Here is a 72,089-nt window from a genome sequence, read left to right as displayed (position 1 = left end):
ACCCACAAATGAAAATTCTGTCATTATTTCCTCACAGGGAATGATTTCACCAAATACAATATGTTCCTGGAACAACATCTTTGTTGATCTTAGAACAATATTCCAATCAACCAATCAGATTTGAGGACAAGTTTAGTTTATGTGAAGTTTAGGCTTATAACCAGGGTTAGGTGCCCCTACATTGGTGTAATTCACCTATCATTTCCCTCTGGTTTTAGGGATTAGTTATGGTAGGGTTAGGTTTATGAGTAGGGACAGAAATTTTGGACAGAAATCAAAAAAATATTTTGCTAAAGGTTTTGTACCTTAAGAATTGCTTACTGCAGCCCTCTTTGGAACTATTATATAAATAGGAACCTTTATAAGTATATTTATATCATTTAAACCGCATGAGAACCGTATGACACATAAATAATGATCATGCTTTCGTAACCTGTGGATCTAAGATCACAGGGTCCCCAGTCAAATAGTTTCTCATAAATTTTTAATCACGGGATAGGTTGTAAGTAGAAGCAAAGCAGTGAAATTACCATATTCAGAGCAGGCAGTATGCTAATTACAACTCACACCGAGGTCAGCGGAGAGATGAGCCGATGCATATGCATATCTACATCTGAGATGAGACTCCAGTCTTCACTAAAATATGACTGAGGAGGGAACAAGAGCTCTGCTAATACATTTATGGCAGTAAAAACCCCATGCATTAACACTTGGATGATTCAAGATGTATTTACCAAACCAATGCTGCTAATGATTGCTCAGCTGCCAGGAAAAGACACCCAATAATATGGGGGAAAAAATGCTTCATCATTTTTATTTATTTATTTATTTTTGCAAGAAACGAGGGGATTGGTGTAAATGGGGCTTATTGGGAATTAGCAGGGATTTTGTTAGGGAAAGATTCCTTTTGCATCCTTTCATTCCCCCAGGCCATCTAAATACACTCCATCTTCTCAGCTGTCCTTGTCTACATGGTCACCATCTGCTCCATTTGCATGATGGGCATCACTGACCAAGTAACCATGACAACTGCATAGAGGACTGTCTCTGTGGCCTTAGCAATGAGTGTGGAAGTAGTTGACAATGAGACTGAATGTGGAGTGTTAACATCATTTGTGCTCACAAGAGCAGTTAAACAAACATAGTGCTTTTGCAAGAATTACCACACACAAACCTCGTGTTTATAACATGCTTGTCTTAGTTTTTTGTTTTGTCTTTACAGTGCTGTCACTTGATCGATGGCTGTTTGTTTTGGCTTGCTATTTTTACTTCTCAGTCTCTTTGAGCTTTTTTTTTTTTACTTCTCACTTCTCTTATCGTTATTAGTAGTGACAAACTCAGCATTGTCAAAACTATTGTTGCCATTTTTGAATATTTGGCCTACATTCCCATTTAAAAGTTTGGATACACTCTCTTTAAAAATATATAATATAAATCATATTAGGTGTCTATATATTATGTGCTTACATTAAATTTAAAATATTTGATACAATTAGTGTGCACATAAGATTTTAAAAAGTTTTGGTTAGTGAACGAAGAGATGTCATATCAATCACAATATGGAGTACCGCATGGCTCAGTACTAGGACCGGTGCTGTTCACTCTGTACATGCTACCCTTGAGAGATATCATTAGGAAGCATGGTGTTAGTTTTCACTGTTATACCGATGATACTCAGCTCTATATTTCTTTGCGCCCTGATGAAACTTACCAATTCACAAAATTAACGGAATGCATAGCTGATATCAAAAATAATAATAATAATAATAATAAAAATGGATGACTAGCAATTTCCTACTACTTAATTCTGAAAAAACAACAACAACAAAAAAAAAGAGATTCTAATTATTGGACCAAAAACCTCTGCATGTAATAACCTTGAATACTGTCTAACACTTGATGGATGTTCTGTCAAGTCTTCGTCGTCAGTTAGGAACCTGGGTGTGCTCTTTGATACCAATCTTTCATTTGAAGGCCATGTTTCTAGCATCTGTAAAACCGCATTCTTCCATCTTAAAAATCTATCTAAACTACGACATATGCTCTCAATGACAAATGCGGAACAGTTAGTTCATGCATTCATGACCTCAAGGCTAGATTATTGTATTGCTCTACTCAGTGGTTGCCCTGTACGCCTAATAAACAAAGTCCAAAACGTCCAAACAAAGTCCAAAACGCAGCAGCTAGAGTTCTTACTAAAACCAGGAAGTATGACCATATTAGCCCAGTTCTGTCAACACTGCATTGGCTCCCTATTAAACATCGTATAAATTTTAAAATCTTGTTAATTACTTACAAAGCACTAAATGGTTTAGCTCCCCAGTACTTGAGCGAGCTCTTAACACATTATAGTCCTTCATGCCTATTGCCATCTCAAAATTATGACCAGTTGATAATACCTAGAATATCAATATTGACTGCTGGCGGTAGATCCTTTTCCTATTTAGCACCTAAACTTTGGAACAATCTTCCTAGCATTGTTCGGGAAGCAAACACACTCTGTCAGTTTAAATCTAGACTAAAAACACATCTCTTTAACCTGACATACACATAATACATTATCTACTTCTATAATTCAAATCATGTAAACTGTTTGGCTGCATAGATTAGGTCAGCCAGAACCGGAACACTTCCCATAACACCTGACGTACTCGCTACATCATAAGAAGAATGGCATCTATGCTAATATTAGTCTCTCTCTTTTTATCCCGAGGTTTACCGTATAGTCTGCCAGATCCAGGCCATATCCAGATGAGATGAAGGACCTATGCCTAGACATGACAACAACACAGCCTTGAAGGGTCAACTAAACTATCCCCTGCAAAGGCCTACTTCCCTTTCCTTTCCCTATGTATAGATAAAACGTTATAAAAATGAGTTTGCATGGATTTGTTGAAACGACTAATAATTCAGTATATGCGGGCCAGACAAGTATTTTGGCGATGTCACTTTGTAAAGAAAGACTAAGCGTCTGCGCACATACACATTCAAACACGCATACCTATAGACTAAACGCGTAAATGGATGGCAAGAATGCATTAAAAGTCTTCTGTTTTAAGTTAAAAAGGTGTCATTTAAGCAGCCCCTAAGTTAATAATTAACAATTTTTACAATGGAAGTAATTCAATCAAAAACTTACTTTAGCTCGATTATAACTTTGTCCTAGAGTTGCTGTAAAGTCAAAACAATCTCTGTCCATCAACTATCATATTATCACTGTGAAGCTGCTTTGAAACAATCTGTATTGGAAATAGTTCTATATTGAAGATGACTTGACTTGTGGATAGAGACTCCAAATAACACAATACTGTATATGATTATTCAATGTGAATCTCACAATATTTTACACACAACAAGGTTTATTATATAACCACTCATCACCTCACTCTTCTTCTCACTGTATCTATTATGATTTTTTTATTTTTTTAATGCAAATATTAGGTTCTGCTTAGCATAAGTTATTATTTACACTGGGTGCAAATTAAGATGCATATTTCCAATAGTAAACAGAACAGAAGCAACCTTTTGAACAGTAGTATAATGTACAAACGTTTTGTGTTGGTAAAATTTAAGGTTTTTGAAAGAATTCACTTATGCTTACCAAGGCTGCATTTATCAGATTTAAAAAAAATACACTAAAAATAGTAATATTATGAAATATTAGAGAAGGTGCTCACTGCAGAGCAAATGGGTGAAGCTTATGTTAGCTCCCCCTCACTAGACATCCAGCGAGGAGAAGCGAATGTACAACCACACCCTAATCCTACCCTAACCCTACACACAATTTTATCTCTCCATCCCATTCAACGTCCAGACGTCCCACTGGACGTCCAGAGGAAACCTTGAGGATTCTTTATTTAAAAGAGCAGTTATTTGAATCTGAAAACATTAACATAAACGAATAACAAATGTCTTTACTGTCACTTTTGGTAAAAAAAAAAAAAAAAAAAAAAAAAAAAAAAAAAAAAGCCCATTTACATAGGCTACTTTAGTGCATATCGCCACCTATTTGGTGTTTAATAAACTTTAAACAGTGTGAATAAGAACTATATTGTTTGTTTGATGCTAATTATATAATAAAAAGAAAGACTGATTAAAATAACAGCCTTGCAAAGATAACATGGCTGTAAAAGGTTTTTTTTTTTATGTTTAGTCATTTTGCTTCGACATTGCTTGAAAGGTAAGATATATTATGTTTTTTTTATTATTATTATTATAGAAATGCATTGCATAGAAATAGCATAGAAAATTTCCTGTTGCAAAAAATAAAATAAAAAAAAACATCTGAATGCAGATCAACGATGTGCATTCAGATGTATATATATATATATCAATAGGGCACTGCACTTAACACCTCTGAAGTAAACTAACCCTGGTTGCTATGACTACTTACATACCCTGAAAGTTACGTTTTTGGAAGCGAAAGTTATCAGCTTATTTTGCCACATAATCAGCTTTCTGGAAAACCACCCTGATTTATATCAATGTTTGAAAAACATTGTGCTGCTTAACCCTTTACTATAGTGTAAACTATGGTGTATGGTCATTTAAAAACTACTCAATGTATTTACAAAAGTAACATTCAACTAAAAATGCATTTTAGTATGTCATATGACATCCCCTTCAGCTAATAAAATTAAAATCTATGTGCCATGTGCTAGACATTTTTGTAAACAAGGAAGTGAAGAAGACATGAGCACATGTTAGGTCACATGCTGTCAAGGCTCTATTGTTATTTTAGACGAAATTCAATACAATTTAAAAAAAAAAAAATCATAAATTCAATTTTATTATTTTATTTATTTTTTTTTTCATTTTTTTTTTTTGATAGTATGGAAGAGGATTAGGGCCAAGCAATAATAAAAAAATAAAACCATCTCGAGATTAAAGTTGTTAAATTTTGAGAAAAAACTCGTTAAATTTCGAGAAAAAAGTCGAGATAAAATGTTGAGAATAAACTCGTTAAATTATGAGAAAAAATGCGTTAAATTTCGAGAAAAAAGTTGAGATAAAATGTTAAGAATAAACTCAACATAAAATGTTGAGAATAAAGTCATTAAATTATGAGAAAAAAGTCGTTAAATTACGAGAACAAATTCGTTAAATTATGAGAAAAATGTCGTTAAATTTTGAGAAAAAAGTCGAGATAAAATGTTGAGAATAAAGTCATTAAATTATGAGAAAAAAGTCGTTAAATTATGAGAACAAATTCGTTAAATTACGAATTTGTTCTCATAATTTAACGACTTTGTTCTCGTAATTTAATCACTTTATTCTCATAATTTAATGACTTTATTCTCAACATTTTATCTTGACTTTTTTCTTGAAATTTAATGAGTTTATTCTCAACATTTTATTTTGACTTTTTTTTGTTTTCTCGAAATTTAACAACTTTAATCTCAAGATGGTTTTATTTTTTTATTATTGCTTGGCCCTAATCCTCTTCCGTATGATAGTACTGCAGTGCACCAAAGAAAAAAAAAGGTCATAGAAATAAAGGAAGAAGTTGAAGATCAAGGAGGATAGAAGCAGTGAGGGTCATTGGTCTACAACCAGAGGTCAGGGTAGATGCCACTGCCTGTTGGCCTGTGTGCCTGTGTGAAGTTTCAGCATCCTCATAATTTACCCTAATATGAGAAATTCTGTTATAAATGATGGCACCATAAAAAGGTCAAAGGTTAGATTTAGAATACAAATTTTGGAAAATGTTTTTAGCCTTAAATATATGTAAAATATAAAGTTCCAAAGAGGGATATTCTTTCATGAATAGAAAATTCAAAATAACCACATTATTTTATTTTATTTTATTTTATTTTATTTTATTTATTTATTTTGTAAATAATACTGACCCCAAACTTTGGTATATGGTAAAAATTTTAACAAAATAATGATCATGTGTTTGTAATATAATTATATATTATAGTGTAATTGCATTAGAAAGTAGTGGTAATACTAATGAACAACATGCATTTCGGTCAATTTATACTGATAATTTACTTGATTAACACCCAGTACTTGTCATGAAAATATGTTAATATTACATTTGGGTTTAATAAAATATTACCTTTTTAAATCAACGAATATTTTCAGTAGCATATTAGGTTGTTTTGATAATACTGAATTTAACTGATATGGTCATAACCAGGGCTGGACTGGGACAAAAAAATGGCCCTGGCATTTTTGCTCAGACCGGCCCACCACAATCGGTTGGACACCACCCACGAGTACACCTTCCTTGCGGTCCCTGTAAATATGCATACCTACTGTTTCATTCCCGAAAGCCCCTACAAAGCTGAGTAGTAAGTGCAAGTGGACCAGTGTACTCACTCTCTCTTGACTGACTCTCTGGTGATCAAAGGTGGCAGTGGAGTAGGGCCTACACACCAATGGACAGCAAAGATCAGGAAAAAATTCTTATTTTAAGTGTTTAACTTTGCATTATATCTTAATTCAAGAAATCTTGGCAAGTGAAATTGCTGAAATTGTGAAATCTTGCTGCATTGACAGATAATTTCACTTATTTTGAGTATCTTTTCCCTTAGTGTTTTTAATCTTGTTTTTAGACACCCCTTTTTTGCAGTGCATATTTTATACTTACTTGCATGGCCCTCTGAACACCCTCAAAAACTATGAACAATGAACCACAATAATGAGGGCATCCTGAGAGAGAGAAAGGGAGAGGGAAGAGAATGATAACTGAATGAGTTAAATGATCACCATACCAGTATCTTTAATCTATAACAATGTGTAGATAGATGCACATATTTTATAATGTGCTACATGTTATAAGATCTACTTAACCCTTAGAACATGGATGTAAAATACTGATAATTCTATAAAGAGATATTTTTTTTCAATGAAACAGCAGAAAAACTATAATTTACACTTACAAATATACTTTGTTTTAAAGAGCACAAACCCCTCTTTAAGTGTCAAACATTTACCTCTCATTCTTTAGATACTCCCCATTAAAAACAATGAAAAAGAAAACTATACTACCAAATTACTCACAAAAAAACGTCCTAATAAAGTTATATTCATGTTATTCACTTGTCAAATCAAGTCAAGTGTTCATACCAGAGTACAAGAGCTACAAAACATAACTTTTTATAGCTGAAAAGTGAGATCTAGTAGACCATCATCACGACTAACAGCTATAAATAGACACCTATAGTCTCGTTGAGAAATAAACACATCATCAGTAATATTACATTATAATAATAACCTGAATATTTTTTATTTTTTTTTTTAAATCAGATTGCATCATTTCAGGTTTTTCTAGTTAATGAGAAGGGCCGTTACTGCATAAGTGAACTCTGATAGCTACAAGGGCACACTGCTAGCTACAAAAAACAGTGCAAAATAGCTTTTGATGTGCTATTTGACTTTAGCTGACTGAGTGAACAGTGCAGTAGGTGACAGTCTGACTTCATAATAACGACGACGATTATGTTGTCTTATAATATTCATTAATTTAGGTAAAGCATCATCATTGTTGTCGTCGCATCGTTAGTCCCTCGCTCCCTCCCTCCCTGTTAATCATGTAACTACCCTGCTTACCGCTTCTATTATACTCTCCTGCTTACTCTGTCCCTCACTGACTTCACTGTCAGACACCTGCTGCTCCTCTGCCTGACAGGTGTCTCCATGTTCTTCTATGTTCACCTGTTTTTGCACGTCGTCAGGTACTGTAGGTTTGGAAACTGAAGCTACAGTAACCGCACTAAACATGTCAGTAATTTTTGCACGTTTGAGGCATCGACCTCTACATTTTTAAAAAAAAAAATTTGCCCGCAACTTCTCCGCACCCCCTTGCACTTGCGCTTTTGTTTCTCCATACTCCTAATCCACAGATGTTTTGGCTCTGAGCCACTGCATCTGATCTGACCTGACACACGAAACAGAGGGGACGGGGTGGAGTCTGTTAAGAGATGTGATTGGGCCAGCCCAGTGTCAATATGGAAAATGAACCAATGGGCCGCTGTCCCTGCTTTATGGGCCGATCGTTGGCCAATTTTATGTTTATAAAAAAAAAAAAAAAATCATATCATATCGCGGCCCCGCCCCCAAGCGCGTCGGCCCACCGGGCATTTGCCCGGTATGCCAGATTACCAGTCCAGGCCTGGCCAAGGACTGCCCAAGAGGATGTTTGACTGACATGTAACGCAACCAATCACAGTTTGTTTTGTTCTGCGTCATGTTTACGGGCGTTAAAATGCAAAGTTGATGTCTCTACAATAACAGACCGGTGTGCATCTATAAATTATTAATTCAAGAACGTTGTGCAAGTTTACAGCAACAATGGAGCTGAAAACTTCACATACTTTTGAAAATCCAGCATTTAGTTGATCCCCGTAAGCGCTTGTAAACACGATCGCGTTCTTCTTCCACGAGGAGTTTTAGCGTCACGGCATTTGTTTCCAGGCTGACCGTTAAAGAACGCGACACACACAAGTCTCCTGAGGGCTGTTTCATAAAAGATGCTAAGAAAAGCGAGGATTAAACTCCAAAACCTGACTTGAGTTAACCTAACAAATGAGTTTGGGCTAAAACGGTTTCATAAAAGGTAATTGAAGTTCACGCAGTCCCGCTAATTCGATCCAGGTTTACCTAGTCAAGATAATTTCGCGTGCGCGCTTTTCTTAAGCAGCCCTAGAGGTCGATCATGGATCAAATCGATCCACCATAGGAAACAGCATACATTTTGTGCTATTTTATGCGTTTGAGACATGGTGTTTTCCTTAGTGCATAACTTACTTTTCACAAGTTTATTCTCCATCTGTAAATGTTAGAAAGTAATGCAAATATTTCCATTTTGAGGCTAAACTTCACATTGAACGAGCGCTGCTGCGCGCATGCGCGCTAAACAGATTGGACGCAATAGAAGCGCAATAATTCTAAAATATACATTTCGCTAAAATATTTGATGTTGGACATTAAATGTGCCTTATGTACACTTTCAAACCTACAAGTAAGTGTATTTTTATGATAGTAACTGTAAATGGACTATTGTAATGGGGTAAATCAATATACTTTGGGACAATTACTGAGTTTAGATTCATCTTACCAATTAAAATTTAGTCTGTGCATATTAATTTTAACTTTTAATTTTGTGATTTTAATTTCTGCTCTTCTAATAACCATAAAGAGTACTACTGCCAAACAAAACCAGAGAGAAATGTATTCATATATTTTAAAACAATCTAATTAAATATTGGGCACAAAACATTTAGCCAGTAAGAAAGGAAAACACACACATATATATATATATATATATATATATATATATATATATATATATATATATATATATATATATATAATATAAATATATAAATATATAAAATTCAGGTTGATTAGGACACTTTTTCCCAGTCATTTCAATAGCAAAAAGTGTCCTAATCAACCTGAATTCCATATATATATATATATATATATATATATATGAGACCAGAGTATAGATTAAATATGGGCCTTGGAAAAGGCTAGCTGACTCTTGTGCTCTTGTGCTTTGACTACAGTGGGTAGTTTCAGTGTGGACAACAATCATGCATGCCACTTCAGCAGGCTGCATCTTACTCTGTCACTCTTCTCATAGCTTTTGCTGGCTCTGAAACACTCACTTGGTATTTCTCCTGCTCTTTGTCTAGCAAAAAAATCACTCATCACTTAATGAAAGCTTACAAATGAAGGCCTGATTGTTTCAGGGGCCTTGTCACAGGTTTATTGATTTTGAATTTCTGTGTTACTTTTGCTATATTTTCACACTTAAAACAATGATTTGGTAATCCTCTTGTATTCTTCTGTGCTAAGAAATAAGTCTCCTGACAGTTCTCTCCCAAGTGCTTCCATTGTTGTCAGTATTAAGTCTGAGAATGATTCAGTGGGCTATATAACACTTAATTTTTAAGAAATTACTTCTCTTTAAATGTTTTGTTTCTCATCATACTTACCTTTTAATAAAATATTAAAATAATAAAAATGTCTTAAACTTACACCAATATATATTTTTATTTAGCACAATTTAGTAAATGTGTGTATATATATATATATATATATATATATATATATATATATACACACACACATAATAATATACACATAATACACACACACACACACTATATATATATATATATATATATATATATATATATATATATATATATATATATATATATATATGTTAATAAAGTCAAATAATTGTATGTGAGAGAGTCAGTTGTAATATCATTGCGTTCCTATTGGTCAGTGTTAGAGGAGCTCAGCTTAGCCTGGTTGTTAGCCTGCTCCGGAGCAGGCTAGCTGCAAAGTGTAAATCTCCATAGTAATTTAATGTAGATTAATTTAGCCTCCCTTCATGCAACCGAGTCAGGGCTAAATTCAGCCAGGATAACTGGAAAATCCCAGCTTAATCTCTTATCTTGCTTTTGTGCAATACCCCCCTGGATATCCTGTAGAATTCAACCAACCAGATGATGACTTGGAAACTGCTTAAGTGTTTCCAGATAAATGTGTCATATGCATCAGACGTTCAGCCAACAGTCCGTGGGCATGACGTCTGAGGCTGAGACTAGGTGTGTCCAAACATTTCACTGGAATTGTGTATGTTAACAGCAAACTCATCCCTGGGTCTTATTAAACTTGACGAAGACATTCTGTATTACTGGAAGTGTAACAATGTTATCAGGAGGCCATAATGTTTATTTCCAGTTTTTCTATCACCTCATGTTCCGTTTACAACAGCAGGATAAGGGCAAAGACATGGCGACAGGCCAGGGCACTTGCCGGACCCAAAGTGAGTGCCAACAGTTCTTAAAGCCCAGCTATTCAGCACCCACTCCACATCCGGCCTCCTGCTCCGACCCCTCAGGGGCCTCCCCACCAGCAGCTGCTATTTGTGGAAAACAGAAGCCGCTCTCTCGCGATTTCCTCGCGCTCAGTCGCTCACACACGGTTGCAATAGCAACACCAGAGAGGCTGCAGCCCACTTCAAGGATTCAGTCACTGGATACTCCTGGGAGACAGACTGATTGTCCGGGATTTGTGGTCTGCTACAGTTGACAGTTTGCCACCATTTAAATGTCTCTACTGTAACTGACGTGTTAGGAACAGAGCTGCTGCCATTCATATATCTGCCGTTTGGCTCTTAAAATAGCTTTTGCTCTAGTACAAATGCCATATATATAAATATATATATATATATATATATATATATATATATATATATATATATACACACACACATATGAAGACTTCAGATGCAAAAGCCTTTAAGTGCCGTCTGAAATTTTCTTCTAAAATGAGCATTTTTATCAAGCTTGTATGTTTAGGTTCAGTAGTTTCACTTTAATGGCAATTAATAGGTCATTTTCATTGTCATTAAAGTGAAATAACTGAACATAAACATAAGCTTAAAAATGCTCATTTTATAAGAAAATTTCAGATGGCACTTTCGTTTCGTCTGCTCACCAAGGCTACATTTATTTAATTAAAAATACAGTAAAAACAGTAATATTGTGAAATATTATTACAATTTAAAATAACTGTTTTCTATTTGAATATATTTCACAAAGTAATTTATTCCTGTGATGGCAAAGCTGAATTTTCAGCATCATTACTCCAGTCTTCAGTGTCACATGATCCTTCAGAAATCATTCTAATATGCTGATCTGCTTGAACTTTCTATTCATCAAGGAATCCTGAAAAAAAAAGTACACAACTGTTTTCAACATTGAAAATAATTATAAATGTTTATTGAGCAGCAAATCAGCATATTAGAATGATTTCTGAAGGATCATGTGACACTGAAGACTGGAGTAACGATGCTGAAAATTCAGCTTTGCATCACAGGAATAAATTACTTTATCAAATATATTTAAATAATACACAGTTATTTTAAATTGTAATAATATTTCACAATATTACTGTTTTTTACTGTATTTTTAATTAAATAAATGTAGCCTTGGTGAGCAGACGAAACTTCTTTTAAAAACATTAAAAATCTTAGTGGTTCCAAACTTTTGGACTGTACTGTATATATATATATATATATATATATATATATATATATATATATAAACTGTTCAAAAGATTAGGGTGTTTAGGGGTAAGAGGTTTTTTATGTTTTTTAAAATAAGTGTCTTATGCTCAGCAAGGCTGCATTTATTTCATAAAAAATACAAATATATTGTGAAATATTATTACAATTTAAAATAATTTATTCCAGTGATGGCAAAGCTGAATTTTAAGCATCATTACTCCAGTCATCAGTGTCACATGATCCTTCAGAAATCATTCTATTATATTTATTATTAGTAGTAGTAGTATATAAATTATTATAAATAATAATACTTCTTAAAAAAAAAATCAAAGAAATGCTAAGGTACTATTTACTACTTTTTCAGCAAAAGTTTGTTGTATTGAAGCAAATTTGAACTTGCACAGTGAATAAAAACTTCCAGATGTTTGCATTCCCACTCTCCTGCATTTGAATGGAAGTGAAAGGAACATTAAGCGTAGTGTGGCAACACTACCAGTAGAGGATAAACAAAATCCATAGTGAAGCTGTCCAGATTTTCAGCAGAGTTTAACTTAAATGAAAGAAATGCAGATAGTATGATAAAATCTATTTGCATACTTTCATACAAGGGAGGCTGCATTTTTTTAAGATGTTTTCATGTCTCCCTACCAAACCACAGCAGATAAGACAGTAGTAGAAATGTTAAGCATCACATAATCACAAGTTCATTTCCTCTTTGTTTAAAATAGTCAAATGCCAGGAAGAGAGCTAAATTCAAACCTGCCCGATGTGTCTTAAGAATGCAGTACTACTGGCCACATTTCAGTCAGGGCCCAGCAAAGAGTATTATTCTATCAACCTTGTATTGATGATAAAAAAAATTGCATTTAAAAAAGGGAAATTCAGACATCTTGTATGGTGTTAAAAGTAGAACTGAAAGAAAATTTAGGTGGGAGCGAGTTCCTCTCAAACCCTCTTACTGTAATGTGAACCACATTAATATACAGTGATTGGGTCATTCCTGTTATGCAGTACCCTTGAAGCACTTGTAAGAATTTCTATTAAAGCGTGTAGAAGATTGTTAGAAATATTTTCAGGTCAAGCTCAAGCACCTAAAATGTAATTGTAATTTGCATAACAGGATGGAAATGAAGAGCTGAAGTTATCCATTGCTCAGAGAGACTGACTGTGAGTTAGCTTACATAAGGGCATCAACTTCAGCCATCTTTAAAAGTATTGATATTATAATTTCTGTAATTTTATCACTCAAGATGGAATATTGAGTGAAATAAACTGAATTATAACACAATACCAACATCACAGAATTCATCTGCTGTTGTTTTCCTGCTGAAAATTGTCATTTCATATAGGATTAAGGAACTGATAGTCATTAAGGAACTGGCTTTTGTTAAAGTGATATTACAAAATAAAACAGGATGGAAAGTGATAGTCAGACAGACAGACAGACAGACAGACATACAGATAGATAGATAGATAGATAGATAGATAGATAGATAGATAACCTTATTCTACATTCTTAATCCTACCCATTAATACCTAAACTTAACAACTAACTTACTATTAATAAGCAGTAAATTATGAGTTTATTGAGGGAAAAGTCGTAGTTAATAGTGAATACATGTTTCCTATACTAAAGTGTTACCATAGATAGATAGGTAGATAGAGAACATGTTTTTTAAAAACATTTCAGTTACAGAAAGGAAAAAAAAAAGAAACATATGGAATAGTGAACTTCTGGAAAGTTCTGCCATCGTGACATGACTTTCTTCTGTGGAAACCTGTATGACTTTCTTTCAGACTTTTTCTTTTTGAAAAGTGTTTCAACTGTTTTTGACTATAGTGAATGTATTAGGGATCAAAAATTAATTAAAAATTATCATTATTATCATATTTTGCCCCATAAATTAAGACATGATGGGGACATGAACATGTACTGCATAACAAGAATGATATGTTTTAGTGTGTTAACCCAAAGTCTAAAGGAACTATACAGCACATCTCAGATGATTCAATCAGAGCTCCACGCATCTGAATTAGACACACAGGACAGTGAGACTATTGCTATTTAGATAATCTCTTTAGTTTGTGCAGTGCTGAAAGCAGTGAATGCAAAATCTAAATCATTAAATAAATATCTTGGCGTACCTTTAATGATCAATGACACGTCATTCACAAAGTATTTTTTTTTCTTTCTTATTTGATCAAACAGGTGGTGATGCACAGACAAACAGTAAGTGGCTGTGCACAGTATGATGCAAACAGATACATTCCACCGAGCCATTAAGCATTGAACATAAATAACAGTTTGTACAGAACGATGAGTATCAGGCTGTTATTAGCACAAATGCAAAACATCAAACGTCTTTGGCAGTGATTCATATTTTGGGCACTGTCAATAGCGGTCTGCTCAAATCCTTAGCCTCGCCGGCCGTGCGGACGCGCAGGTATCCCAGCAGAGACATCGCGTGCTGACAATACTCCTCCACCTGTCTGATCTGCTGGTAGTTCAGCACAGTTCTCCAGGCGCTGGCCGCTTGTGTCGCGTTCCTGGAGGATACGATGAATGGTTTGGTGGAGGCGTTTGGTCCTGTTGTCATATTCATAGCAAAGATCTCAATTTCGTGATTGGCTGAAAGATTAACAAAGCGATAAACATTCCGAACAGTTTTTATGGGGTTCTCCACCAAGTCCTCGTAGCGTACCGTCATGTATTTGCCTTTGAACCAGTTGGGAGGGTGAAGAGCAGTTTTCAGAGTTCTAGACATCTGTTCACAGATCACCTCCATGGCTCCGATGGAGTGGTAGTCTGAACCGTCTTTTTTGTTCATTTTGTGGTTGGGGTCCACAAATGGCACACGACGAAGCTTGGGGTCTCTGCTGCGTACGACTTGCAAATTCTCCCGAATGAGTCCATGTCTAGATTTAATCCTGGAGTTGGCCACCGCCCTGGGGTCTCGAACCAGGTGGATCACTTTCAGATTCAGAGAGGGGTCCTCCATTAGAGGAGCCAGAATGTTAACGTCCAAAATGCGAACTCCCTTTATCACTATCGTGTTGTATTTTAAACACTCTTCCTCCAGCATCTGAAGGCTCTGTGGAGGGCACTTTCTACAGACCTTTTCATCCACCATTCCCACCACATCTTTCCTGTAAGACGAACAGAAGGGGTAGGAGCAGATGACCTTATTTATGGCAGCCCCAAACAGTCCAAGAGAGGTTATGTTCTTCCCCCCGGGACTGTTGTACAACTGAAAAACTGAGAAATCACACCTGTAAAGAGAGCTCAGCATGTCCCTGGCTGCTCCTTGGAGGGACACCGCGTCCCCCGGGTACAGCTTCTGCCAAATATGCCACATAGGCTCATACAAGAAAAAAACATCTGGGTTTTGGTTGAAGAGCTCCCCGAAAAAAGACGAGCCGGACCTCCAAGTGGTCAACACGTACACCAGCTGCCTTTTCTTGACCTGCGGGGCTTTGTAAAGGTAACGGATGTCTGATCTGCTTTGGAAGTTCACTCCCTGCACTGGCTGGTTGCATTGCTGAGGCTCTTTGGTCCATTTGTAATTAGCCAGGTTCAGCATGGTCAGAGCCACCAGCAGAAAATAGGCCAGAAACATGATTATCTTCTTCCGCCGTAGCACTTTCATCACAATTCCAGGGTTGGCTATTATTTTGGTATGACTTCTTGTGCAAGACTTGTGTTTCCTTCCAAAGCCAGCATTCTTCTCCCATGGTGGTGTGAATTTTAGAGGGTAGGGTTTGTTTTTCATTTATGACACAGAAGAACCAGTAATGTCCCAAATAGAGCTGCAGTGTATCACATGCAGCAATGATGGCATAGAAGAAAGCGTGACATCTGCCCCAAGTCCATGTAATCGATTATCGATTAGGTAATGCGTGGGAGAGGAGGGGATGCCCGACGCTCCAAAACACCAGACGAAACGAAAACAAACCGCACCGCAATGCGCAGCGTTTCATTTGGATACCATACAACGGTTCGTATTATTTAACGGCTCACAAAGCGAACTCAAGCACATTTCGTTTTGCTTACCGATGAAAAGCTACGGGGACTCATCTCGATAACATTTTTCGTCCGGGCCACCGGCTGGGGTAAAATGGCGATATAGATGCGTGCGAGATCATTTGAGCTCAAAGAAAAGAGAACACTGTAAGCATAAAGTTCCTTTAAAACACACGGAATCCAAAGAAAGGCATCTCCCAATGTGGTACCCAGCCTCTGCTCTGTTGTCCGGGAGTACGCTATAAACGATTGGTGCTGCACGAATTAAATGGCAAAAAAACGGAATAAAAGTTCCACCTCCTTTAAGCGCTGAATGGTGGAATCAGGAGCGTCTTGGCGTTTACTAATGACGCTATTGGTTCGTGTCTACGTCTGTCAAATCTCACTGGTCACAAGCCTACAAAGCAACATGATGCTCTAAATATCACGAAGTATAACATTTGGAGAGTTCGCAACGGCCAATAATATCTTAAATTATGTATAAATATTAAGTGTAACCTATCTCTTATACACATTTTAAGACGCTAACGTTACCTTAAACTGTACACTCTCAGAACAAAAATGTTTAAAAATTGTACTTTTGGGGGTACAACGGCTGGGGCAGTAACCTTAAAAGGAAATCTTACCTTTTTAACCCTAAAAGCTGCATTTTAGTACGTAAGAGTAGCAATATTTTAAGATAGGCTACTACTATGAACCATTTAGGGGTTGATAAGGGTCCTGCCTCAGTGACAGCATGTGGCATATACCCTTAAAAGTAAAACTTTTTTTCTGAGAGTGTATGGATGCTGTGTTCTGTAAGGAGATCTGCCTTGAAAATAAAAGCATGCAGGAATTTTTCCTCAAATATTTTTGTGCAGGGTATTAGATTTAGGCTACATTTTTAATTATTTACGCATTTGATGTAGCCTACATATTATATTATACATTCTATAATTGATGTATACTAATATAGAATGCTACCTTATGGTTCTAATTACAGTTTTAATAAAGCATTATCAAAGCCTTTATTTATTATTCGGCTGGGCTGGAAGAGGGTCTTGGTGGGGGTTTCCTTGGTTTGTAAAGGTTGGAAACCGAGTATTAAAACAAGGATTCTTTGGGATTAAAATCAGGAAAGCAGATTTTTTTCTGTTATATAACTCAAGAACAATGACATAGGGATAGTTAATTCACGACAAACACACTAAACAGTGCCTGTTCTGGTAGCTATTCTTTGTAGTTGGCGCCACCTGCTGTTTGTTTCTCTCTTTCGTTCACTGTGCTCTCCACTTTTAGCCTATAGGCTATTCACAGGTTTACACAAAACATAATGAATAATTGGCGATGAATAAAATAAGGTTAATGATGTTATTCACTCTCTCGCTCTCTCAAATGTTTTTGAAAGGAGATTAGGATAATACAGTACACAGGCCATTGCAGCAGCGCATTAGGCTGGAGTCTTGCCATATTGTGAAGCAAGTTATTGCTTAAACCCAAAAAAAGTTGCATTGTGTGGGAATGTTGGTGCACAGAAGGGTTAAACACTGGTCTAGGTGCTGCAGGCTTGTTTCCCTCTCTTTCTTTCTCGCTTATTCTTTAAGACATCTCTCATGACACTGAGCGCATCAGTAGGTGTCCATTCGCCATGATCAGTGTGTGATCTTCATGTGATTTCCAGATCTGTGGATTGTTGTCTGATATTTTAGTTGTGTAGAACTGCATTAGAAGAAAGCCATGGCGCTTATCACAAGAGGACTCCGCAGGCTCTTTTTTTGGACCAAGAGAGGAAATAGCACAATTATAGGTGAGGTTGTGGCTGTTTTGCTTTGTAATTAATTTTTATTAACAGTATGATGGAACCATATGATAGATCATTTATTATTATTATTATTATTATCTGATATATTATGTAATGATATTTTCCCCTCATTGCTATATCTACTGAACTCTGTTAAAGTCCCTTTTCAAATCCTTTTAATTTGTGTATCACAGGGTATTAGAGTTATACTGTAATTTGATATGATGCTGTTACTGGCAAGGGAAATTGCCTGTCAGACAGGTCTGCTTGTTGATAGATTGTTGAGTGCATCCATAGCTCAGGGCAATACAGACCTGTTTTACTTTTTGGAACTTACATTGCATGTAATTAATAATAATAATAACAATACTACTACTACTACTACTATTAATAATAATAATAATAATAATAATAATAACTATTGTTGTTGTTAATGCTGTTATTACTATATTTACAGTGTAACATCATCATGCAGTTAATGTAATTTTAGAAGAAAACATACATTGGTTATTATTATTATCATCATCATCATCATCATCATCATCATGTTTTGTCCTAATTACCTACGCTTTTCTTGCCAGTGGCAGCATAAACTATAGTTTAAACTATCTTCAATTTTATGTTTGTGCTATGGGCACTTGTGGCCTAATGGTTAGAGAGTCGGACTTGTAACCCGGAGGTCACGGGTTAGATTTTCAGTACCAGCAGGAAATTTAGGTGGGGGGAGTGAATGAACAGCACTCTCTTCCACTCTCATTATCCACAACTGAGCCCCTAATCGCTCCCCAGGCGCCACAGGAAAAATGGCTGCCCACTGCTCCGGGTGTGTGTTCACAGTGTGTGTGTTCAATACTCACTGCTGTGTGTGTGCACTTGGATGGGTGAGCACAAATTCCGAGTATGGGACACAATAAACAGTAAGTTGCTAGGTTTCATTGATATGGGAAAAATAGACTGTTTTGCAAATGATGGGATGCTTTAACTGTAAGGTAAAAAAACATGCCATTATTATTAGTAGTAGTAGTGGTAGTAGTAGAAGGTCTGGTAGTAGTAATATAAAACATTGACCTCCGTTTTCACAGACAAGGCTTAAACCTAGTCTCAGACTAAAACGCACGCTTGCTGTTTTTAACTAATTGCTCTGACATTTCTTAAAATATGTCATTTTTGCGTTGTGTTCAGTTTAGTGTTTTCCCGCCACTCGTTCACGGTTACCATCATGATTAGTTCATAAATGTCAGCTGTGTTCTATTAATTATCCTCAGTTGTGTTTGCTATTTAAGTTCCTCCTGTACACTATGTCTCTGTGCGATCTCCGTCAATGTTAAGTGTGTGTTGCGCCTGCCTGTTTGCCTTTGCTGTAATATCAAGGATAATTGTTATTAAAACTCATTGTTGGATCTTTAATCATTGTCTTCATCTGTTTGCCTGCAACCACCCGTGAAAGAAGAACGGGCCTCCCATAATAGATGAATGGGGAAAGTTCATCACTGTGGTTCAGGAAAGCCACGATTTCTTGGATTACTCAAGGGAGTTTTTCTGGCTTGCCATCGCCAGCTCCCTCGACGATGAGACCCTGAGGACCTTGTTCCAGATAGGGGCAACATTCAGCCACCCCATCGACCTTCCAGACACCACAGGACTCGACTGGAGGGAAACCTTAATTCGGGTGTCTGGAGAGCGTCGCATCCCAGTCCAGAATTAAGCCAGACCCAAAGCAAGTTCCACCACTGACGACCACTAGGGAGTCACTTGAGCCCCACCCCCCCACCCCCAACGCCCGCAGAGACGGAGGAGTTATTTGCGGCAATGAGTGAGCCAGTGCCTAAGAAAGGGAGGACAGCATCCACCAACCCGCCGGAGGAGAAACTCCCCGGAGAATCTGACCAGGAGTGTGAGCCAGTGACATCAGCAGCCGAGGGAACAAAGACGGAGGACTGGCTGATGCACTTCAACGGGGACTTGTTGATTCCCTCCCTATCCCACCTGGTATCTGAATTTTTTATTATGAGAACCGTTGGGACTTGAATCAGTCTGTCTGTTTAGATTTACCGCTGCTTAATGACAGCACTAAGGATACTATGAACTTTGATTTTTCTGTCTGTTCAGATTTACTGCTGTTTAAAGACAGCATGGAGGATTTTATCGACTGGGAATTACTTTTTTTTTTTACTGACCTGTATTGACTGTGTGTTCCTGACTGTGGCCTTCTCAAGTCTCTACGCCACCTCAGTACTCAGCCAGTCCTCCAGCCCCATCGCTACCGGTGGTTTGCAGCCCTGCAACATCTCCGTGGAAGCCCCGTTTTGACATTGAGCGCAGGTCACGCAAACACCAGCAGCGCCTGCGAATCTGGATTCTACGGCTTCGCCTCCGGCCTCTGATCCCTTCACTACACCTCAGCCTGTCAACCTGTCGGCTCTGTCTTGGCTCCTCCCATCTTCGGCTCCATCAGAGACCCGCGGACTTGTGGCTCAGCCGGGTTCCCTCATCCTGTCAGCTCCCACTTGGTCAGTCGTCCCACCTCATCCGCCACAGACTTGAGGGCAGTCCGTTGCACTCCGTCCCTCCACCCCTACAGCTGCAGTGGTTTTCTTCTTCCCTTCTGTCCTCTGTCACACCATCTTCGCCCCAGCCCTCGGGATCTCCAGCTCCACCTATGTCACTTGTCGCCACGACTGCGCCTTGGTCTCCAGTGCCAGCAGCTCCACTCAGTACAATCGGTCTTCCGTCTGCGCCTTTGAGTCCACCAGCTCCATCTCCCACGGTCGTCCCCCAGCTGTTGTCAGCCACTACGCCACCTTGGCTCCTCCCTGCCTCGACTCCACCGTAGGCAATTGGCTGTGGGGAACTCTGGGTCTGTGCCCTCCATCATCTCCTCCGGGGTCATCCTTGTCCGTTTCCAAAACCTCCCCCACTGCTCCCTCCTACTTCCAGTTATGGCGCACCTTTTCAGTGGGGGTGTACTGTCACAGTTGTGTTCAGTTTAGTGTTTTTATGGACTTTCAGTTTGTTTTCATTTGTCACATGTTCCTTTGTTCAGTTTCCCGCCACTCGTATGTCTCCCCGTTTACCATGATTAGTTCATAAATGTCAGCTGTGTTCTATTAATTATCCTCAGTTGTGTTTGCTATTTAAGTTCCTCCTGTTCACTATGTCTCTGTGCGATCTTTGGCAATGTTAAGTGTGTGTTGCACACTTCTTTTTTTTTAAAGCATGTTTATAAAAGCTACTTAAATGTCCTAATTGAACTATTGAAAACCTATAATCCTGGCTTAATCTAAGCCCTGTCTGTGAATCCAGACCTAATAATAACAATATTATTTTATAATTATATTATAATTATATTATCTACTATATATTGTTGTTGTTGTTATGTTTTAATCTAATAACTATAGCATAATTTGCAAACTACCCAGTTTGTTCCATCTTAATACAAATATAAGGTATATAAGGTGTCTTTGTTACAGTGTAATTATACATTTAAGTACAGTACTTGTACTTACTGTAGGGTTAGGATTAGGGCTTGGTTTGGGGTTAGTTGCATGTAATTATACATAATTTACAGTTAACTACATGTAACAAGGACACAAATAAACTGTTACCAAAAACTAGTTTAAACAGTGGTTGTAAAACTCTTGTTTGAGGTGACTCATGACTCATTCTTTTATGTTTGTTGGCATCAGCAGACACCTTGTTGGCTCAGTAAGGGAGCATACAGGTAACCTCCATAACATGCACTGTCCACTAAAGTAAGATTAAATTATACTAGAGGAATTATGGATGGTAACCTATGTCCTGCTGCAAGGGCCTTAGAGATGTGGTAACTGATCCTCTTTTCAGAGCAATCAATAATGCAGGTGGCAACCCAGAGGCCGATGAGTCTCTTAAAGGAGTGATCTCAGTATTAGGTATCAGTGAAACATTCTTGGGCCTCCATACGGCTGCTTTTCTACCTATTTGTTCATCCAAAATATATATATATATATTTTTAACTTTTTTTAACTAAGGAAAGTATCTGCATTGCTTCTTTATTATGGATTGCTCAAAGATCTTTTAGTGCATGGCAACTGTTACCTGGATCCCTTAAAAACAGGAAGTGAGTAACTTTGTAAGTGGTAAGCTGATAATGTGTTGTTTTCTAAGAGTTTCAGCCTTAATAAGAATACAGGTATTAACATGATGACTTTTTATTTCCTGGAATGATTCTTGTGGTTGTTTTTCTAAATTTGCATTAGTTTTTATTCCTCCTATTGTCCATGCTAACGTGTATGATCCATCAAAAATATTGTTATTTACAGTGTAGCCTACTTATGATGTTCAGGTTGTATTGCAAAACACTTTTGTGGCTAGGGACTAGGTTAGGGACAGGTTTGGTGGTATAGGGTGGGTTAAGGGAAGGCTCAATAGTGTAATTATAGATGTAATTACAGCTGTAATTACATACAGATATATTTTTTATATATATGTACAATGTAAAATACGTATTTACACAATAAGAGCATTTGTAGAGTATGTTTGTAGTGGTTCTATCGTGAAATTAAGTTTTACAATGGATTTTTTACATTGTCTTACCATGAGCAAATGCTCATGCTTAAAACATGAAGGTCTGCTGTCAAACATCTGTCAGCTGAGGTTTCCTGTTCCGCCTCCAGTGAGTTCAGCAGCACAGAAGAGACACTCCTGTGGAAGAATATTACTTTTCAGCACATTCTTCTGTTTTATGGGTGGTGATTCCCTCTTTCCCATCATCAGGTCAGCTGATAAGATCTAATTACAAGGCTATCATGAGGTGCTCAGAGTGTGTCTCCTGTATCATAGCTGTACATTCATTCTGCTCTTGTATAGTTGCTCTAGTTATAAGACCAATTAAATGGCTTAATTTATCATTTATATCTTTTATCAATAAGGTCTTCTAGATTATGTGTTTATGGTTTTGTTTGTGTGAGGGCATCAAGCTTGTTATGTGAGCTTTGATAACAAAACCAATGAAATGTGAAGCTGTTTTGTTAGGTCACAAAGTTATTTGGGTATAAAGTATAAAGTATACTCACATGTCACAGTTAGAATTAGTGCAAGAAATAAATGTCATGACAGCCTCAGCTGACACAGCAATGGGTTGGGCGTTAAACGTTAACTTCGGATCTGTGTTAGTACGAAGCCCTCGCCTTTAGACATCACAGGCCAAAGGCATTACAGACCAAAGGTCTCTTACCATACCACTATCTCTATGAGCTCAACATATGCTGTATGAGAGGACAGACGTCACTGCAGTGGATTCGATCGGAATAGCTGCGTCTTTTCGTGAGTCGGGGAACTTTTTAGAAGAAAGGTAGCGTTTTCACAATGGCAGCATTCAAGCTTTGATTTTACTCTTATCTCATCAAAACATGCTGACTTTTTTTGTGTTCGGTAGCTTTCATTTTCTGATTATTCAACTAATATTTCTGTTATTGATGATAGAATACTGTTGATTCAGTGAGTTTGTGCTTGTAACTTGGGTGACATGAAACACTGCTGGGATGTTGACATGGCCTGCGGTGTGACATGCTACACTAGCATTGTGCTAATTCATTTATAGCTGTTTTTTCCTGCAACATTTTATGGTCTCATATTATTTGAAAGGCTACATGGAATATTTGTACTTTTAAAATTCATTTATGTTAATTATTTTTTAAAACTTTTCATTTAAACAAAGAATCATGGTTTCCACAAAAATATTAAGCAGCACAACAGTTTTCAACTTTAATAATAATAAGACATGTTTCTTGAGCAGCGAATCATCATATTAGAATGATTTCTGAAAGGATCATGTGACATGGAAGACTAGAGTAATGATTGTGAAAATTCAGCTTGACAGTCACATGAATAAATTAGATTTATTACTTATTACTTACATATCAAAATAGAAAAGTGTAATTTTAAATTAACATTGTAATAAAATTGTAATAACAGTTTTTACTGCACACTGTAAGAAAAGTCATTTTACAGAAAAAAAATGGCAATTGTGGTTGAGCAGATAATTCTGTAAAAATACATTTAAAATGTAAACATATTTGCTGAATAACCTGTAAATTTTACCATTTAAAACAACTGAAATTTGCAAGGTTTTTACCTTTATAATATACTGACCAGCATAATAAAACTGGTTATAAAGAGAAAGCCACATGATGAATCAAAGTTCATCACAATAGCTTTTCCACAAGGTGAGGTAAATAAGAATGCATTGAAGGTGTTTTACTGTATTTTACTGTACAGTTACATGAAATGTAAGGTTAGATCTATTACAGTTTTTCCCTGCACAGTAAGGGAACTTACTGTTAACCTATCAACATCATTCTTTACAGTGGATCAAATAAATGCATCTTTGTTGAGCATAATGTATTTTGTTCCAAAACAAAAAATAATAAACTAAATAAAGTAAATTCTCACCATCCTCAAACTCTTGAAAGGTACTGTACATCAACTATACCCATTTATAACTGCATTTTGTGAAGTATTTTTACCAGTTGAGTTAATTGATTTGCTTATCATAGAGATACAGCGTTGGGCAAACATGGTATATAGAGCACAAACTCTCTGTGTGTACCTATTTTTCCAGGTCTTTTGCATGGTGAGAACTGCTGTGAGGAGAGCAGCATGGAGAACAACGTCACACAGATCTCCCGAGAAGATTTGGAGGAACTGAGAGAGGCTTTCAACAAAATCGGTCAGTAAAACTGCATGAATATCACTGTAGGTTTAGTAAATTATGCATTGGATCATGTTAAATGTGCTTGAATCATCTGACTTGGTGCTTGTGAGGTGTCAAACATTATCGATGAGTACATAAACGTATCACATGGTTCTATATACATAATTTATAATTTTTTTATAGAATCCTGAAGTATGGCGTCAAAGATTTTCTGCAATGAAGAATTAAACTAGTATAAAATCTATTACTAAAACTGTTTTTCATTCTAGATATTGATAACAGTGGCTATGTAAGCGATTTTGAACTTCAAGAGCTATTTCGAGAAGCCAGCTTTCACCTTCCGGGATACAAGGTACGGGAGATTGTGGAGAAGTTCATTGCTGGTGATACCAACAAAGATGAGAAGATCAGTTTTGAAGAGTTTGTTGTGGTAAGCCTGACTATGAGTTTTTGTCTTATCTTGAAGTGTTAATGGGTTGTTAATGGTCAAAGTATGCGTCAGCTGCTCACGCCTCTGTCGCACTTTGAAAGTTCAGATCTCACTAAATTCTTCAGATATACCAAGAGCTAAGAAGTAAGGAAGTGAGAGAAACTTTCCGCAAGTCCATCTCCAGGCGGGATGGGATTCGTTCATTTGGAGGAACATCAAAAATCTCAAGTGAAGGAACGCAGCATTCTTACTCAGGTGGTGACATATACATCCCCTACACTCTTAAAAATAAAGGTTCCAAAACAAAGGATGTTTTTGCAGCGATGCCATAGAATAACCATTTTAAGTTCACCAAAGAAGTTCTTAAAAGAACCATTTTTTTTTTTCTTAGTGTGGAGAACATTTTAATAATCTAAAGAACCTAGAATCTTTTTTCACTAGAAAGGTTCAGTGGATGTTAAAGGCTCTTCATGGAACCATCAACGACAATAAAGAACCCTTATTTTTAAAAAATGTAGATAAAATTGAAATGTTTCTTAGTTTCATTCTTAACTCTTTCCCCGCCTGCATCGAAACATCAATAGTCCATCAATACCAAAGCTTGCACAGTTGTATACCTCTCTGTGGGTTCGACATTTCATTTGATAACATTAGGCAGATTGATTTCTATGCTGTTGAATGTTTAATGATTACATTAGCTTACTTGTGCGTAAGCAATGCTTCTATCAGCTCCTTCTGGGCTGCGTTTAACTCCACTTTTAGACATACACTTGCAAACTTCTCTAATCACTTCCCTAATCCCCTCCAACATTTTGAAGTGCATTCAACTTCGTCAAGTGGGCGAGGGAAGTTTGTCTGGACAGTCCCTCAACCTCTCGATTTTGGTGTGAGGGAGCGAGTCTACTCAATATGTACACTTCAGGCAGATCCATAGACAACAATGCAACATGACTGTGACGTCACAGCAGATCGCGCTTAATTTACCCCCACCCCACACAACTGTATGAAGTTGAAGTTATTTTAAGTTCCTTTAAACGCATAATACTTGTAGCTACCTTAAGCTGACTGTTTTTTACATAGTTATAGTTGACTGTATTGTTATCATTTTAGTTTGTGCAATTTTTGTAATTTTCTCTAATAGCCCAAGCATACACACAGGCCTATAGAATGCTGCATAATAAAACTGTAAATAATAAATATGTTCTATTGCTGATTCAAGATAAAGGGCTTAAGGCCCCGGTATACTTCAAACGAAGTTCTTTCGTTCTTTGTTTAGGGGTAAAACGAAGTTCGAAATTTGTGACCAGTGATATACTGTAAAGGAACATCTGACGCCGCCCACACTGCTAAGAGCGACGGTTAGATGATGTAAATATGTGCCGTACACTTTCTTCTCAGTAACAAAATAAACACAACAAGAATGAGAAAACGGCAAGCATTTATTATAGAAAGCATAAGAAAAGCGTCTGATCATAACAGCATGGGAATGTTAGCATGAGCTCTGCAAATTAGCACTCCAGTCACGTCACGTCTTCATATAGCACTTTATTTAATAGATTGCTTAAAATCAAGCAGCTTTACAGTATCAAACATGAAAAACAGTGTTAGTGTCTCATTTTTTACAAGCACAACTTCATTTTGTACTATAAAGCGGCTATCCAGTGTGTTCATGTTTTCACCCGCGGAGATCTTACCTCAACGAACTCAACAGATGAAATGAGTCAGAGTCACTCGCGTCCCAGGCGAGTGACGGCGGAGCCTCAGCGCACACCTCCTGTCACGTTATCGTCACTGACCAATTGTAGTACAAAGGTGTTTTGCAGCTGGAGCGAACTTTTCCTGAAATTTCGCTTTGGCAAGCCGTTTCGAACTTCCAAAAAGAACACAAAACGAACTTCGTTTTGGCCTGATTTTGTCCGAAATTACGTCACATCAGTTCGTTCTTCGGTGTCGTTTGAAGGGGCTTTTAAGGTCAGAACACACCAAGCCGATGCCGACGAAATAGTGGCGACGAAAGCAGACTGCTGGGTTGGCTCACGTCGGCAGCGTCTGTGTCCAAAGTTGGCCTGACACACCAAACCAACGCTAAACAGCTGACGGCCAAGTAGCACGTCCGTTCTGCGCCTGCGCAAGATGAAATGCCTTTCCGTACCAGCAGGTGGCAGTAGCTGAACAGCCAATCAGAATGATCAGATGGCCCGACGGACCGACAAGCTCCGACGGTGATTCAACGGCTGCATCCGAAAACCTAGGTAGCTGTCTTGCTGCCTCGCTGTCTTATAAGAGAATGACTTGTACGGCAGCGTTTATGCATGAAGGCACCTCGCGAAACTGATTTCGGACAGACTTCTGAGGCAGTGTAACAGTTTAATGATCTACAGCAATATAGCGCGAGCTTTGGTGAGAACTAAACAAATATTTAATTATTACAGTAGTAATTTCTCGATAGAAATGATATCAAAATTGAAATATGTTGGTCAAAATTGTTCATTTATACACAAACTGAGCAGCAAACGCAACTTTCGGACGCCATCTTTATTTTTCTAGCTCAACTGTTACAGAATGGAAAGCACAGGATTGTGGGATATCAAAGGCAGCTAAGGATACATCTATGCTTCCTTCAAAAATCGATCAGAAGAAGGTATCTCATGAGACAGGAAGTGAAGCTAACATTGGATTCGGATGTGCCTTGATGCCTTACTACCTTGAAATGTGTCCTCCGAAGGCAGCATTTTCCAGTTTTCGGACGCAGCCAACATTTCGAATCGGCCGGAAAAAAAAAAAAACAACTTAAGCCGACGGTGCAGAACACACTGAGAAAACTTAGTCGGTTGACGAACAAAAACTGCCCGACGGCCGACCGTCGGCTTGGTGTGTTCCTGCCTTTAGGGTGTTCCATTTAAACATATTGCAAGGGGTCCGCCAGTAGTGGGCACTAAAGCAACGTAAGCAATGACGTACATCCAACTGAACAAGACGGAGGGAAGTTAGCGAGGGAAAGGCATAAAACATTGGACTTAAATGCAGCCATTCGTTTATGCAGATCTTATTCTTAGTTTGTTTTTAGATCTGGAGATGGTTTACTATTTCAGAAGATGCATAAATACACCCCCTGCCTTATAACAGTGAATACAGGGATTTTAGGAAAAACTCAGTGGCGAGAAACTGTTTTCAAAAATGACGGAAAATCTTGTCAATGGCGGGGAAACAGTTAACGCACATTTGTTTTGTTTTTTTCCAAAACAACAACAAAAAAGGCTTATCTGCATTCTTCAAGATGTAATAACTTGATTTGCCTTATTTTGGGTTGATATCATAAATCTCCTGCCCACCTCCATTCTGCCATGTAATGCCCCCTTTTCACCATCCAATGAATTCCTGTTAAATGAATCAAGTCAGGCTTCATCAATATTTTCTTATTGAATATCCTGTTTCACTTGGAAACACATAAAAATCAAGCCTCTGAGCAGTTCCTGCTGTGCTTGAGCCCTGCTTTAGGAGAGTCAAACTATATTTGAACAGTTTGGAGTGACATTTGTAAATTAACGATCCCTGACACAAGTGGACCAAATGTAATTTTGCTAATGTTTTGTTTTTATAAACGGTTCTCAGATGAAGAAAAAGTGGCCTTTGTCAACTGGATCAATAAGTCCTTGGCAAAAGATCCTGACTGCAAACATCTGATCCCAATGGATCCGGGAACTGACAGTTTATTCAAATCCGTAAAAGATGGAATTTTGCTGTGGTAATATAAGAATAACTGGTTTACTGTGTAATGTTTTTGTTTTGTTTGTTTGCTGTTCATTACACTGCTATTAATAATTCATCACATTTACTGATAAATAAGAGTTCATGTTTAACAACCTCTTGGTCGTTTCTTTGCAGCAAAATGATTAACCTCTCACAGCCAGACACCATTGATGAGCGGGTGATCAACACAAAGAAATCCACTCCATTTACAATGACTGTAAGTGCGCTCACTTTTGAAACCCAACAAAGAGGTGACATCAGAATAAAGATCTTTGAAAACCTCACCTAATGAGTGATTCTCAACCCCTCCTAAAAAAAAAACAAAAAAAAAAAAAAACCTTTTTTACAAAAAAAATTGACAATTAAAGGTGCTCTAAGTGATGTCACGCGTTTTTAGGCCAAAACATTTTTTGTCACATACAGCAAACATCTCCTCACTATCCGCTAAAAAAATGCGGTCTCTGTAGTCCCTACCATCTCCGAAAAAGGCAATAAAAACAAACTGGTGCAGCCTGGCCCACGAATCATAATAAACATGCTCCAGCCAATAACCAACAAGAATGATTTTAAATGCGCGTTCATGACTGTTTCAGGAAGCACGGAGAGGAGGAGAAGGAGGAGGAGGAGGAGGGAGGGTCTAGCTAGCCTCTGTTTTGTTTGACAACACTTCGAACGTCAACAGGAAGTTACTCCACCCAGGATCACTTAGAGCACCTTTAATGGCACAATGTGATTAATTCTTATCCCTTAGGAGTCGTTTACACAGCATCGTTTTCAACTAAAAACATGTTTAGGCTGTTCATTTACATGACAACTTCATTTTAGGGACCTGAAAATGCAAACTTTTGAAAACAGGTCTCAAAATGCACATTTTTTAAAACGATACTATTATCGTCTCTATGTAAACTATAAAAAAGTGAATTTGTGAAAACGGTGACGTCATGCGCATGCATTACGAGTTCGGTCTATAGGTGCATAGTGTTTTTTTCACAAAGTGTCATCGCCAACTACTGGCCTGGCATTAATAATACAGGCTTTTGGTCATTTTCATGGATCCGTGTGAACAGGGATCATTTTGACAATGGTGTCGTCTGTACCCAAAAGAAAAAAAAAATTAGTACATTGTTGTTGTGTAAACGTGCCCTTAGTCATTGCCATTATTTTCAATGCATTAACTAATTAACTAATGCTAACAAACATTAACTAATGCTGCATTAACTAAGATTAGCTAATGTTAACTAATGCTAACAAATGGAACATTATTGTATAAAGTGCTACCATCTTTTATTTATTCAGAATATACAGATTTAACTATTATTATAGTCTTATTACTTTTTATTTTGGGTCACATATAACATGGACATGTTCTTGGCAAGTTTTGTGAGATTCACTCCAATGCACTTTATCTTTATTATCTTTAAGACCCATTGACACAAAGAATGATAGCTATATAGATAATGATAATGACTATATTAGCAAACCACCTCACCACATGATAACACTCTGTTTATTATAAGCATGTGCTGAAGTTATGTTGTCTGCTTGAGCTCATTAAATCAAGCGGATTATGATTGGCTATCCATGTTTTTAGTGATTTCAATAATTTTGTTCCTTTGTGTCATTATTTTTATAGTTGTACCTCCCTATTCTCATAGAAGTACAATGATTATAATAATTTTATAGTTATAGTTGTCAGCATTGGTGTGAAAGGCCTTTAGAATATTTATTATGTGTATAGATGTGTGGATTAAAGACGGATATTTTGACAACAAATAAAGTTCAATTCATTTCTTTACTGCCCTCTTTACTATTACAGGAGAATTTGATGTTGGCACTTAACTCTGCTTCGGCTATTGGCTGCACAGTAGTCAACATCGATGCACAGGATATGAAAGCAGGGACCCCGCACCTAGTGCTTGGCCTCCTTTGGCAAATCATAAAAATCGGCCTCTTCGCTGACATTGAGATCTCACGCAATGAAGGTCATTACTCTGCTGTAGTAGTCTAAATTGATTTTTGGTAATCTTGATGCCATCCAATGTGGTTACTAATTGCTGCCATAAAGAAATAAAAGCATGCATGTACGTGAGTGACTGATTTATGTCTCTTAAGAGGTTTCAATAACACGTGTCTGTGTATTTATGTGTGTGTAGCTCTAATTGCATTGCTCGATGAATCAGAAGAGTTGGACCAACTGATGTCAATGTCCCCTGAGGACCTTTTGCTGCGATGGGTCAACTATCACCTCAAAGCTGCTGGCTGGCAACAAATCAGAAACTTCAGTGATGATATCAAGGTAGTTTATGCTTCATCAAAGAAGACATCATCATCCATTCATCGTTCAGTCATTAATGATCATTCACATCACTCCATTAGAACTAGGCTTTGGAAGTTTACCATACAGCTTTTTTTTTCCCCCTGACCAAAATATATTTCAAATACACTACCATTCAAAAGTTTTGGGTCATTGAGATTTTCATTTATTTATTTTATTAATTTAATTAATTTAATTATTTTTTAAAGAAATTAATACTTTTATTCAGCAAGGGTGCATTAAATTGATCAAACATTACAGTAAAGTACGGAGCCCCTAAAGGGACAAGGGGTGGGGTGAGATGGGAGGAATGATTATGCATTTTGCATTCCCCCAAGAAATTCTGCATTCGCTCCCAAAACTTTTGTGACACAAAGGCTCTCAGGGGAACACAAAACATTTTGCAAGCGTAGCAAAATTTCTCGGGAAAACGCAAACATTTTGTGAGCAAATGCAAAGTTTCTTGGGGAAACGCAAAACATTTTGCAAGAGAATGCAAAGTTTCTCAGGGAAATCCAAAACATTTTGCAAGAGAATGCAAAGTTTCTCAGGGAAATCCAAAACATTTTGCGAGAGAACGCAAAGTTTTTTAGGAAAACGCAAAACATTTTGCGAGAGAATGCAAAGTTTCTCAGGGAAATCCAAAATATTTTGCGAGAGAACGCAAAGTTTTTTTAGGGAAACGCAAAACATTTTGCGAGCAAATGCAAAGTTTCTCTGGGGGAACGGCAAATGTTTTGTGAGTGAGTGCAAAGTTTCTCGGGAAAACAAACATTTTGCACAAAAACGCAAAAGCATTGACAAAGCATTTTTTTTTTTTTCATGAGCAGCAAATCAACATAGAATGATTTCTGAAGTATCATGTGAAGCTGAATACTGGAGTAATGATGCTGAAAATTCAGCTTTGATCACACAAATAAATTACATTTTAAAATGCATTCAAATAGAAAACAGCTGTAATAACAATATTAATGTTTTTACTGTATTTTTGATCAAATAAATGCAGCTTAGTAAGCATAAGAGACCAAACTTTTAAACAGTATATGATAAATATACGTTAAAGGAGTGTAGATTAAGGAAGTATATTTATTGAAATTTAAAGTATATTTAGTTTAAAACTTCAAGTGCCAAAAAAAGTGCACTTAAAGGGATAGTTTACCCAACAATGAAAATTCTGTCATCATTTGCTCAGCCTCAAGTTGTCCCAAACCTGTATGAATTTCTTTCTCCTGCAGAACACAAAATAAGATTATATTAAAGATTGTTGGTAACCAAACAGTTGATGGGCCCCTTTGACTTTTTTGAAAAAAAAAAAAAAAAAAATGACTATGGAAGTTAATGGGGTCCATCAACTGTTTAGTTATCGACATTCTTCAAATTATATTCTTTTGTGTCGGCAGAAAAAAGAAATGCATACAGGCTTGGAATAACTTGACTGTGAATAAATGCTTTTCATTTCAGGGATTTTCATTTTTTAACTATTCCTTTTCAGGGGCAAGAAAATGCATTTCCAATCTTAAAATTATAAATATATACAAATAATTATATATATATATATAGATATAGATATACATATGCAAAATTTCTCAGGAAAACGCAAACATTTTGTGAGCAAATGCAAAGCTTCTCAGGGGAATGCAAACATTTTGCAAGAGATATAGTTAGATATAATATAGATAGATAGATAGATATATTTATATATAGATATATTTTTATTTTTTTATTTTTTTTGTCAGTTGTTGTATATTATGAAATACTGCATAGGTTATGCTGAGTAAATTAATGACAGACTTTGATAAAAACCTATAAAAGGTTTTTGGCCAGGCCTTTGGTCTGGTTTGACATAAAATCCTTTGAGCTGTTATTTGCATGTTAGTTGATATTGACTTATATAATGCTCTCAGGACTCCAGGGCATATTTCCACCTGCTTGGTCAGATCTCACCTAAAGGAGACGGGGATGATGAGATGAGGATTGACATTGACATGTCTGGTCTGAATGTAAGTCAATCTGAATGTTTCATCAACAGCCTTTGCCTTTTCACTGAGGAAGTCAACATGCTGATTTATTTCCTGTGTCAGAGTGTTCCACCACTTTATGACACAATTTAGTGCAGATAAGAAAGAGGGTGACATTTTGATACCCAACACTGACTGCTGTCACAACAAAGTTAGGGGAAATATGTGAACAAAAGACAACCAAGAAGGGACATCAGACATACAGCAAAAATACTACATTTGGAATGGAAACCAAAAATATAAAAATAAAACTGGATAAATAAAAAAATATTTCAATGATGAACACTGAATGGAAGTGCAAAACTTTTACACTGAATGGAAAGCCAGTACAATAATATATTTTATATTATTGTACTGGCTTTCCATGTGAACACTGTCTATTTTTCAAGCTAAATAAAGTATCTTAGAATACTGAATGAGGTTGTAAAATGTAATGTTTGTACAGTTACGTCCTCATATTGTCCTATCATCGTGGCACAGCACAGAACAGCCATTAATCTTATTTTGGCAGATGTCTTCTAGATAATCTTCTGCTTTAGAGCATAGTTTCAGATCTTTCAGATTTAAGCATAGTTATTCAGATTGAATAACTCTCCCCTTTAGGAGCGTGATGATGAAATGCGAGCTGAGCTGATGCTGAGGCAGGCAGATCGCCTAGATTGCAGACAGTTTGTCACTCCCCGGGATGTGTTGGCAGGAAACCATAAGCTCAACATGGCCTTTGTGGCCAATCTTTTCAACATGTACCCGGCCTTGAACAGACCCACCAACAATGGCATTGATTATGCAATTGAGGGTGAGTTGCATTATTTTATGTGAATGTGCTAAACACGTACTGAAAGAAAGGTGTTATGTATGCAGTTTGGAACCCTTTAGAATATCAGAGAGGATTTTGACTGCCTGTGATAAATGATGCTGCATTACCTTTGCTTCACATATGAGCTCACATCCTGTCTGAAATACCAACCAGAAAAACAAGAAAGATACTCAAACCGCAAGATCCATGAAAGTATTCATAATACATTGTTAATGGCTTATAACCGTTGATTGTTTGAAAGAAATCTATCATATTTTAATCTTTATTTTGTGATTTATCTGACTGTCATAATGGTAGGGTTATCGTCACCACCAACTTGAAGTATTTTCTGAAAACAAGATTTAAAATCTTGTTTTCATCATAGTTGATGTTCATTTCAACATTTACTAATACATTTTTAAAAACAAAAGTTGCATCAGAAAAATAATTTAATTGACCTGAGCATTGTTAGTTATTGTGAGTTAATACTTTAACTAACATTAACTAATGAGACCTTATTGTAAGGTGTTGCCAATATGTTTTAAGTGCAGTTTTCCATAAAATACAAAATGGGTTGTTTCTTAGGATATTTCTGAGCTCTATTTATTTGTGTGTAGGAAATGGTTGTTTTATAGAGCCTGATAACAAATAGGAAACATCATCTATGTAAAGAAGTCACTTTAGATAATAGGTAAAGTTTCAAGATACTCTGTCCGTTAAAGGGTTGCATTTCTTCCAATGCATACATGAAAGACATGCAGTACATATTGTTCTTCTCAAGACCATTGACAATTTGGTGCTTTTTGAGTTACTTCAACTATCTGCAGTGTTATCAGTGAGCAGCAGGGGGCGCCTGTGGCTTACTTCACACATACAGTAATGCATGTGTACAGTATGTGTGTTAGAGGATCACATGTGACATCAGTAATTGGGGGTTTATCTCACTGTCTGTTTATCTCTCTTCTGTCCTCTTTATCTGATTGTTCTATTTTCTTTTCCATTCCATCTCTTTAAATACAGTATGTCATCAGCCATACAGATACACATACATTTGCCAGAACCCGCTTAACTGCCTTTTTCCCATTTACATTGCAAAGGGAGATAAATGATTATTTTACCATCATGCTCTTGGCTGCATTCATAACAATATTAATTCAGTCTGCAGCCTGATGTTATTGTTAATTAGGGTAAAGGTCTATTGTGCAAACTAAGAGAATATGTAGCTCAGGATTATGCAAACATTATGTAACAGACTATCATCATGTAATCATTCTGGTGCACTTTAATCATTTGTATTTAAAGGGCTTTATTAAAAATGTATTTACCAGGAGCATATCATGGAAAACAGGATTTCCGCTGTACAATATAGGCATACAAAATATTCACAATACAAAGCTTCCTCCCTAGTCCACTTATGTAATGTATGAAAACTTAACTGCAAAAAAGCTCAGGAAATAGTTTTACATATGACCACCCACATTTATATATCAATGTCAATCTGTTAACCTATTCAGTATACAGCAAATTGATCCATGATATACAGCAGTGTAAGTTACAGGTACACAGACATATAGAAGTCCTAAAGGGACAGCAGCAAAAATAGCCAGTTTAATTCTCAGAGGGTGGACAGTTTTTTTGGGTGGATTTATAATGTGAGGTCAATATCAACATGGACATCCAACTAAAATAGTATTCAAAAAATATTCAAAAATAAACTGCATCTACAGTCCATAATGATCCTCAAAATAAATGGCAGACATAACACATTGGTGTGACTTTGGCTAATAAATGATGCCTCTCTCTTTTGACAGGGGAAACAAGAGAGGACAGGACATTCAGAAACTGGATGAATTCTCTGGGGGTTTCTCCGCATGTCAATCACTTGTACAGGTAACACAGCCATTTGTTTAGCTTACAGTAATGCTATAGTTTTCTACGGTGACAGTGGAACTATCAGGACTGATTCTGAAATCAAAAGCTAAAAACAATATGAAACATAATGAATCATTACACAGCAAAATCCCCAGAGTTAAATCAACTCTACTTAGAGTAGATTTGGTCCCTCTCTAAATAGTGTTAAAATAACACTGAAGCAGAGTTAAAGTTACTGAGATAATTAAGCAATTAATTAAGTGATGATTGAGCAATAATGATAAACACCTGTTGTTAACAAGCAGAATCAGTGAAGAAAAGAGAAACGAACTACAACGGACTTCAGTCATAGCCTTAGATGAAATCAACTGAAGATACAAATTGTTAAATCTCTGTAGATCTGATTAAACAACTCCAGAAACAGCATTACCAGCTTCACATTTTACTAACCAGATTGATTTTATTTTCAAAAATCTACAGAATTAAGAATTAACAGAGGTTTATTGATAAAGAAAAGAAAAGAAAAGAAAAGAAAAGAAAAGAAAAGAAAAGAAAAGAAAAGAAAAGAAAGGAAAGGAAAATGACGGCACCATGAAGAAGATTAGCGTTTGCTTAAGTTGGGCTCTTGACCCTTGACTTTCTATGTTAGATTTTTCTCTGCAACAATGCGTATGCTGTTGTTGTAAAGCCATGAGGTCAGTGCCTTACAGTGAGCAGATGTTAGCTGCTTTTATATGATGATATAGTCATTGTGAGATTCCTGGATTGCATCCAAAGCAACTGCTCATATATTTTGTCATTTATACTTTTTGGTTTTACATTACCAGCCCTGTGAAACTACAGCATGATGAGCATTGCAGCAAACAGACATATTGAATAATTTTAAAACCGTGTAGTGCATACAATTTTTTGAACTACTGCATCACCTAGACACACACAGACATCAAGAATCAGCATATGAATCTCAACAATAGTGATTAAAAAAAGAGTTTCCCGCTGCAATGCATGCTGGGTATCACCATAGGACAAAACCCCCATCATGCACTGCAATATGAATAATTATTGTCACCACTGTTGAGGATTGTATGCTATATTTTCATGCATAAGCCAGAACGCTAATAGTTGCTCATTTTTAGCATTGAAGAGTTATGATGGCATTTATTTAATGGAATTTCTAAGTCAATTGTAGTTCTTGTGTTTCTCTTTTCTTCAGTTATTCTGCTTGTTAACAGCAGGTGTTCATCATTAATGTTCAATCATCACTTAATTAATTGCTTAATTATCTCATTAAATTTAACTCTGCTTTAGTGTTACTTTAACACTATTTAGAGAGAGACCAAATGTACTCTGAGTTGATTTAACTCTGGGGATGTTACTGTGTATAGGTTCATGGTGGAAGGCAAAATAAATTTAACCCTCTATGGTACAGAGTTGCCATATGGCAACAATTAATTTCTACTCATTTCCTTGTCATTCAGAAAAAAATACAATATATTGCACTTTGGGAATTAAAAGGATAGGCCTTAAGGTTGCCAATGATGTGCTGTTTTTAATTCCCATGACATTTGAATGTCCCTGTAATACTCTCTTTCCCACTGTCACCCTCACACGGAAGACACCTGTTGAAGTGCTCCAGAAATTGCTCTATTTCATCTCTTCTCAATGGGGATTTTTTTTTGCAGCAGCATCTTTGATAAAATAAATTAGAAAGTTTTGTCTAACATAGTTTTACTGTAAATTTAGAAAATATCTAGGTTGCCATATGGCAACTCTGTACCATAGTGGAATTGCAGTAATGTATTTCCCCATTGGGATTTTTTATAGATAGTAGCATCAACAATATGATTGTGGTTATTTATTTATTTTGAATTGTTTATTGCAGTATAGTTGTATTTATGTATAAATAACAAAGTTATTTCTTCTTTTCTGAAAATGAATATAGCAATATTTTATGGAAAGGGCAATGGGAAGAGTGCAGAGTTAGCTTTTCCATGTGATGAGTGTGAGGATGAGTTAGCCGAATGATAGGGATTAAATGATAGGGATCTACTTATAGAGTTTCAAGTATATAAATCTATCAATTTCTAAAACAAATGTGCATTTAAATAGAAAATAAAATAATAATTTTATAGAAAAACTACTTTTTGACCATTTTCCATTGTGGTACAGAGTTGTCATATGGCATCGTTCCCCTAAGTCCCCCCCAAAAATTTTTGATTTGCATAATTGAAGCTATTTCATGTAATAAAAACTTATTTGAAAATAGATTTCATGGTTAGAACATAATGCGTACCATAGAGGGTTAATAAACAAAAATGTATGCATGTATATTGATTTATTTATTCACATATTTTTAAATGCATTAACACCATTATTTTTTAAAATGTTTAACATTTAAAAATGGAAATATAACTAAAAAAATATAGAAATAACACTATAAAATGTAGAAATAACACTATAATATGATATTATTTACAAAATATTGTCATATTAGTGCTCCACTAATATGACTAAGGCTATTTCTTAAACTTAGGTTTGTTCTAAACCTCCTTTCTAAAGTATTACATTTAGGCATACACTGTAACTTGTGCATACATTTACATGTATTAATTTAGCAGATGCTTTTACACAAAATGACAGATAATAGATAAATTAGGAGTTATTATTATAGATAGATAGATAGATAGATAGATAGGCAGGCAGACTGATTGATTGATTGATTGATTGATTGATTGATTGATTGATTGATTGATTGATTGATTGATTGATTGATTGATTGATGACAGACAGACAGACAGACAGACAGACAGACAGACAGACAGACAGATAGATAGATAGATAGATAGATAGATAGATAGATAGATAGATAGATAGATAGATAGATAGATAGATAGATAGATAGATAGATAGATAGATAGATAGATAGATAGATAGATAGATAGATAGATAGATAGTGCTTTGAATGAAACCATAAAGATGGCTGTTAAATGATTAGACAAACGTCAGCTATAAAAAATAAATAAATAAACCTTTGAATAAGGGGCCTGGGCCATATTCAGAAACCTGAATATCAGAGAAACTAAAATTAGAAACCACTTAGCAAAGCCCTAGCAACCTCAAACAGCTAACAAAAATGTCAGAATCCCCTTAAAACCAGAGCACACGCCTAACCACAAGGCCACAGCTCTGACATGTTGCTTTTTGTCTTTTATTGTTGTGCTTTGGAGAAAATTTGCTGACAAATCAGTGGTGGTTTGTACATTTAAACATCATTTATATTGATTCATTGTACAACATAAAACATTATAACCAAAAGAGTTCATAATGAACATCTTCTTCTCCAGCGATCTGCATGATGGTCTCATCATTCTTCAGTTATATGAGAGAATCCAAGTTCCTGTTGACTGGACTAGAGTGAATAAACCTCCCTATCCAATACTGGGCTCCAACATGAAGAAGGTTTGTACAAGTTCAGCTTTGAGTTTCAAAAGGTTACAAGTACAAGGAGCAAATAACTGAGATAAAAGAACTGGATCACCTTCGAGTCACACACACACGCACACACACACACACACACACACACACACACACACACACACACACACACACACACACACACACACACACACATTATATATACATACATACATATGTAAATGTTTGTTTCTGAGAGCAAATTAAATATGCCTGTACTGCAACATGTTGGATTTCTGTCTCTGCTGAAATGATTTCCACAGCTGCCTCAGGGTAGTGACTCAGTTTAGAATTCAAAATCAACACTTTATTCATCAAAAATGCTATTTATGTATGCATACTGCTGTCGTCGGGGTTAAATTATACATGTCATGTTAATTTGGCTGACATATGTTTGTTTTGTAGCTTGAGAATTGTAATTATGCGGTTGCACTGGGCAAAAAGGAAGCAAAGTTTTCCTTAGTAGGAATCGGTGGTGAGAATATCAATGAGGGAAGCGCCATGCACACCCTGGCACTGGTCTGGCAACTAATGAGAAGGTACTTTATCTATACATAAAGATTTCAACATGCTTTCATGACAATTCTAACTACTTCACATTGTGAAATACTTTTACAATTTAAAAGAACTGTTTTGTTTTTGAATGAATTTTAAAATGTCATTAATTCCTGTGATGCAAAGCTACATTTTCAGCATCATTACTCCAGTCTTCAGTGTCACATGATCCTTCAGAAATCATTCTAATTTACTGATTTGATGCTCAAGAAACGTACTATTATCAATGTTGAACACAGTTGTGCAAAATGTGAAGCATATTAATTACCTTGTTTCTTACAAACAATAACTCTTGCAGATACACATTGAAGGTTCTGTCTGACATCGGTGATGGGGAAATAGTCAGTGACCAAATTATTATCAATTGGGTGAACAACACCTTGAAACAAGGCGGTAAAGACTCGTATATTAACAGCTTCAAGGTGAATCCCATTCGACACAATGTTTTAGCAGTACTGCTTTCCTACTGTACCATGAAGTGAATGAATTCATATTGGGATTCAAATAATATCAAACATGTCTAAGTTTAAATGAAATGTAATTGTATATGATGTATTGTTTCAGGACAAATCAATCAGCACTAGCCTGCCAGTGATTGATCTGATCGACATCATCATGCCCAAAGCCATTAAATTTGAGATGGTGAAGAGTGGAGAAATGACGCCAGAGGACAAGCTGAACAATGCAAAGTAAGTTCCCCCACGGCTCCTCATAAATTACCCTGATACACATCTGACGGCAAATTGCCTGTTGTCTCGCCACCAGCAACCTTCTCCGTATCTCTGTTTCCCACTCACAGATATGCAATCTCAGTGGCACGAAAAATTGGAGTAAAGGTGTACGCCCTGCCCGATGACCTTGTGGAGGTCAACCCCAAGATGGTGATGACGGTGTTTGCATGCCTCATGGGAAGAAGCTTGAAGAAAGTCAATGGCTGACCTTTCTTAAAGATGTTGTCAGAAAGCACAACCCTCACGTTGCACTTTTTCTTCCCCTAACGTCCCTTCTGCCTTACGCACCAACACTTTAATGCAATTCTTGTTGTTTTTATGAATATTTCCTCATGAATTCACCTCCTGTTAATTGCATCGAAATATATTTCACTAATCATTTCATTTCTACTAGCTAAGATACTATATGTAGATGCAAGATTATTCAAAGATAATGTTATTTTCTTAATATCTGTGAATCCTTTATTTCTTCATTGACTCATTAAAACAATTATTTCGGTTGAAGCCAGATTGTAAATAGCTGGATATTTTTACGTTGCGTAAATAAAGGTGCTCACAAGAAATATTTGAGCCATGTAGATCTGCACATTCATTCAGTTGGTTATTTAATCAGGCTTAGAATCAGCTGACAACCTGTCCTGGCTTATAATCATACATTTTGTCTAAATATTTGCTTATCCAGGGAAGCGCATTGTAATCTAGAGGAGGATATTTTACAGCGAATGTGTGTTGAAAGCAGAAAAATGCCACAATTGGCAGAAAAAAATCATTAAACTAGCATCCACATCATTTAACAGTGGCCAGAATTCCAAACACTTTCCTGGGCTCTGCCTCCTAATTACAGTCATCTCTGCCATTGTCGAATGAGTCCAGCTCTCTTTTAGAGGGAGTTTCTCTCAATGTCATTGTGAAATTCCAGATGTGTTTGAGTTTCTGGGATAATTTCAGCTGAGCTGAGCGTTCCCCTTTGACAGTTGTACCATCACGTAGAGCTACGCTCTGTTTCACCCAGGAAAATATTCGAAGCCCCCTCTGGGCACAGTGGATTCACTTAACAATGTGTCTCATTCTCTGTACTGCATTATGTTACTGTACAGAAACACTATAGCAGATCTCAGTATTTGAACGAGTTTGGAAAAATATCAATATTGCTACCCAGTTCCAGCATTAATATGCCAATTCAAATGCTAAACTCTTGTGAAAATGAAGTGTGCTTAATTGCACTTAACGGAATGTGCACTAGTGTACTGTAAATCTTATATTATTTTAAAAACTGTACTTGCAGATAACAATATTAATGAAATAAAAGGCTATAACGAGAGTATGACTGTTTCTTACACTTAAGTACACTTTTTAAAAGTGCACTTTGTAATAATGTCAAATTAAAGGTTTTTCTTTAGGAAGGAAGTACATTGTACACTTAATTTTGATGTGTTGACTAACATACTAAAGCCCATGTAAAGTACTTAATTATAATTTAACTGTAGTGTGTTTTATATTTGATATTTTATTTAAAGTTATATTTTAAATGTACTAACTTGCAACTTCACCATTACAAACGTCCAATTACAAATATATGTATATGATTATTATATTTATATGGCATACATGTTTCAATAAATTGGCATTAAAGTATATTTTAGTTTACCATAACTATTTGTTAGTACATTCAGCAGTACACTTTAACCATATTTCAAAGACAAGAATAACATCATAATTTTATACATCAAAATGTACTTAAGTCCTACTTAAGTGATTCAAAAAATTAAACTTAAAGGGTTAGTTCACCCAAAAATGAAAATTCTGTCATTAATTACTCACCCTCATGCCGTTCCACACCGTAAGACCTTCGTTAATCTTCAGAACACAAATTAAGATATTTTTGTTGGAATCCGATGACTCAGTGAGGCCTCCATAGCGAGCAATGACATTTCCTCTCTCAAGATCTATTAATGTTCTAAAAACATATTGAAATCAGTTCATGTGAGTACAGTGGTTCAATATTAATATTACAAAGCGATGAGAATATTTTTGGTGTGCCAAAAAAAAAAAAATAAATAACGACTTATGTAGTGATGGCCGATTTCAAAACACTGCTTCCGGAAGCTTCAGAGCATTATGAATCAGCGTGATGAATCAGCGTGATGAATCAGCGTGTCGAATCAGCGTGATGAATCAGCGTGTTGAATCAGCGTGTCGAATCAGCGTGATGAATCAGCGTGTTGAATCAGCGTGATGAATCAGCGTGTCGAATCAGCGGTTTGGAGCACCAAAGTCATGTGATTTCAGCAGTTTGGCAGTTTAACACGAGATCCGAATCATGATTCGATACGCTGATTCATAACGCTCCGAAGCTTCCTGAAGCAGTGTTTTTTGAAATCAGCCATCACTATATAAAGTCATTATTTTGTTTTTTTTGGACCACCAAAAATATTCTTGTCGCTTTATAATATTAATATTGAACCACTGTGCTCACATGAACTGATTTAAATATGTTTTTAGTACATAAATGGATCTTGAGAGAGGAAATGTCATTGCTGGCTTCGGAGGCCTCACTGAGTCATTGGATTTCAACAAAAATATCCGAAGATGAACGAAGGTCTTATGGGTGTGGAAGGACATGAGGGTGAGTAATAAATGACATTTTTTTCATTTTTGGGTGAACTAACCCTTTAACACTCTTAAGTTCAACTAATTGCATTTAAAATAAATAATACATTTTATTTTAATAAATAATACAACTGTAAGTAACATGCAATAAAGTGTCCAAAAACATTATATTCAGTTCACACTTGAGTATATTCTTTTAAAATATTTTATTTCCATAATAGAAGTGAGCTAAAGTATACTTCTTTTTCACAAGGGAAGTTTGCAGGCTTTGCAAAGCAAATCTCAAAGCTCAGGATTTTGACAAACATAATTGCTACTGTGCAGTACACCTGCATGTCCCCTTGACATAATATAATAATAAAATATATTAATAATATATTATATAATAATATATTATTAATATATTATATTTTATTATTATATTATTATTAATAATATAATAATATATATATTAATAATAATATTATTATTAATAATAAAATATTATATTACTTTTACAAAATATAGTCGTTTTTCTTTGCAGTTAATATCATGATTAGTTAACTTTAAATCAAATTTTCAATAGCTGATTAAAAATGATTATATATGCTAAGCTTTTCATTTCAATTCTATTTTCATTTCATTGTTTGAATAATCAAAGTTATAATTTTCTGAGCTGGACAAGAACATACAGTGTTTTACACTGTTTAAATCACTGGTTTTAATACTGTTAAAGTATTAAATATAAAGTTTAAATACTGCAAAGCAGGAATGACTCTGTAACCTCAGCTGACATAATACCAATTTTACAGTGCACTTCATTTTGACAACATTTCATTTTGTCATCTTCAATCTTCGTTCACTCATTACAACACTAGATAGATTAGATAAATGTCAGATTCAAAGGCCAACATGTCCACAGCTCTCGTAAATGTCACCACCCCCCAGCTACTGCAAATAACAGCTTGTTGTATGAGTGCCTTCATTTTTCACCATACTCTGCAACAGTTCAGTTGATCTCTTGAAAGAAAGTGCTTTTTAGTATAATTATTTTTAAAATTATTTTGAGGGAGTTACTGATTTATGCGTTCCTTAAAAAGTTCCTTAAAAAAAGACACACAAGCAAAAACTTTTTAAAGGTTTTTTAAATGTTCTATTTGGAAAATGTGCTACAGAAATGTCCTTCAAGTATGAATGTTATTAAATGCACATACATCAAGTGAATCATACAAGTCATACAAATCCAAACTTGGAGGAGGTGCCCTGTGCACATTAGCAATGTATATTCTTCAGCACTCCCAGATCCCGTTGCTTCTTGGTTTTAAAGGCCATCACAAAGTTATGAGGGGAAACAATACCCTTTCCCTGTTCATCTGTCTGTCCCATGACAATGTAGTTAAGCCCTGAAAAACCAAAACAAATAATTTATATAATATAATATAATATAATATAACAAGTGACATTAAGAGAGTCATTTATTCAATCAATTCATTCAAAACACTAATACTTTCCAGAATGAAATACCACTATTGTTCTGTGTTGCAGCGGTTCTGTTTTGGCTTTATTTGGTACTAAAAAGAAGTACTATATACATTATCTATGTTTTTTTGACTGTACTAAAGCACAAAAATACAATAATATGTTTGCAGATATTTAGGAACCATGCTAATTTAACATACTTGTTTCTCTGAAAAACAAAGCTACAGCCAGTTATTCTACATTGAAATGTGTGTTCCATGTCAGAATGCTTGTTTTTGTTTTGGTCTGTGTGATCCCACCCACTGCCAGTTTACCCAATAGTATTTCGACACCCGGGGTTGCCAGTTGGCAAAAACAACCCTCTCCAATATTTTTAATTTGGACTGCACTACCCATTTCAACCACTAGCTGTCAATATTACATACTGCACCTTTAAGAGCAAACTGAATGTAAAGTTTTCAGGCACTTAATTGCATGTTAGTTACAACTGTAAATGTATTATAGTTTAAATTTGTATTAAACGCAATTAGTTGCAATTTACTACATTTTAATATATATTAACTTTAAATATAATATCAAATAACACACTACCATTAAAGTTTTAATTAAAGGTACAATATGTAATAAATTTGTTCGCTAGAGGTCGCTAGAAGCCTATTCAAAACAAAGGCGTAGCTTGATGACGCCAAGTTTTAGAGTGGAATCTTGGGACATGTGGTCTCCATCTCAATGGACAGTGCAAAAGAATAGGGATAGGACTCGGGAAGAAATCATGCTCATGGATGCGATTATTAACGTTACTGTAGTATGAAGCAGAGCAGGAGCGAGTGTTTTGGGAGCTGAACGAGGCCGCTGGAGCGATTGCACAACAGCAGAACTTTTATTATGCCACAGTCGCCGGCACCGCTTCCGCTTTTCCGGTCATTAGTATAAGGTAACTGTCAGACACAGACGAGGACACAGATGAGGTAAAGTGCAACAGTGTTTATTGACAGAGGTTTCAGACACAGGTGATAACACAGGTTGGGAATCTTGACACGTAGAACAGACAACTGGTATAATAATGATAACTTTCCTTGACAGATGTAGATGATGACACAGATGATGATGAAGGACTCAGGACTGGAGACGAAGACGATGAAGACAACAGGTAAGTACAATGTCCAGGTAGTAAGAGGTCGAGTGATGTGTAGGGATCGGTGCAAGACCAGACAATGAGTGAATGGGACTGGTGTGCTTATATGTGGCTCTGGTGATGATGCACAGGTGTTCAGTATTCCGGTGATTGTGAACGAGAGGGCGTGGTGTAAGTGTCCGTGTCTGAAGGTGCAGGTTGTGTAGCCGTGACAGTACCCCCTCCTCCACGGGCGGCTCCTGACGGCTGGGAACGACGGCGGCGACGGGGTCTACCACGGCCTCGAGGAGCGGGACGGTTGGGATGTTCTTGGTGGAACTCTGTAAGTAGACTGGGGTCAAGGATGTCCTGGCGGTTGACCCAGCATCGCTCCTCTGGGCCGTAGTTCTCCCAGTCCACTAGGTACTCCAGTTGGGACCCACGTCGCCGCGAGTCAAGGATAGCTCTCACCCGGTAGATGTTGGAGTCTCCATCGATGGCAGGAGGAGGAGGTACGGCATCATCACCAGGCTCTGTGGAAGGAGGAGACAAAGGGTCAGTGAAGGGTTTGAGAAGTGAAACATGGAAGGATGGTGAGATGCGGTACTGTGCTGGGAGTTGGAGACGGTAGGTCACTTCATTCAGCTGCCTTTTGATGGTGAATGGTCCGATGTACCGGGGACTCAGCTTACGGCAAGGCAGCCGGAGGCGGATGTCCCGAGTGGAGAGCCAAACTTGCTGTCCTGGTTGATATTGAGGAGTGGGTCGTCGGCGGGCGTCAGCTTGCTCCTTGTGCCTCCGGACTGCCTGCTGGAGGTGCACGTGAGCTGAGTCCCAGACCCTCTCGCTCTGTCGGAACCAGTGATCTACCGCTGGGATCTCCGAGGGCTCACCCGACCATGGAAACAAGGGAGGTTGGTATCCTAGCACACACTGGAACGGGGTGAGCCCTGTAGTGGACTGCTGGAGGGAATTCTGGGCGTATTCGGCCCAGGGCAGATACTGGCTCCAACAGTCCTGGTTACAGTGGCAGTAGACCCTCAGGAACCTCCCGATTTCCTGGATTTTCCGCTCAGTCTGGCCGTTGGTCTGAGGGTGGTATCCTGACGAGAGGCTGACGGACACCCCTAGGAGGCGGAAGAATGTGGTCCAGACCCGGGAGATGAACTGTGGCCCACGGTCAGAAACAATGTCTTCAGGTAGACCAAAGTGGCGGAAGACGTTATGGAAGAGTGCCTCTGCCGTTTCGAAGGCCGTTGGTAGTCCTTTGAGAGGAATGAGTTTACAGGATTTCGAGAATCTATCCACCACAACTAGTACACAGGTGAATCCTTGAGAGGAAGGAAGATCAGTCATAAAGTCTATTCCAATGTGGGTCCAGGGTCGTTCTGGGATGGGCAGAGGCACAAGCTTTCCTTCAGGCAATCTCCTAGGGGTATCCGCGATGGCACAGACTGGGCAACCCCTGATGTACCGGGAGATGTCCTGAGGCATGGATGGCCACCAATAACGTTGTTGAAGGAGCGAGAGGGTCCTTCTCCTGCCTGGGTGTCCAGAGCCCGGAGATGAGTGAGCTAAGTCCAAGAGGGTGATACGGTGATGAGGTGGAACATACATTCTACCCTCTGGACCTCCCGGCGGAGCAGGTTGGAGAAGGTTCTCTTGTTGGATCTGTTGGTTGATGGTCCACTGGATAGGGCTTACGATCATGGCTGGAGGGAGGATAGGCTCGGGAGTTTCAGGATCGGGATCTGCTTGATGGAGATGAGATAGAGCATCAGCACGGTTGTTCTGATCTCCTGGACGGTAGGTGACTTTGAAGTTGAATCTGGTGAAGAATAAAGCCCATCTGGCTTGACGATGGTTGAGTCTGTTAGCGTCTCGTAGATATTCAAGGTTGCGGTGGTCAGTGATGACTTCAAACGGTAACTTAGCCCCCTCCAGCCAATGTCGCCACTCCTCCAAGGCGAGCTTGATCGCCAGGAGCTCACGATTGCCAATATCGTAATTCTGCTCCGCCGGGGATAGCTTCTTGGAATAGAAGGCACATGGATGGAGTCGTGGAGGATCCCCCTGCCGCTGGGACAGTACCGCTCCGACCCCGGTGGAAGAGGCATCCACCTCGACGATGAACTGGCGGTTAGGATCAGGATGGACCAGGATCGGAGCGGACTTGAAGGCGAGTTTCATCTGATGGAAGGCGTTCGTGGCCGCGGGGTTCCGGGACAGAGACTTGGGCCGGTTACGGAGAAGAGAGGTAAGTGGTGAACTGAGCATGCTGTAGTTATTAATGAAACGGCGGTAGAAATTAGCAAAGCCCAGGAACCTCTGAAGCTCCTTGATGGTGTTGGGTTGTTTCCAGTGAGTGATGGCTTCCACCTTCCCCTGGTCCATCTTCACACCATTGGGATCGATGACATAACCCAGGAACTGGACTGAGGAAGTATGGAATTCGCATTTTTCCAGTTTAAGGTAGAGTTGGTGTTCACAGAGCTTCTGGAGGATGAGTTTGACATGGTTCACATGGTCTTCATAACGATGAGAGTAGATGAGGATTTCGTCGATGTATACAATGACGAACTTGTTCAGGTAATCTCGGAAAACTTCATTCATATAATTCTGGAACACAGATGGACTATTGGACAACCCATACGGCATCACCTGATATTCGTAGTGCCCGGACGGGGTGATGAACGCTGTCTTCCACTCGTCCCCCTTCCGTATGTGAATCAGGTTGTAGGCACTCCTCAAGTCCAGTTTTGAGAATATGGTGGCTCCACGTAGTTGTTCCAGGGCAGCTGGGACCAGAGGAAGGGGATAACTGAATTTTACTGTTTGTGAATTGAGATGGCGATAGTCAATACACGGCCGCAAGCCTCCGTCCTTCTTGGCCACGAAGAAGAAACTCGACGCGGCAGGGGAAGTCGATGGTCGTATAAATTCCTGCTTAAGAGCTTCTTGAACGTACCCCTCCATGGCCTTCTGCTCCGGGATGGACAATGGGTATACTCGTCCCTTTGGTAACATAGCCCCAGGCAGGAGGTCGATGGCGCAGTCCCATGGCCGATGAGAAGGAAGTTGGGTTGCCAACCGCTTGCTGAAGACATCCTGGAACGCCCGATAAGCTGGAGGAATGGTTACTTGGACTTGGGTTTCTGGACTTTCAACGGAGGTAGATTGGACCGGTAATGGTGGTTTTCTGGATGAAGAAGATGATTGAGGAACTTTTACAGGTAAGGTGATGCAGTTTTCATGGCAGTTCTTACCCCACTTGAGGATTTCACCAGTTGGCCAATGGATGTAAGGTTGGTGTAGGTTTAACCACGAGCGTCCCAGGATGATGTCAGCGGTTGACTCCTCCAGCACCATAAATGTGATGTCCTCCACATGCAAGTGACCAACGCGAAGGACGAGTGTGGGGGAGAAGTAACGGACATGACCTCGGCCCAGCGGTTTTCCCTGTATGGTAGTTATTTTCAGGTCGACGGGGCTGCGTTGACGTTTGGCATTCAGGCGATTGAGGGTTTGTTGGCTGATGAAGTTCCCCGCCGACCCGGACTCGATGAGGGCTTTACTGAAACAGAAGATTGACAATGTTTTAGGTTTACCCAGGTCTTAGTTAAACACGCAGTTTGAGGAGGTAGTTGGATGGTACTCACCGCTGGACGAGGAGGTCGAACTGGACAGGTGGGTAGTTGATGTCCATCTCCCCCACAATACAAGCACAACCGTAAGTTGATGCGGCGTTGTCGTTCTGAGGTGGTGAGATGGTATGTATCAACTTGCATGGGTTCAGGTGCTGGAGGCACGACAGATGGTGAGACAGGCGGAGGATTTACAGCGGGAGCGATGTGACTGCAAGCAGCGAGTCGTTGGGAAACCCGGATGGATTTTTGGATCAAACTCTCTAACCCCAGGGAATCTTCATATACCACGATCAATTGTTTAACTTCTTCGCGTAATCCATGACGAAAAGCTGTGATGAGAGCGGTTTCATTCCAGCCGCTTATATAAGCGAGGGTGCGGAAGCGCACAGCATAAGAACTCACAGTCTCGTTCTTTTCTTGGCGAATGTTGAATAGTTGATCGTGAATGGATAAGTCAGCTGTCTGTTGGCCGAAGACTTCCTTTAACTGGGAACAGAATGAGGATACAGAACCAATGATCGCAGAATTTGCTTCCCATAATGATTGGGCCCATTGCAGGGCTTTACCTGATAGTAGATTAATGATGAATGCCACCCGGCTTCTTTCGGTGGTGAACAGATGAGCATTGGCTTCCATGTAAAGAGAACATTGTAGTAGGAACCCGCTGCAATCCTCCGCCGCGCCGCTGTATGTCGCTGGTTTGGCCATGGGACTCGCAGGGGCAGCTGAAGAAGTGACCGGCGGTGTAGGTGTTGATGATGACGGTGCGGTGGTTGTAGCAGGTGGTGTGTATTGGACGTCTTGAAGGAGTGAGGACCGTACAGCGTTGACCAGTGTCAGGAAGGGATCCGCGGTGCGGTCCTCGCCTGTGTCTGAAGAGCTCTGCATCTGGTCTGGTCTTCTGTCAGACACAGACGAGGACACAGATGAGGTAAAGTACAACAGTGTTTATTGACAGAGGTTTCAGACACAGGTGATAACACAGATTGGGAATCTTGACACGTAGAACAGACAACTGGTATAATAATGATAACTTTCCTTGACAGATGTAGATGATGACACAGATGATGATGATGAAGGACTCAGGACTGGAGACGAAGACGATGAAGACAACAGGTAAGTACAATGTCCAGGTAGTAAGAGGTCGAGTGATGTGTAGGGATCGGTGCAAGACCAGACAATGAGTGAATGGGATGTTTATATGTTTATAATGGTGTGCTTATATGTGGCTCTGGTGATGATGCACAGGTGTTCAGTATTCCGGTGATTGTGAACGAGTGGGCGTGGCGTAAGTGTCCGTGTCTGAAGGTGCAGGTTGTGTAGCCGTGACAGTAACGCAGCTCTGTTTATCATATTAGATACATTTGAGTGTGTTGAAAATGTTATAACGTTATCATCTCATATAAATCATATCATATCATATCATATTAAATATTGGATGGCTTGTGTTGATAAATGACATGCAATTAATTTTAAAACATATTGTATGATGGAGAAAATTATGTATTACTGTTAATAAAAATAAAGCTGCATCTGATTATGCTATGTTAGCTATTTGACAAAATAGTGTTTTTCTCTGAGGCATGGTAAAGCATATGGTAAAAAAAAATTTATTTAAACAATAAGACTAAACGTGTTGAGCTATATAACAACAATTCATTTTCTGTCTATAAATATATCAAAACAATTGTTCCCTTGTCTATTAAAATGTGTAATATATTAAAGCGTCATTGGTGTTTCCATGGTTTCTACAAAATAAAACAAACCGGAAACCGAGGGTAACGAGGGTGTGATGCAATTGACAGGTGACTCCTCACACGTCCCGGAGCTTTGGTTAAAACTGCAATTTTCTCACAATTTACTAATAGTTGCAAACATTTGAGATATTGTAAGTACTCAAGTGAACAAAATATATAACACTGGCCTACTTGTTTTTGGATATTTTACTGCAAAAATATTACATATTGCACCTTTAAGTCCTTAACATATGCTTTAGTATGTTAGTCAACACATCAAAATAAGTGTATACTTCTTTTGACAAATGATTATTAAACTTAATGATTTAAAATGTACTTTAAAGTAAAAAAATAATAATTTGACAATGTAACAAAGTGCATGAATGTTCATGCTCTTTTAGTACAATTAAGTGGCCTTTTAATTCATTAACATTATATTATCTGCAAGTACAGTTCTTAAGAAATATACTTTTAAGATATGAAGTATACACTAAGTGCACATTCAATGCTTTTTTAACTTTTTTTTTTCATAAGGGCAATCTATTGTTGTTGGTTCTAAAGTGACGTTTTTTAATTAGTAACAGAGGATTGGCCACATTTAGAACTAGCAACTGCACATTCCAAAGCGTGGCATAAAAAAGTTGTTTAGTTTGGTGTTTAGTTTCTCCTTACTTATTTTTTTTCATTTAACCTTTGCTTGTGTGCCTTTGCTTTAATATAATGTAAGCCAAAGCAAATACTATTTTGTTTATTCCCTTGTTTTTCATTTCAACAATAAAAATTCCACCGCAAATGATTAATGTTAAACTGTTCCTCTATACCGCCAAAAACAATTCCTGCATATTTTAACGCAAATTCTTCTATGGCACATTTCTAGAAATTTCCCTCAAAACAAAACAGTTGCTTTTCAGAGTTTCCGAGCAGTGGCTAAGTGAGCTGAGGTAAAGCATGGCACAATAAAGTCACATACCATCCATGTGGTTGAAGAGAATTATTATTCTAGCTGTCCATGATTCAAGGAAACCAACTGAGACCCTCTCCTGAGCGAGCTTAAGTTACACACCGTGACGCTGAAATGGCATATCCTGCCTGAAATATCTCAACACTACAAATGGAGCCAAAGGACTTTGGGGGAGTTTGAGATTTGCAAACTATCACCTTCCAAAATCCACCTCAATCAACTATAAACATCTGCTGGAATTGCTGGGTGCTAGTGTTGGCTGTGCTGGTTTCAATTAAAATGATTAAGGTTAGAATTTTTGTAGATCAAGGTCAATGTAAAGATACTCGCCTCTTCTGACCAGAGGGCATTTTTTACAGAGGACCGTGACTTTAGTGCTCATGGTCTTCCCAGCCTGTTGAATGGCTAAATTTCCTTCCTTATAAAGGTGTATGAGGGAAAAGGTGGCGAGGACGCTGTGGTCCCTCATGGCCGCTGAGATAAGTGTGGCAGTAATCACTGTGGGGGGAAAAAAGACAGAATCAGGGTTTCTTCTTTGAACAAATGCTTAAAATTGCATGTGCATGGTAACGTATAAAGTATGTATAGTGCTGCTATGCGTGCTGCCATTTTAGTGTGCTCAGCAGCTTTACTACCACTGCAATTAAAAAAAAAAAAAAAAAAGAGCTGAGTCTTAGTATCGGCCTGAACACATTTTTCATCTATAAGCATAGAGACGGTGACTGAGAGCTTTAGTTAACTTTTAAAACTCGCATAGTGAATTATTTCTGTGAATTAAAATAGGTTTACACTGATTTTGTATACTTTCTATATAACGTACTTGGAAAATATACTTGATCTTTATCTGATTTTTGTAAGGGTTAATTTTGTTAAGGGTAACAATTTGTTAATTAAACATTTTCTTATACCAAGTTATAAAACGAAACCAATATTTTTTCCTCAAATATCAGTTTGATAAAGAGTGTTACAAATGTATAGACTTTTTGTTTGTTTGTTTGTTTGTTTAAGAATAGGATATTCATTGCTAGACTAAAGAAGAGTAATTCGTTTAATGCCTTTGTAAAAACCCTGAAAGTGTGAAAAAGTCAGGAATGTGGTGAGGGCTGATGCCTGGAGCTGGAATATCAAAGAAATTCTCAGAATTCCTGCTGTTATTTGGGTTTGCAGAAAGCAAAAAATTGAAACCAAACAACGGTCACTTACCAAAGTTACTAGAGCAGTAATGACTTTCAATTGTTCCAGTCCTTTTGCATTTTTGCTTGCAAAGACCTTCTGAATATGTAAGGGCTTTATGGAAAAGAGAGATTAGTTTTAATAATGACCAACTAAAGTATGCTCTTATACACTAAAATACAGTGTAAAACACAGCAAAAGTCACATACATTTATTTCTGTTAAAGCACTTTAGTAACAAAATAGACGCACGTTAGTCTTCCCGTGTGACTGAACTAATGCGTTCCATATGAACCAAACATAATAAATCTTCAATACATTCCAACGTCATTACCTACACACGTTTATTCCCATAATGTACGGCAGTTTTACACCGTGCCGCTACTTGCATTTTTCATTTGAAATGAAACCTTCTGGAAAGTGGGCTGTGGACTGACCTACGGGTGGTGTAGTGGGTGGTATAGTGCTCATGGAGGTGAGAGGGGCACTGGCTGTGCTGAGACTCCTCGATTTAAACCGGTAATGGCCGATGAATCCATCCGCAGTTAGACTCAGGTCAGACAAAAACATGATGAGGAGATGATTGCCATCCGAATAAATTGGCCTACAAGACAAAATAAATAAATAATGTTTGAAATTACCATTTATCCTTTAAAATACCTCTCTAAAACAAAGTTTTATGGACCATGTGGATACACTTTATTGATCATAAAGCGGTTTTTAAGTGTACCTAAAAGAAGAAATTGCATTGACTTATTTTAAAAGTAGGCCAAATAAGCTTCTGGGGAAATCATTTCAATATATCACAATATGATTAATAGTTAATGCAGTATTGTTTTTCATGTAACGTTTATTTAACATGTACTGTACAGTAGTAAGATATTTTTCCAATGTATATGTTTACTTAAAGGGATAGTTCACCCAAAAATGAAAATTTTCCCATGATTTACTCATCCTCAAGCCATCCTAGATGTATATGACTATCTTCTTTCAGACGAACACAATCAGAGATATATTTAAAAATATCCTTAGTCCTACAAGGTTTATAATGGTTGTGAATGGGGGGGCCGCGTTTTGAAGTAAAAAACAATGCATCCATCCATAAAAAGTAATCCATATGGCTCCAGGGGGTTAATAAAGACCTTCTGAAGCAAAGCAATGCATTTTTGTAAGAAAAATATCCAAATGTAAAAATTCAAATAACTAGCTTCCGGCGGACGACCGTTGATTTGTGATGGAAGAGCAACCTTTGATCTGATGCACAACGTAATGACGAACGCAGAGGCGCAGAAGATTCACCGAAGATTCAAATCACCGGTCATGGACTATAAGTCTAAAACTATCATTTTTAAGGAGAAATTTCAGAGGATTTTGATAGAAAAGAAGAGGAGCTTAAATTTGTTGCACATGCTGCCCGATTTTTTGAACCGCGAGAGGCATCTAAGCTTACAATACTCCCTTAACCCCTTGGAGTCATATGGATTATCATGGGATAATTTTCATTTTTGGGTGAACTATCCCTTTAAGACATAATGGGTGGGACATATCGAACAGCCCCTCCCCTTTTTTAAAATAGCCAATAGCGTTTCGTTTATATCACAGCTTGGCCAGAGCCGTTAGCTTGGTAAAGCCTCAGTTTCCTATGAATCTCTAGCCGTTTCTCATCCTAATCTCCTCTATATCGTATTAAAATAGAGATACATTTTGTGGTGCACCGACTCGTGCATATGATCCGCTCTGTGCTCTCGTGTCTCTGGACCGGGAGCAGACTATGCGGACGCTGCAGTAGTTCGTGTGACACTAACATGAAACCAAACTTCATTCACCTCAATGGAAAGCATATAACACTGTCTTAATCGTTCCCTGTCCCCAATATAGTGCACTATGTGCCATTCACCATGTAGAAAATAGGAAATGTGTGAACAATTGACCGAGTTTAGCCGCAGCTTCAGTGTCTATTTATAATGTAGGAGGTGGCATGTTTTAGATTCTAGACGGCATTTGAAGTGAGAGATTGTAAGTTTTGAATGCTTATTTCTCCTTAATGCAAATTTTGTCATTGTTTTGGAACACAACAACTTACTCAAAACCTTAAGGCTAACATATTCATACTAAAAGCTAAAAAATGTAAATTTTGATTTCAGGAAGACTTTAATACTGTAAAGCTGGTGTGTTAAAGCAATCTATTGTATAAAGTGCTGTATAAATAGTGTGACGTGACTTGAGTGGAGTGCCGAATTGCAAATCTGGAGCAAACATATCCACATCACTATGACAGGATGCTTTCTTAACTGCTGCTTTCTCACTGCTGTCATTTTTGTTGTTTTTATTTTACTAATGAAAGGAAAGCATTCAGCACATATTTACATATTCATCTACACAGCACTCTCAGCAGTGTGAGAGTCCTCGGGATGTTCCCAAACAATTTACTGCTGAAAAGTTATTTTGAACTTCTTTTTACCCCTAAGCGAAGAATGAATTAAAGGTGCTTAAAGGTGCCCTAGAATGCTTTTTCACAAGATGTAATATAAGTCTAAGGTTTCCCCTGAATGTGTCTGTGAAGTTTCAGCTCAAAATAACCCATAGATTTTGTATTATATAATTTTTTTAACTGCCTATTTTGGGGCATAATTATAAATGCGGCGTTTCAGCGTATGTCCCCTTTAAATGCTCGCGCTCCCCGCCCCCAAGCTCGCAACTCTATAATACATTGCATAAACAAAGTTCACACAGCTAATATAACCCTCAAAATGGATCTTTACAAAGTGTTCGTCATGCAGCTAATCAGATCATGTAAGTATAATATTTATTTGGATGTTTACATTTGATTCTGAATGAGTTTGATAGTATGCTCCGTGGCTAAAGCTAACATTACACACTGTTGGAGAGATATATAAAGGATGCAGATGTGTTTATGAATTATACAGACTGCAAGTGTTTGATAATGAAAATAATGACATGGCTTTGGTCTCCGTGAATACAGTAAGAAATAATGGTAACTTTAACCACATTTACAGTACATTACCAACATGCTAACGAAACATTTAGAAAGACAATTTACAAATATCACTAAAAATATTATGATATCATGGATCATGTCAGTTATTATTGCTCCATCTGTCATTTTTCGCTATTGTCCTTGCTTGCTTACCTGCATAAAGTCTGTGTGCTGCTCCGAACGTTAATAATGGCTTGTCTAATGCCTTGAACATGGGCTGACATATGCAAAAGTTAGGGGCGTACATATTAATGATCCCGACTGTTACGTAACAGTCGGTGTTATGTTGAGATTCGCCTGTTCTTCAGAGGTCTTTTGCACAAATCAAATTTACATAAGAAGGAGGAAACAATGGTGTTTGAGACTCACTGTATGTCATTTCCACGTATAGAACTCTAATTATTTAACTATGCCGAGGTAAATTAAATTTTCAATTCAAGGGCACCTTTAAAGAACAGTGTATTGGTGCATGTGTGATGGACTGAGGGTCTCACATGGGTGGGCTGTCTCCGCAGAACTTGCCGATCTTCCGTGACTCATTCATTTCTCCACCATTAAACACAGCCACATGGTCATAGCGGCAGTAGCTGTCTCTCTCCACATCAAACTTCTCAAACGTCAGCTCAATGATCTGAGGGGGGGGGGAGTTACTTTGCAATTTAAATAAGATAATTATTCATACTCATCCTGTCAATGTGCTGTTAGTGATGCATGACTTGTAACATGATCTGAAAACTACAGAAATAATAAATTAACACCTGGTCCTGAGGAGCAATAATATGCCAGGAACATGTTACTCCAGCTGGGTAGTCTTTTTCTGGCCAGTTAGGTGTCTTTATTGTCCCAGAGGGCTTGTCTAAAAGACCCCCACAATATCGGTCACCTGCCATGGACAATCATTGGATATTAGTCTGATGACATGGAATCAATACAGATTTATTTGAAATACTGTGGTCTGTAGTGCTGCATTTTGAAATAATTGGAGAAAAACTGAGTGTGCATTTACAGTGCAGTAAACAGACTGTATACCCTATTTTTTAGAGGATTCAAAAAACCTGATGAGCAAAACAAAACACTGAGCTGAATTTAAAGAACAGGGAAGGGCCACTTTCTATATTTGGATAGTAATAAGTTGGTAGTCTCGTTACCTCTTTCATTTGGGTGAATCGCTGAGTATACAGCAAGGAAACCACTCCCAGCTGTGTTGGCGTCTGACACCATGACCACTTGCATCTTGTTTCCATTGGTGACCAGTGCTCCGGGTTTGGAAGTACCACAGAAGCGGCCGAGACGCTGCCCGTTGATGTGGCCACTGTATACATCAACAAAGTCATATCTGCAAAGACTATCGCTCTCAAGATCCAGAACCCGAAACAAGAGGGAGACAACCCTCCCCTCAGGGACCTGAAGACGGTTAATTGAGAAGAGTCAACACAATCCCATGGCAGTTTGAAAACTATTTTACGTTTTGGCAACTTGGTGGATAATATCTACAGATTTATCTCATTCATATAGTCTGCTTATGTTACTTTTAGGGTTGAGGTTACTTTAAAAAAAAAAAGAGAGATGTTTTCACATGAATCAAATTCGCCTCCAATTCCACAAAATGTAAAATTGTTACGTTTTCTTATGAGATCAAGGGTGCATTTCCCATTCAATGGCATAACTACTAGAGATGTAACAATATATCGTGCCACAACATATCGCAATACAAAAATGCCACAATATGTATCATGAATAGTGACAATATGTATTATGTATAGTACCCAAATTGAAAATTACTGTGTGAGAAAAAATTCAAGTTTAAAGAGTTTTAGTGTCAGTACTACATTACAGTACTATATATAATGTTGAATATATCATAATGCAATGGGGGAATATTATTGTTAATGGGGTCCTGATAATGCCAAATGTTTTATGTTACCAGTAAAAAGTGGCTTACATTAATTTAAATGTATCTATTCAGTGACAGAGTGCAAGCATATTTGTCTAAATTATTCTAAACTATTCTGGTGTCACCATTGTCCTATTCATTGGGTTACCAGAACCAAGTCCAAGCCTGTTCATTTCCACCCCCAGTGTAATACCAAATGTAGCATTTTAACCAACAGTACATTTTTTGTTAACCATTTACCATGTCTTGGAGTATTCGCAATAATATCGTATTGTGAGTTCAGTATCGAATCGTGATATGAGGGTATCGTTACACCCCTATTAACTACCATAGTGTGATGCAATGAGTAATTAACTAGCTAGTTACGACTGTTTCTCGAAAACGAAGTAACATGGTCACACCTCTGTCATCTGAATGACGTTGCTTTAACAATATACTGTCGTAAATGACGTCGCACACAGGTGGTGGTGTAATAACTTCTGCTAATTAATCAATTCGCAAATCGCAATTAATGTCAGTTTATTATCATTCATTTAGCCGAAACATCAGAAAGCCATTTTTTTATCATGTTTACATGCAGTATGTAATTGGTGTACTCCCATAGGCTATATATCTGGTTCATTCAGTCAAACGTTTTCTCCACAACATTTCCCCAAAATGCTGCTGTAACGAAGATGGCATCTGAGAACTATTTTGCTTTTTTTGATCCCTGTCATTTTGCTTTATTTGATGTTTGATTCATCAAGGGTTCCGAAGTCAAAATTTGTTGACACTGAAATATATAGAATTAAATGTATATATATTTAAATGGAATGAAAGATACACTGTACAGACAAGCCAAAATATTATGACCAGTCTCAGGAGAAGCGAATATTGTTGATCATTTCCTAACAAGACCACATATTAAAGTCTGGGTATTATATGGTAAGCAGACAATCAGTTCTTGTAATCAAGTGTGTTGGCTGGCAGGAGAAATGGGCAGGAATAAAGTGTTGCAAGACTTTGACAACGGCCAAATTTTTTATGGCAAAGCAACTGGGTTCAGAGTATCTCAGAAACGTCAAGGTGACTGGGTTGCTCCCGGTCAGCAGTGGTGAGAATTTACCAACAGTGGTCTGAGGAGGGACAAACCAACAACCAGCGACAGTGTGTTGGGCCCCCAAGGCTCATCAATGCACAAGGGCAAAGATAGCGATCCTGTCTGGCCCGAGCCAACAGACGGTCTACTGTGGCATAAGTCAAACTAAATTTTAATGATGGTTATAGGGGGAATGTGTAACAAAACAAATTGCATCGCACTCTGTTGTGTATGGGGCTGCATAGCCGCAGACCAATCAGAGTGTCTGTGGTGACCCCTATCCACCATCAATAGTGCCTGACATGCAAGCATCGGAACTGGACCTTGGAGTAGTGGAAGAAGGTCGCCTGGTCCAATGAGTCCCATTTGTTTTTACATCACGTGGACGGCCGCATATGTGAGCACCATTTATCTGGGGAAGAAATTGAATCAGGATGCACTGTGGGAGGATGACAAGCTGATGGAGGGATTGTGATGGTCTGGGCAATGTTCTACTGGGAAACACTGGGTCTGGCCATTCATGTGGACATAAATTTGACACGTGCCAGTGCCACCTACCTAATCATTGTTGCGGACCAGGCACAACCCTTCATGACAATGGTGTTCCCTGGTGAAAGTGGCCTCTTTCAGCAGGATAATGCACCCTGACACACTGCACACATTGTTCAGAAATGGTTTGAGGAACATGATGAAGAGTTCAAAGTGTTGCCCTGAACTTCAAATTCCCCAGATCTCAATCCAGTTGAGCATCTGTGGGATGTACTGGACCAACAAGTTCCATGGTGGCTCCACCTCACAACCTACAGGACTTGATGGATCTGCTGCTAACATCTTGGTGCCGGATACCACAGGACATCTTCAGGTGTCTTGTAGTGAACCGGTGAACCGTTTTGGCAGCACACAGAGGATCAACAGTATATTAGGCAGGTGGTCATAATGTTTTGGCTCATCTGTGTAGAATGTACTGCATTGCTTTGCCTACTGCACCCAAGAGCACAATCCACATGTCATACTAACAAAGAACCTATGCTTCTAACCACAGGTTCGAGAGCTGTAGTTTCAACCACACAAATTTGCAATGCTATTTGCGAATGTTTGCTGGATCTATGGTTTCGGGGAACGCTGAATTGATGAATGTTATCGATGGAACTTGCGACAGTATTGGCTAACAGTGCTTTTGGGAAACGTATCTCAGATTGAGAAGTGTAAAAAATAAAATTTTAGTATGAATACCCAGGTGAAAAAAAGTACACTTCTATAATGTATTTAAAGTGCTCTATTTTCACACACTAATTTTGTACTTAATCTTAAGAACATGTAAGTGTACTCAACTGTGCTATTTTGAGACACCATGAAATATTAACTAAAATGTGCTTTTAATATACTATCTCTGTATTTAAAAGATGTATTTAGATACCACTTATAGTACATTTGAACCCATAGTTTACTACAAGAGGTAACTAAATACATTTTTTAAATACAGAGATAGTATATTAAAAGCACATTTTAGTTCATATTTCATGGTGTCTCAAAATAGCACAGTTGAGTACACTTAGAAGTTCTTAAGAATATATTAATAAGTACTAAAGTAGAATTTTTAGTATATTAAGTACAAAATTAGTGCGTGAAAATAGAGTACTTTAAGTACATTATAGAAATGTACTTTTTTTTTCACCTGGGTATTTTTCCACAATGAATCTATTTAACTTGGATTACTCTCCAAAAATGTTATTAAGTCAGCTGATTTTCAAAAATACATTTGTAGTGGAGCTCATGAGTAAAATATTTTTGTGCTATGGACGTGAATGTGATGTTGCCAGTAATGTTGTTAATTTTCTAAGCAAAAAGTATTTTGCCTGATAAACGATAAAACAGGCAAAAATTCTATAAAAATACATTGAAAGAAAAATGATATAGAAATACATTGAAAGATACATTGAAAGATAAAAATATCATAGAGGCTTGGGACAGTAAGCAACCACCTAGACCACTCTACAACAGCCTAGCAACACCCTAGCAACCAAAGAGTAATGTGATAAAAAAAAAACACTACTATTGTGAAGGTGAGTTTGTGCACTGCTAAGCTTCTTTGAGAGAGAGAGAGAGAGAGAGAGAGAGAGAGAGAGAGAGAGATCACAAATCACAGAAAGCAAACAGATTTATGGTGGGAAATATTTTCTTTGACATAAAAGACATTTAAAGACTGATATCTCCCACACATCTGTCCTTACTGTAATTCTCCACACACATTTGTTGCTGGGTGGGTAGACACCGGGATACCCCTGACTCCCAATCAGTCCTGTGTCTCCAGTAAAGTTCCCGCCACATGTAAAAATGGGTCTACAATTAGGGCAAATGGGAAAGCACATAGTTTGAAACTTAAAAGGACTTCAAAATTATGTGCTTTATTAGTTCTAAGTAAAACTAATAAACAGTATAATTAATTAATTTGTATTAGTACAAATTAGTCCAATTTGTATATCACAGGAACTAATAGTTACGAAGCAAACAGCAAACAGGATTCAACATATTTGTCTGGCATTCGATTTAAATGCTTTATTGATCATATACAGCTTCTAGATATGTATTTTAGTTTTATATTCCACATACCTTCGATGTCGTTGGGTAAAAATGACGCTGAACAGGAAAGCGCTCGCGATGCTCCAGATTATAATCCTCATTGTATGAGGCGCATTTGAACAAATGAGACATTCAGAGAGAAAGAGAAGTGAAATCTCCAGAGATATTCTACTGCTGACTGACCGACTGCTGCTCATGAATGTGCTGTTTGTTCAGCGGGAGTTGATGGGAGCAGTTTCCCTTAAACCTTGTGAGGGCAACTCGTGTCACTTTCACGTATATTGTGACTGAAGCATGCTACTGCTGTAGTTTTCTTAATAAGGATTCTAAATGCGAAGAATACGTTTACAGTAGATTATGCAAATATAGCAATTGTTTTATCAGAATTATCCGAAGCAGTTATTCCACCTGAATGCTATTTTTCTTCCATATACAGTACGATACTTCTTTTAAAGCACAATTAGATACTTTTAAAGTCCATATAAATGAGCAGCGCGTGTTTTTAATCTTCTGATTCACCACATTTTACCTCACGCTGATGGAAGACCACTAGATGTCTACCTTGCACAAGATTTTGTCAAACTTGATGAGTATTTCTTAGTGCAGGGGTTTTGAAACTATGGCCAGGGGACCCCCGGGATCTAGGGAGTCAATGGATGAGTTTAGAGAAAAATAAATAATGTTTTTGATTTAAATCAATAAATTATTTAAATTAATATAATGCTTATGCTTAAAAATGTAGATTTAAATATCTAAATAACTATTAAAACAAATTACAATAAAACATCTAACAGTATGTGACCAGAAAATAAATGTAGGCTAATAATGTAATTAAATACAAACTAAATAGCATTACAAACAGTATTTTACACTTGTTTATAATGTTAATTTTATAGCATAAATTGTGTCTTTATACATGACAATATATCTCTCTTTTAAATTTTAGGATAGTGAGTCCCTCGTATTAGGATGATCAAATTTGGGGGTCCGTGGCATCTAAAATATTGTGTATGTAGGCCTATGTGAGAGATAAAACAATTGACAAAAGTTTCTGAAATTGCTTTCCAATAAATCTCTTTGCCATCTAGGAGAACCTATTAAGATATTAAAAAGATGTAATTTATGAGTTTCTCTCCTATGTGCTCTTCTAATTCTCGGCATATTGAAACACAAGGCACAGCATGCGTTCCTCTCGGAAAATCAACAACCCTTATCATAGAGCAACATGTGGGAGGAATTCTCTGAATATTACATACAGATTTAAGCAATTTCCTGCTGACCAAACGTTTGTTGATTGCCCTCTGGCATAACTTGGCCCACCGCAAAATGAGGATAAGTGATTTTTACGACGCACTTACAAGGCTTTATTTATTGTACTTGTCTCTGAGCCCTGGCACCGCCTTTGAATCGGCCTCTGGCACCACAGACAAGGGCTTCCATTTGGGCTGTAGCCATTCTGTGGATTAATATCAGGCTTAATGGAACGAGATGTGGCCGTACAGCCAAGTGGGTGACATATAATTCATTAATGCAAACTGTTGGCCCAAGGGAACGCACTGACCTAGTAATATTTACTCAAGCGTAAATTAGCATCTAATGACTCCACTACAGGTATTACGTGCAAAAGGGAAGCAAACTGACAGGAATCAGAGCGGGCAGCGGGGACCTTTCGCTATGCCCTCTACCTTTGAAATAAGATCAGATTTCAGTGTTTTTCTGAAGTTTTATCCAGATGTGGATTCTTCCAAAGTCCACTGGCAGGCTCAGGATTGATATCAGCCTGTCTTTATAGGAAACAACTCTGTAAACAATTTACACATAAACAATTACAGGCAAATTGAAGAAGCCCTTACCCTTGTCCAGGGGACTAGAGTTTCAAATATGCACATGGAAGTCATGAAGACCATTACATGGTTTGTTTTTGTATGCAAGAGTCCAAATATCATATGTCGGTTCATGCTTCTGCTGGAGTCTGTGTTATGGTGAAGCCAGCTTTTATTTCCCTGGATAGTTTGTGAGAGTCTGTCGGTGTGGCAGTCATATGGGTAAAATATTCCCGTGCCCAACCCCCCGGTAAGCTGGTTTTCATTCACACTGTTATCTGAACCCACTCCCAAAAGACGCACAGTCAAGCGATGCCAGACCCTGCTTAGTGTTTGATCTACAGCTTTAATTGATTGAAAACTATGATGGTGCCTTTGAGGGAGGCTTGCAAAAGCAGCGTTAAAATAGGTTCAGGGATAGAAGGAGACATGAACTCGGATTATTTAGTTCTTATACCAGCTGTTATCAATTCGGAGAAAATGTTTCAAAACAATGCAGTCTCACACTGAATAAATAGCAAATGGAAACTCAGCAAGCAGGAACATTTATTGAATCGCATGTTTAGCAGCAACCCTGATGTCAGTTATTGAGTTGCACCTGTTCAGTACCGGGATTTAGTTTAATAAACTGGCTGTATGTAAAAAAATAGAAAAAGAGAAGGACTTGTGCCAGTTACTAGTGTTTGGGGATTTAGTTATAATGAAATCTTCTGTAAAAATCTTTTTTTGGGTTATATTAAAATTAAAAAAGGCAGCTGTGAACCCATGAAGAAAGAAAATCGTTCAGTGCTATATTAGGAAAAATGCTGTCTCAATACTTACTGTTTATAGCAAAACAACAGGAAAAAAAAAAAAAACTGTCATATAGGGACAATTATTAATTCAGAAATATATGGTTTAGTTCATTTAAAATGTTTTATTGGACAATGTACTCAGAAACCTTTTACTCAGCTGGAACAACAAATCAAATCTATCAAAAATTAAGGAATTGGTTTTGTGCCATGTGAAATTCAATCATCCCAATAAGCATGAAACTGCTTTTAAATGTCAGTAGAGATTCAATTGCTTCCATTTTAGTAATTGGTCTAGTACATTTTCTGTGATTTATTCTGCAGTGTCTCAAAAGTTAGAGGTCACTAAGATTGTTTTTTAAAGAAACTAATATTTTAATTCAGCAAAGATGCATTAAATTGATCAGAAGTGACAGTATAAAAGTCAAGACTTTTATATTTTTACAGAAAATCAATTTAAAATAAATGCTGTTCATTTTATTATTTATTCATCAGCGAATCATGAAATACATAAAATACATACATACATACTGTACATACATAAAAATAAGCAGTACAACTGTTTTCAACTTTGATAATAATAAGAAATGTTTCCTGAGCAGCGAATAAACATGTGACATGAGTACTGGAGTAATGAAGTAAAATTCAGTTTGGCCATCAAAGGAATACATTTCCAAATGTATTTAAATAGAAACATATTAAAATTGTAATAATATTTATTTTTCTTTTTTTTAAATCGTAATCCAACCTTGTTGACATCTTTCAACAATATTTAAAAATGTTCCATCTCCATATGTTTTATTTTCAGTATATATCCATATCCTGGAGTTTTACACAAATCCTGATAATTGGCCAAAAATCCTGCAAATTTAATTTAAATGTGAAGACTGCTATGAGAAGCTACAGGGATCGGAAAACTCAAACCGTAATCCCACTTGAACTAGACGGAACTTCATTCAAATTCCCACACAGGGTAGATTAGTAAAAAGAATGGTGTAAAAAGTGCTAAAACCCAAACATAATTTCCTCTCCACAAGGACCTACTTAATCAATGCTACGGACAAGTGCAGACAGGGGGAACACTCTCCAAATGGAAAATGAATTCTGAGTCAGCCCACTGGAGATTAAAAACGGACTGCAAATGAATAATGGAGGAAGACCATGAAGCAAAAACAGCACGAAAAAATGTGCCGAATCATCAATATACCTTATTGAGATTGTCTCCCAATGAAAAAGTACTCCTAATGGAAATGTTTTCGGTTCATTTTTGTTGTCTAGTTAAGGGATCCGTTCCTAAGGTAGAAAACTGGCCGATGAAGAGATTCATATAATCTATCCTGGACTCATTTGTATAAAGCGTCTCAAAGTAAAAGTGCTGATATAGGATATCTGCCAAATCTCATTCCGCAGGAGAAGACCAAAACTAATCCAAAATCACCACCCCTGCCTTGAAACCTGACAATTGTTTACTGGTGTGCGGCTCTCATGACAGTCCTCTGAGCACAGAAGACAGAGCCTGCTCGAAATCGCAGAGAAGCATGACATAATGTTTGTTTAATGAATATAACAGATTTGAAACATGAAGTCCATTATAATTTATATAATTTACTGACTTCCCAGTGATTAATATAACTCATACAGTCATAAAAATGTGCACATTATAATTAATTTATAATATTGCTTTGCAAAAATCTTAAAGGTGCAATCTGTAAAATTTGGGAGGATCTATTGACAGAAATGCAATATAATATAAATGACTATGTTTTCAGTGGTACATAAAGACCTTACATAATTAACCGTTATGTTTTTATTACCTTAAAATGAGGCATTTCATCTCATACACCACGGGTCCCCCCCTCCATGTCATGTCGTCATTATGCGCCGGCATGTTTCTACAGCAGCCCTAAACGGACAAACACTCTACAGAGCACGTTTCATCTCTATGTTGTTCTTCTTCTAAATCGTTCGTGTTTTTAGACGTAGCTTGCATCGTCACTACGTTGAATACGCACGAAGTAATAGTAGTAGTAGTAGTCTTCTGGTTTATTAGAAGCAGAGACCGTTCTTTGTTAGAAGTAAGAAGAAATGTAATTCTTTTACACAAGCTACTTTCTGCTCTCTCTGGGAACTTTACTTTCCTATTGTCGCGCTCAAGCTTGGACGCAATGAGCAGAACTGAGGTAACAAACAGGTAACAGGTGGGTTTATTTGCAGAATATGGCAGAAACACAATGCATAAACAGGTGGTGATACTTAAGATAGACTTGATTGTTGACTTTGAGTCTTTGTCTTAGAGAATCGTTGGAGCACACACATAGAGGGAACAACATTGAGACTTGACACAGGGGATGACTGGAAGACGACTGGAGATCGACTTGGATGAGGTAACAGCTATAGCTAGCAAGGTAGTCAGCGACACAAAGCAGATAAGTATCAAGGTAAGTAGGCTGCTGCATTAGACAAGGTCAGACAATGACTGAGGAAGTGTGTGTGTGCTCTAGTGCTATAGAGGGTATGCATCGACGTCACTTTCCCGCCGGAACGCACTCCCTCAGCTGGACTGAGTGGCAAAAGTACCTGCTGCATGACTGGATTTAATAGGGGAAACTGCGAGAACTCGAGTAAAACAAACAATTACACTAAAGGTTGGACTCAAAAGTGTTCCTTAAAACTTGTCAAATAAACCTAATCCATGGATATTGACATGCAGCCAGGAGTCGTGTTTCCTGACATTTATATGTGCCTGATTTCGATGCCGGGGAAATACAAAAAGCAAATCGGCCTGTGAATATTTTATATAACTACAATATAGGTAGGTTTAAATCCGAGTAATCACTTATATCAATGTTATATATATATACATATATGTTATATATTGTCCAGCCCTATAACTTGTATAGTTTTTGTCAGTGTTTATTTAAAAACACCCAATTATGCAGAATATAGGATGGTAAATATTTAATTGATGAGATGTCAACACAATATGTAACAATACAATATATACGGTATGATTTTACTTCAAAAACCAACATTTTGACACAAAATGATAACTGCAAATCCATGTTTCTCTGCCTGGAGTCCAGCTGTTTCTGTGAATTGCAGAGATCCATTTGCTGTTTTTTTCTGTAGCTTTCGGCACTCTAAATATATATCTCAGGTTTTGTGTCAAAGCAATTTTACAGTCAATCGCAAAGCTCATTCCCGTTTTGGATGTGTTGTGTGTGTTTTTCGCGACATTCACGCTTTAAACCAATGCTGCCACTCAGTGTTTTGCCACTCAGTGGGCGTGACCGCAGTCATAACGGTCGACGGTGACGTCACGTGCATACCCTCTACAGTGATGAGGCCTAGATGAGTTCCAGGTGTGTGTGGTTAGGTGCCAGGGGAGAGGAGTTGTGAATGCTAAGGGAGTGACGCAACTGACAACGTAAATCACCTGACAAAGAAGATAAGCAGATTTCATCAAACTTTAAAACATTTTACAAGGTGGCGATTTCATATAAATTTGCGTGACTTGATTTGTACGAAAACGTACAATTTTTAAAAGAAACCTAAGCATGAGGTCCCCCCCAACCAGTGGGGCGTAAGCAAATCCTATGAAAAGGTACAAATAGGATTGTACAAATTACCTGCCAATTCACCAAAACATAAAATAATTACGAATTTCTGTGAGATTATGTTGGATTTCATGCTACAAAAAAATGCTTCGTGAAGTTCGTTTCTCATCAAATGTAGTAACAACAGTATGCGATTTTGGATGCACCTACAGTTTTTGACACACAGTATTCTTTTGTTAATGATGCAGTGGCTATATTGGACTTATACTATGCTTGTCATGTGATCTCAACATGGTGGACCCCATGAGGTGACCCTCTGCAAGTAAAATAAAACAGCTTTTATGGGCTACTGGAATCATATATTGTAAGTGAACATCCTTTAAAACATTTTAATTCATTATAATTATTTTGTATGCAATGATTTAAACAATACTAAGTGCACCTTTAAAATGATGAAATGTCTGAGCTTTCCTGTATCTCAAACAGCAGAGCATTCAAATGCATGAACTGGTTAAAAAAGAAAAAAGAAAAAAGAAAATAAAGACAAATGCAAACTATCACTGAAGTCATCCTGTCCTTCGGTGTTACTCTGAAAAATTGACCAGGATAAAGCTATTCAAAATATTGGATATAATGAGACAAAATTGAACCTTGTGTGTGTCCGTCGTTTGCTACACCCATGCTGTGTTGCATGTCAACATTTGGTTCTTATCATTGGCTAGTCCCTAAATGATAGGGGGTCAGTGAAGCTTTGATGATCTCTACAAAGAAAGGAAAACAAAGTGTGTGATGAGGTGTTTTAAATGGAGAGAGGAAGTGGGTCACAGCTATATGGTCTACTGCTTCTGAAATGATCAAATGCTTAAATGACTGAAAAGAAAATCCATTATCTGGTCAAAGTTTGCCAAGTTCAGGGCTAAAGAGAAGAGAGCAGTGACCTTTGCGATTGCATTTACCAGCTCTACTCTTGGTTTCTGAGAAAGCTCAATATTCCTGTGATTCGCAGGCTCAGCAGTGACAAACTGAAAGCTGTTTTCATCGCCACACCAGTCTATTGCACCCGTGTGGCCCGAGTGGCTCTATATTTCAACAGTGTCTTGAAAGCGAGCCACAAAGGGAGAGTGCTTTATCCACCTCTGTCAGCTTACTGTATTGACTCGATGCCTGGCCCTCCGGCTACCTCCCTCTGTTCTCCTTCATCTTTCACTCTTCTTCCTGTCTTCTGTTCCCCAGCCAACCTCTGCCAGTGGCTAACTGTCCAAACACTAAAAAACAAGCTCCTGTTGACATCCGCCACTTGAAACAGATGTGAGGATGGCCAAGAATTTGAAGTCTTGTGTGCGTTACAAGGGTTGAATTTATGTAGCACATGGTGTGATACTTTGATCAATGTCTGTCAGCATTTGCTGGTGAAAGCATGACTATATCAAATGATCAGATGTTATCAAATCCCTGAGATTTAAGAATTCTCTGAACCAGGTAATATTTGCATCATCAAAGATTGTCTTACCCGAAGATCGAAAGCTGTTTCCCTCAAGAGTTGAATTGTGTTCAGTTTACTGCAAATCTTTGAATGATCTCTCCTGATTTCCCAGTTACCATGATGCAATGATTCGGTTAAAGTGTAGTGTAGTACGTCTGCTGGGTTGTATTTCAATGTATGAATCATATATTTTCCCAGAGATTATATCATGTTCTTTGTTGTTGTTGTTGTTGTTATTACTTCAAACTGAAGTAATCACAATGATCTTCCAGCAAGTTGAGGTGTTAAGACCAAACAAAACTTTTTGAAAATTGAGTTGCATCCTGAAAATATCTGTTAAGAAAGTTTTAGCTGCAACTGGGGAAAAGTGTAAAACTCTCATTTGACACATTTATAGATAATTCCGTAATTAAATTAAAGCTGCAAGCAGCGCTGAAAGGGCCCTCGCACCTGTGCCACCACCACCCGGTGGCTTTAGGAAAACAGAGCATGGTGTGCACAATGCATTTAAGTATAAAAATATAGGCCTATGTCAGTCATTTGTATTTGCCACACTTCCTGCTACCAGCTGGTGGTGCGTGCTATGACTATAACTACATTTTGGCATGTAGATGTTTTCATGCCAGGGCACTTATCAAACATGTGAAATTTGAGGCAGATTGGACATTGTATGGTTGAGTTACAACAATTTCCTGTTTCATGCTGATAATAGCATGCTTCAGCACTCAGCTAAGTGTTGCTAGCATGTTTTAGAATGTTTGTAGCATGTTTAGCACTCAGTTGCATATTTCAGTGTTGCTAGTAGTGCATCACAGTGTTAAACACGTCACTTCCTGTTGCCAGTGGGTGGCACTATTACTATAACTGAATATTGTCATGTCGATGTCTTCAGGACAGGACGCTTCTCAAACGTGAAGTTTGGGGCAGATTGGACATTGAATGCCTGAGTTCCAACAACTTCCTGTTTTGTGGCATTAATCGCATACATTAGCACTCAGCCAAGTGTTGCATGATTTAACATGTTTCTAGCATGTTTGGTACTTCATGGCATATTGAAATCTGTTTCAGGGAGTGAATTCCAGTGTAAAACATGCCATTTCCTGTTGCCAATAGGTGGTGCTATGACTAACTGAATATTGTTATATAGATGTCTTTACACCAGGACTCTTATCAAAATGTGAAGTTTGGTGCAGATCGGACACTGTATGACTGAGTTACAACAGCTTCCACTTTCATAGCAAAAATTAGACACGCCGTTCAACGAAAACTCAAGATCTTTGCGATGTAACATCGCTGAAGCCTTAAGTTTAGACTGATTAGACATGCTGTTGATCTGGTTAAATCTCTATGAGGAATTAATCACAGTGTAAAACATGACATTTCCTTTTGCCCGCAGGTGGCGCTATGACTGTAACTGAATATTGCCATGTAGATGTCTTCAGGCCAGGACTCTAATAAAACATGTGAAGTTTGGGGCTGATCAGACATGATCAGACTTCCAGTTTCATGGCGAAACATCAAATTTTGTCAGGCCGCCACGGACACGCTGTTCAACGAAAACTCAAGCTCTTCGCAATTTAACGTCGCAAAGGCCTTTAGATTGTTAATCTGATTAAAACTAAGAGGAATTCATTAAAGTACGTCTGTAAATGACAAAAACTGCAAAAATTTTGCAGAGAAAATTCAAAATATCTCACTTCCTGTTGGCTTTCAGATTTTGCACCCAGGGGCTTTTTTGTAGGTACTGGCCTGTTACATGTGTCTACAGAATTTCATACTTGTATTTCGAGCCATTTTGCCACACCTAATTATAAAACCTATATCAGACGTACATTTTCACCACTTCTGACGTGTGTGCCAAGTTTCATGAGTTTTTGAGCATGTTTAGGCCCTCAAAAATGCAATTCATTTCGGAGAAGAAGAAGAATTGACCGAGCAATTACAATAGGGTCCTCACACCATCGGTGCTCGGGCCCTAATAAATCAATAAAATGACAACACCTGGAACAATGTGACACATAATGGAGTGTTGTTCATTATATTATCTGACACAAAACAAAACACAATGACCAAAAACAAAATCTAAACAAAACATACACTAAATACATCTAAAATGCATCTCTGTCATAGTTTTATCTATGTCCCCAAGTGGCTTTTTACTTGAAATGTATTTCAATTCAATTTTAGTTAATTATACTATATATATAGTTAATTATACATTACTGCATTCTTTGCTTTCTAAAAAAATGTGTCTTATTACCAAGACAAAAGACCATTTTTCATAATCTTACTGTTGTTTGTTCCTTTATGAGTGTTAATTGGTTTTTATAAAGCATTTTAAAATTACTATTTAGACTTTCATGAAAACATAATGAAACAATATATGAAAGACACTCTTTGGATTGATACAAGTGTAGTTTAAGGAATATGTTCCTTCATGTTTCTCTTTTCAAAACAGTTCAAGGTCATTTGTTCATGTGAAACCAAATAAATAACAGTTAGACCTGCTGAAAAATCCAGCTAAAACCAGCCTAAGCTGGTCAGGCTGGTTTTAGCTGGTCTCCCAGCCTGGTCATAGCTGGTTTTAGAGGGGTTTTTGGTTAGCTATAGGAGACTGGGAGGCTTGGAGACCAGCTAAAACCAGCTACTTCCAGCTTAAAACAGCTAAGACCAGCCAACCAGCTTAGGCTGGTTTTAACTGGATTTTTC

The 72,089-nt window shown here is 37.6% G+C and overlaps 3 protein-coding genes and 1 long non-coding RNA gene across 6 annotated transcripts; 1 reads left to right on the top strand and 3 right to left on the bottom strand.

Moving 5' to 3' along the window:
- Window positions 1-5,918: 5,918 nt before the first annotated feature.
- On the bottom strand, window positions 5,919-8,003 carry LOC125251518. Its single transcript, XR_007181020.1, has 3 exons — window positions 7,561-8,003; window positions 6,599-6,660; window positions 5,919-6,376 (listed from the first exon to the last, which is right to left on the bottom strand). It is a non-coding gene; the product is annotated as an uncharacterized LOC125251518 (long non-coding RNA).
- Window positions 8,004-14,107: 6,104 nt separating this feature from the next.
- Window positions 14,108-15,914, bottom strand: chst2a (carbohydrate (N-acetylglucosamine-6-O) sulfotransferase 2a). The gene has a single exon (XM_048163195.1). The coding sequence runs from the start codon at window positions 15,811-15,813 to the stop codon at window positions 14,419-14,421; it is 1,395 nt and encodes a 464-aa protein (XP_048019152.1). The 5' UTR covers window positions 15,814-15,914; the 3' UTR covers window positions 14,108-14,418.
- A 23-nt stretch (window positions 15,915-15,937) lies between these two features.
- pls1 (plastin 1 (I isoform)) lies at window positions 15,938-41,799 on the top strand. Of its 3 annotated transcripts, none has more exons than XM_048163194.1 (16): window positions 15,938-16,038; window positions 24,446-24,553; window positions 24,808-24,968; window positions 25,094-25,223; window positions 28,581-28,713; window positions 28,854-28,935; window positions 30,535-30,700; window positions 30,872-31,014; window positions 32,937-33,032; window positions 33,654-33,846; window positions 35,658-35,736; window positions 39,063-39,177; window positions 39,598-39,731; window positions 40,046-40,169; window positions 40,312-40,436; window positions 40,547-41,799. In XM_048163194.1, exons 2-16 carry the CDS (start codon window positions 24,484-24,486, stop codon window positions 40,683-40,685), a joined length of 1,890 nt encoding a protein of 629 aa, XP_048019151.1. In that variant the 5' UTR covers window positions 15,938-16,038; window positions 24,446-24,483; the 3' UTR covers window positions 40,686-41,799. The 3 variants fall into 3 exon arrangements, with proteins under 3 accessions (XP_048019151.1, XP_048019149.1, XP_048019150.1); XM_048163192.1 differs by lacking the exon at window positions 15,938-16,038 and adding an exon at window positions 17,760-17,850; XM_048163193.1 differs by lacking the exon at window positions 15,938-16,038 and adding an exon at window positions 23,004-23,176.
- A 2,385-nt stretch (window positions 41,800-44,184) lies between these two features.
- On the bottom strand, window positions 44,185-62,239 carry pcolce2a (procollagen C-endopeptidase enhancer 2a). The gene is made up of 9 exons (XM_048164451.1): window positions 61,757-62,239; window positions 61,378-61,486; window positions 57,323-57,578; window positions 56,933-57,057; window positions 56,669-56,805; window positions 53,614-53,780; window positions 53,208-53,291; window positions 52,335-52,502; window positions 44,185-44,470 (listed from the first exon to the last, which is right to left on the bottom strand). Exons 1-9 carry the CDS (start codon window positions 61,921-61,923, stop codon window positions 44,340-44,342), a joined length of 1,344 nt encoding a protein of 447 aa, XP_048020408.1. The 5' UTR covers window positions 61,924-62,239; the 3' UTR covers window positions 44,185-44,339.
- Between the last annotated feature and the right edge of the window lie 9,850 nt (window positions 62,240-72,089).

The sequence above is a fragment of the Megalobrama amblycephala genome, linkage group LG17 (assembly GCF_018812025.1).
Source record: "Megalobrama amblycephala isolate DHTTF-2021 linkage group LG17, ASM1881202v1, whole genome shotgun sequence".
Taxonomy (NCBI): domain Eukaryota; kingdom Metazoa; phylum Chordata; class Actinopteri; order Cypriniformes; family Xenocyprididae; genus Megalobrama; species Megalobrama amblycephala.
The sequence above is the reverse complement of the archived record's forward strand: the minus strand, read 5'-3'. Positions and strand labels throughout refer to the sequence as shown.

Excerpts from the sequence above, each read along its gene's own strand:
- chst2a (XM_048163195.1), bottom strand. The coding sequence starts at position 15,813 with ATGAAAAACAAACCCTACCCTCTAAAATTCACACCACCATGGGAGAAG.
- pls1 (XM_048163192.1), top strand. The coding sequence starts at position 17,781 with ATGGCGCTTATCACAAGAGGACTCCGCAGGCTCTTTTTTTGGACCAAG. Across the intron at positions 33,033-33,653 it reads TTGACATGTCTGGTCTGAAT|GAGCGTGATGATGAAATGCG; the intron begins GTAAGTCAATCT and ends TCTCCCCTTTAG. Across the intron at positions 39,732-40,045 it reads GTCTGGCAACTAATGAGAAG|ATACACATTGAAGGTTCTGT; the intron begins GTACTTTATCTA and ends TAACTCTTGCAG.
- pcolce2a (XM_048164451.1), bottom strand. The coding sequence starts at position 61,923 with ATGAGCAGCAGTCGGTCAGTCAGCAGTAGAATATCTCTGGAGATTTCA. Across the intron at positions 57,058-57,322 it reads GATTCACCCAAATGAAAGAG|GTGACCGATATTGTGGGGGT; the intron begins GTAACGAGACTA and ends TGTCCATGGCAG. Across the intron at positions 52,503-53,207 it reads TTACTGCTCTAGTAACTTTG|TGATTACTGCCACACTTATC; the intron begins GTAAGTGACCGT and ends TTCCCCCCACAG.